Source organism: Adiantum capillus-veneris, chromosome 6 (assembly GCF_014529385.1).
Source record: "Adiantum capillus-veneris isolate H3 chromosome 6, ASM1452938v2, whole genome shotgun sequence".
NCBI classification, from domain to species: Eukaryota; Viridiplantae; Streptophyta; class Polypodiopsida; order Polypodiales; family Pteridaceae; genus Adiantum; species Adiantum capillus-veneris.
Window position 1 is genome coordinate 75,006,052 of NC_140936.1, and position 72,089 is coordinate 75,078,140.

The 72,089-nt window shown below is 40.5% G+C and overlaps 3 pseudogenes; all 3 read right to left on the reverse strand.

The window, feature by feature from the left end:
* Positions 1–2,774: 2,774 nt before the first annotated feature.
* Positions 2,775–5,040, reverse strand: LOC147455714 (protein TORMOZ EMBRYO DEFECTIVE-like; annotated as a pseudogene).
* Positions 5,041–18,988: 13,948 nt separating this feature from the next.
* Positions 18,989–21,691, reverse strand: LOC147455715 (uncharacterized; annotated as a pseudogene).
* A 22,315-nt stretch (positions 21,692–44,006) lies between these two features.
* LOC147455716 (uncharacterized) lies at positions 44,007–44,592 on the reverse strand (annotated as a pseudogene).
* Positions 44,593–72,089: the final 27,497 nt, after the last annotated feature.

Genomic DNA, 72,089 nt, shown 5'->3' on the forward strand with positions numbered 1-72,089 from the left:
GAATTTTGAAGAATGTCATGGCGCCCGTTAGGGTTTTCACCATGTATTCCTCTGTCGGTGGTCCTTTTTCTAGTGTTGGCAATCATGGATAGTTGATCCACGTAAGTCGCTTAGTGCTTCATGTGCTTTCCATATCCTTACCCGTGGTACATGACAAAAGGTTGAGTCTCTCAAAGGCCTGCAGGTGCTCTTGTGAACAGAATCAAATATATGGGATTCTTGTTCAGCTAGCTCTTTCTCCACTTGGGGTGGACTTCCTCTGCGTCTTCTTCCTACATATCTTTGTATAATCTTTCTTTGACTTGTAAAAGTTCTACCTTGATCAAAGGATATGGCAATTATTGATGATGCAATTGTGTATTGATTTGGTTGGGAGTGAGTTGAGTAAAGTTGACTAAATGGAGAACCCTTAGGGTGAAAGCATGTTAACATGTCGCGCTTTTTGTGCTAGTTAGTAGTTTCAAGTTAGCACATCTTCAAAAAGTTGGGCGTCCGGTAAATTTTTTACAAATAATATCAAAATTTGTCGGAGGTTGTACATTTGGATTCCTTGTTTCAAGTGCTTTCTATTTATATATCATATGTCATAGATCTTGGAGATGTAGCTCAAGTTATTGTACTAGTTAGCATATGTCAAAATTGTGCTAGTTAGCATTGTCCGGGACATGAAAAAGCATGACAAGTTAACATGCTTTCATCCCTTAACTCCCAATCCATGCTTGCTTTCCATTGTTCATCTGTCTCCTGAGAAACCTGCTCCTTGAGTGCATCTTCTTCAGCTTTTGACAGGTGGACCATTGGCACTTTCTCAGCATTTGTTAGTGGTACCTGGAAATCTTCCTCTCCTCCTAGCCCTTCTACCGGCTGTGTTTCCATCTTAGCGAAAGAGACTGAGGGAATTTCAATGCTTGGTTGCTCTAAGGTACCAGCTTCTTCTTGCATCTCTGGCTGTCCGTCTTGCAGCAGCAGCAGCTGATTGACTCTCTTTAGCTCGGCTATCTCCTTGAGCAGCTGTTCTTGTCTTTGTACCTGCATCAATGCAAGGTCTCTTCATTGTGACTGCTCTAGCTTTAGCTCGAGTTCAAGATCTTTATTCTTCTTTTCTAGTGCCTTATATACTTCATCGATACCTTTGATCGAGGCAATTGCGAAAGTTTACACTTATCTGTCTCAAGAAAGCTGCCTAATCATTGATATTTTGCTCTGAATATTGCAGTGAAGCATTTGCTATGTCGAGCTACACTTGGATCTTTTATACTGACAAAGTTGTAGTTAAGAGTTCATTGGTAACCTCTGTTAGTTGTTCGTCGTTGGTCTTGAAGGCATCTGATAACTTTGTGAGAAGTTCACCCAATTCCTCCATTTCCTTTTGTTGCTGCTCTTTGGCCAGCTGGTGTTGTTCAACTTCAACTCTCAGCTCTTGGATTTGTCTTTGCAGATCTGAGATGACATTCATTCTATCCTCTAGCTCTCCTTGGAGAGCGACTATAACCATCTCCAGCTCTCTAGCCTTAGCATTGCGGCTAAGTGCTGCTGTTTGCATTTTCTCTGTCATTTCCTGCATCTGCTTGGCATATTCGTTTACTTGTAGAATAGCTTCATCATTTGTCTGTCAATCTTCAGGCTCTATAGGCTGTTTGGATGTTTCAGCCGTTTCTATGTGTGGATCCTTGGGTGGGGTTGCGGTGGCTTGTGGTTGTGGAGGGGGTTGTACCTCTCCTTAAGTCTGTGTGGTTGCCTCGTTGTCTTTGCCTTCACGAAGCTTCATGGATGCCTCGGCCGTTTCCTGTTGGGTGGTGGTAGAAGGTGTGGTTTCTGCCTCTGTTGCTTTGGTTTGCTCAAAAGTGGTTGCTACTTGTTGTTCAAAACCTATTGTTTCCTCTGGTTCAGGCTCCTTTTCTTTGGGTGCTTCTCCCTCGGTGGGTCTAACTGTTGGTGAAGGTGGAGGGCTTGGCATTGGTTGGTCTTGTTGTTCCATAGCAGGTGAGGTAGGCTATGTAGACATCTCCTCGTGATACTGTTGTACCTCGCTTTGTGCAGTAGTCTCCGCTTGAGTTTCTTGCTGTGCTGCCTCTTCTCATGCTTTTCTTTTGGCCTCTTGAGCTTCTTTTAGCCTTAGTGCTTCTACCTCTGCATACATCCTTTCAAGAAAATCGGTGGGGTCCTCTGCTTCTTTCCTTGCAGAGTTCTTTGTTCTAGGTCCCTTTATCCCTTCAAAAAGCCAACTAATAATAGCCTCTCCCCTCCCTTAGCAACGACGGCGCCGTCGTTGCTAGGTGACTTGCACATTTATTAAAATTTCAAGTTTCTTCAAGACTAGCCCCAAACCTTGTGAAGATCTCTTATTTTAGCCAATCAGAGGTTATTTGTAGGATGAAGAATTGTGCAAGTCCCCAGATAGCATTGAGTACATTTCACCATAGCCAGCAAAAAAACTTAGTTCTTAAAGCTGCAACGGGGTTCGTAAGCTTTAAAAGGGAGAACAAAAAAAAATTGTCAATCAAGAACTGGCAACACAATACTTGTAACAATTATGCCACAAACTTCAATGATAGCACAGGCTACTTGACTCAAATTCAATCCATTACAACTGATAACCTAAGACAAATCGCTGATTCTTAAGGTTTCATTCACTGCATTGGACAACATTTTGTAGGAGACAAAACAGCCTAAGACCATGAGCAGAAAAGGCTACACAGCATTTGGAAACTCCCAAAAGAGGGAGGGTCTCCTTCCAGAAACTTCAATTGTTCTCTCAAGCTGATTGCCAACAGCTAACCTCCCCACTGCTTATGCTTTTTTCTAGCTGGCAAATCCTCATTTGTTTCACTAATGGAAAGCTTTCTTTGTTTTTTCTTCTTCATCCTGGGCAACATTTTCAATTCTGGATAATTAGTTACCGATATCATCTCACTCTCAAAAATTGCTTCACCTTCACTAATCCTGTTATTGCTACCAAGTTTAGCCTGCTTAACTTCTTCTAACGTTGAAGTGAGTTGCTTTAAATTGCTAGTATCCATTGCAGTGAGTTGATTGAAAGTACTAAAAGATTCCTCTTCGTTTGTGTTTGACTGTCTGATAGGGGTTGTGAGTTTCCAAAGGATTCGATACCGACATTGATGCGAGTGTGTAATCCAAAGGGAAAGTACTCCTATGTACCCGGTCAAGCCTACTAAAATGTTGTTCAGTGTAAGGCAAAATGCCTTCAATGAGCTCACGAAGACCAGATACCTGAAAAAGAGTAGGTAGAGAATCTTCATAAGTAAAATAAAGAGATGTGCTGGTTGAATTTGAAGCAGCATGAACTCACCTCCAACAACTCTTTTGGGGGAAAAACATAAAAAAGTTCTGAAAGCACACGTTGAGCATGGCAAAACTTGGGTTTTGTGTTCCATTCTCGAACATAAGATAATAGTAATCGAAGGTGTTCTTTATCTAATTTTTTTAGAACATTGTGTACCTGCATCCCCATCTACTTGCAAAGCAATGCCAGCACAGATATTCATGACCAGGGAATGAGGCCACAACATCAAAGATCAGCTATGAACCAACCTGAAAAGCTCAGTAAAGACATTTAGGAGCTTAAAAGGTCATTTCAGCTCAAACGCAAGTTGCAATGCAGTTGCATTTTCAGTATTTGCTAGAGCATTGGACAAATCCTGATCTTTCAAGGTCTCTTCTTCCTAAAGAAAATTAAAACTGATTAGAAATTAAAGCTTCACGACCACATAAACTCTTAGTTGAGATGACTTGGCACCTCTTTGCGCAATGCCTCCTCTTCATCCTCTTGAGTAGAGTCCATCCACAAGTTTATGACTCAATCACTACCACTAGTAGCAAGCATTTCATCAGTTGCACAAACATCTAAAGCCCAGATCTGCAAAATAATAGAAAATAAGAAGCTGATTTTCCTGGACTAAACTACTTATCACTAGTGATGCCCAAAATTCAAACTACGAACATGCACCTTGTCCTCATGATGATCAAACGTGTTTATGCACTCATTTGCCTTGATGGTCCATAGTTTTAACAAGACATCAACTCCTACAATCAGTTCATAAATAGGCTCACTGAGACCTTATTATGGTGTGCAATGTTGATGGTCTTCCACAAAACATCATCATGGTGCATAACGTTGAAGGTCATCCACAAAACATTATGCGCAATGTTGAAGTCCTTCCACAAAACATGTCAGAAACTACCTGCAGATATGATTTTCATTCCTTGTGAGTTTGAGTACACTGGCTGTGTGGCCTTCAAATGTTTTAAGACAAGACCATATGAGGACAGTTTTGTCACCAGATGTTGTTAAAACACATTGGTCCATAGGAGAAAATTGCACTGACCAGATACCTTTTTTATGCCCACATAGTGTGACACCTGGGACTAGCTCTGGAAGCCTCCATATGCGAGAAGTTCTATCCTGAAACAATTGCAAAAAGATAATGACGATTGAAAATTCGCAATGTCATTCGAATGCATAAAGTAGTTGTGTCCTTACCTGTGAACCTGTACAAACCAGGTTGTCATTTGGAGCAATAGCTATGGAGTTTGTCTTTGTCATGGGCAGCAACTGTTGCTAGTGATGAAAGTAGTACTGGCCTGTCTTTACTGGCCATGTCTTCAAAGCTAGTGGCACTCTAGACTTTGATGGTGTGATCATTGGTATGTGCAAAAATATTAGCATTCTTCTCAGGACAAATGCTGCTAAAAAAATTCTAAAAGTATCTGCTTCCACTGACAAGAAACTTTTTAGTCTTCTTGGAGAAAGCTAGAGGTCCTACAGCTGCCATATCTCCCTCAGCAATGGCTACACAATGTCATGTTCCGACATTTCACAATCTGACCTGAAAATGGTTTGAGCATTAATGACAAAAGGCTTGGTTGGCCTGTTAGAACAAGCATAAAATAGCACCGTAGAACTGTAATACCTATTGAATGATCCTTCCCCCCAGAAGCCAATAAAGTGATGCTTGAATAATAAATGCAAGAATCCAGGCAAAGTACAATATCCTTATGACCAAAAAGCTCCTGCCTGCACGTTCAAGTAAAGACGAGCAGTATTGGCAAAAGCTTAACACAGTTGATGAAGAAACTCAAGGCTTGAATCTGCAAGAATTAAGTACAAACACAGAAATTAGGCCCGTGGGCCACATACATGTGTGCAAAGACACACAAAAACTTACTAAAGTCACAGGCCTACTGTAAGACATGTTCTACTTTGAAATTGACCTTCTTATCAAATGAATAATAAACCCCACTTTTCACCCTGGTCAATTTGTCCTTACATAGATTAGTATCTCCATTTAAATGACTCACCAGAGTACTCTTGCGTATTTGTTTCCTATCAACCTCCACAAAAGGTGATATCTTACTCTATCAACAATAGAGTCTAAGACGTGATGTAACTCGCACTCAGCTGGCCATAGTCAGCTCATCATTTGTAGGTTGGCTCAAATCATTGATGTCCTGAATCATGCCAAAAGGGATGTCCTTTGGATCCTATGCTAGCGTTTTCTCTCTAGCATTTTCTCTCTGCCATTTTTGCCAAATCTGTATCTATCTCTGTGTTACATGAAGCTGCCCTCCCGACACCCGTGCCTTTATCTGCCCTAGGCAACCCCCTCTACTTGTAGTTCCTTGGAAATTGAGGGCATGCATGTTTCTCTTGAAGGTTGCTACTATCCACCATCAAATTCGAGAGGTTGTCCATCTATTGTCGTTGTTTTTAGCCATTCTCGTCCATCTTCCACTACCACGTCTAGCAAGAATGGCATTCATACCTTCTTCTTACTTGTGTGGACTGACAAGCCCTTTATCGATGCTTCCAGCTTCGTTAGAGACAGCAAAGGTGCAAGCGTCAATCAGAAAATCCAGAAAGTCTAAAAACATATCACATTTATTTACGTTGGCAAGGCTATTTGAGGGGCTTCGTACATGTTTACTGAGCTGATTGAGGATGTATTCAAATAGAATGCAGGGTGTATGAGATGAGCGACAACTTGTGCATGCAAATGGCCGCTTCATCTGCCTAAAAATCTCCAGCAGAATGGAGGTTTTACCTGTGGAAGCTCCACCATAGACAAAGAGAGGGAACATGTTTGCTAAACCTTCCTATTATCGTCCATATTTCTATATTCCCATGGATAGACTTGGGTAATCCAAAGATAAAATCCATGGATATGCTCTCCCATGGTGAATTGGTATACCACATATTTTGAAACATACTCTTGTATGTTTGCTTTCATGGTAGGCCATGTTTCTATCCCTTTTAGGGTGAACTGAATCCCTCTATGCCCCACATAAGGAGGAGCATGGGATTCATACATTACTTTCTCACGTAGTGAGTTAGTAACACATAGTCTATTGCCATAGAGAAGATAAACATCTTGTAGGGTAAATGGGTCTTCCTTCTTCCCTAGTGCAAGGGCTGAAATCACATCTCTGAAATCGGGATCAATAGCGTACTCATCTATCATAGAAGATAGATAATTATGAATTGCTATAGATACTGCATTCACTCTCGGTCGTCTTGAGAGTGCATCGGTCACTTGATTATGCTTGCCACCAATGTGAGCAATATTAAAATGAAATTGCGAAAGGAAACTTTCCCACCTCATTTATTTGTCGGAGAGCTTACTTAAGGCTTTGGTGATCCCTTTGCAAAATGAAAGGAGTCCCTAATAAATAGTGCTTCCACGAGTCTAGAGCATGTAGAACTGCTAAGAGTTCCTTCTCATGTATCCCTAGAGCTTGCTCAACAGGGTCGAGCCTTCGACTTTTGTAGGCTACGGCTTGTCCTTCTTGCAGCAAAACAGCTCTAAGGCAATCACCACAAGCTTCATAGAATGAAAGGAGTCCCTAATAAATAGTGCTTCCACGAGCCTAGAGCATGTAGAACTGCTAAGAGTTCCTTCTCATATATCCCTAGAGCTTACTCAACAGGGTCGAGCCTTCAACTTTTGTAGGCTATGGCTTGCTCTTCTTGAAGCAAAACAGTTCCAAGGAAATCACCACAAGCGTTGCATTGGACCTCAAAAGGCTTTGAGAGATCCGGGAGTGTAAGCACAAGTTGAGAGGTAAGCTTCTCTTTAAGCTTTTCGAAAGCATTGTTCTCCTTGCTGGACCATATATACCTAACAATTTTCTTTGTTAGGTCATGTAATGGTCCTGCAATTTGTGAGAACTTTTCTATGAAGCGTCTATAGTATGCACACATACCTATAAAGCTTCTTAGTTGATGCAGATTCCTTGAATTAGGCCATCCTTTTATTACCTCTAATTTTGATAGATCCATTTGGATACCATCACGAGAGATAATGTGACCTAAATATTGAATCTCTTGTAAGAAAATTTTACTTTTCTTTCGATAAATATAAAGCTTATTCTCTCATAAAACTTGAAATATTACCTACAGGTGTTGCTTGTGTTCGTCTAATGAATTAGAGTAGATGATTATATCATGAAAGAATACCCTAGTAAAGGTTTCGTGAGTCTTGAATAGCTTCTCCATCATACGGTTGAATGTGGCTGGTGCATTGGTCAAGCCAAAAGGCATGACAATGTACTCGTAAAGTAGTGCAAAATGCGGTCTTTACAATGTCTTGAACTATCCTTATTTGATGATAGCCACTTTTTAGGTCAATGCTACTGAAGTAGGTCGACCTCTGTAGCATATCAAATAGGTCTTCTACCTGTGGGACGAGAAACCTATTCTTGATAGTGATCCTATTTAGTAATCTATAGTCGACACATATACAATATGTGCCGTATTTCTTTTGCACTAATAACACTGGTGAACAAAATGGAGATGAGCTAGGCCTAACCATGCCTTTCTCAACCAAATCATGCACTTGCCGTATAATCTCCTCTTGTTGAGCTTGAGAAACTCGATAAGGAGGTTTATTAGGCAGTGAGCTTCCTGGAAGAAGTTCAATTGCATGGTCGTCATTGCCTCGTTTGGAAGGTAGTACACAAGGGATATCGTTAATAAAAACATCTTGGAACCCCTTGAGGAAATTGGATAACTCTAGTTCCTTTTGATTGTTTATATTTTCTTTTGCTAAAGCATTAGGTTTATTTTGAGAATCTTTAACAAAAGTCATGTACACGAAAATAGAGCTCTTTATTGACTTATTGAAAGCTTGCTTATGTACAAGGGGTATGGTACTAACCAACTCCTTAGCATTTATGTACATATCTTTTTCCTTGAACCTAAAGTAGATTTACCTTTCAAGGAATTTAACATTGGCAGCCATGCGATCAAACCATGGTGCCCCTAGGATTACATCCTCATGCTTGAGAGGAGAGATGAAGAAATCCTCATTGTCCATGTAGCTTTGGACATGGAGCCTCAATTTCCCAATTAAGGGAGTGATTGAGGCTTCTTGCCCCTTGAAAGCACCATCGGCCGGTAGGACATCTCCCATCTCATAGGATTGGATGCCTAGCTTGGTGGCCAACTCTGTGGATATGAAATTGTGAGTAGAACCAAGGTCAAAGACAATAAAAGCATCATGTTCTCTTAGCTTTCCCCAAGCATGGTTAAAAGGAGATTCTTTGTGATGAGCATCTTATTCTTGAATTTCAACCAAGGTAGCTCTAGGAGGCTCATTACGTGTATTATTGTGGGGACAAGCACGATATGCATGCCCTTGCTCCCCTCACTTATAACAGCAGTTATCTTTCCGATAACACTCTAGCTTTTCAGGAGAGAGTTTATTTTTGCCTTTATGAACTCCCTTCTCCTTAGCTTTGTTGTTGTTGGCGTTGCCTTTGGGTGACTTTTGGACATTGTCCTTCCCCTTAGGCTCATTATTAAGGTCCTTGTTTTCAATGGGCTTAAGATTTCTCTTAGCCCCATGTTGGAAGTTGATTCTTGAAGCCACCATGGTATGGTGTATGACCGCAGATATGGTGCATGGTCTTTGGGAGTTAACATACTCCGCCATATCCTCAGTTAAACCCGCACAAAATTGTTTTTTTCTCTCTCCAAAATCCATCTTTTTGAAGACAATGGCTTTGAGGTGTAAATCTCAAAACTTGTCTACATATTTGTGAATAGATTCGTAGGGAGAGAGCTTCAAGCTTCACCATTTGGTGAGTACTTTGTCTTTGGCATCGGTAGCCAAAAACTGCTTCATGATGGAAGCTCTTAAAGCTTTCCATGTTCATGGAGCTTCACCATTTGCTCATAGACTAGACCACCATTGCCTGGCGGACTTTTGAAAATGCATAGCTACATGAAGTAGCTTAGAGGAATCCGTGAAGCCCTCATCTCCAAACGCCGCATCAAATTGCTGGATAAAGGCAAAGACTTTGTCTGTAGCACCAAAGGTGCCATCGTTGGTAAGGAAAGAGATGTTCTTTCCTCCCTCTTTGAACTTTTTGAGATTGGATGACCTCTTCCAAGTGGCATAGGATTTCTTATGGCCTTTTCTTTTAAGTGGTTCAAGAGGTGCACCATCACTTTCTTCAGAAGAGGAAGAGTATGAGGAGGATGGAGAAGAGGGCGACCTCTTCCTCGCCTTTTTCTTCCCTTGTTATTCCTTGTCTGCACCATCACTTTCTTTAGAAGAGGAAGAAGATGGAGAAGAGGGTGACCTCTTCCCATTCTGCATCAACATTAGTATTACAGTCTCCTTTTATAGAAGACTCAACAATGGCTGCATTTGTAGTGGAACCAGCATTTGCAATGGAACCACCCTCTTTCTTCTTAGCCTCTTTTGCCTTCAACTTAGGACACTACTTGATCAAGTGATCATTAGCTTTACAATAATGGCAACGCATCTTCTTTTTGCTCTTATCACCAGAATTGCTAGACGAAGTGCTGCCAGCAGAAGCATTGGGAACAAAAGTTTTTCCACTCGCAGTAGAACCATAAGAAGTGGCTGCATTGCTGTTACCACCCTTTCTTTGAGGAGCAATAAAAACCTGTTCAACTGCACGCTGTCTAGTCCTTTTTTTTTGGGGGGAAAGTGACTCTTGCAACAAAGAGTTGCATAATGCATCAAACTTGACAACTTCAGGATTTCCTTGGGTCATAAGTCTCCAAGTACTAGCAAAAGTCTGGTAAGAATCTGGTAATAATCTGGAACAATCTGCATAAGGGAATTGTTTAAAATGACTTCACTTGCAGAAATAAGTTGCTCATTGATATCCTTGACACCAGAAAGAAAAGTTTCCATATCATCTTCCTCATGCATAATCTTCGACTCCAGCTCTTTACACAGCAAAGAAATTTTAGCCTCATTGCGGCCTGCATAATGACCTGCTAGAATATCCCAAGCCTGTTTTGTAGATTTTGCTGAACGAATGTGAGGAACAATGGTGCACTTCACAAACAACACAATCAATGCATGAGCCTGCGCATCCTTTACATCCCAACGAGCTTGTTCTGTCGTAGGCAAAACAACTCTAATAGCAGCAATCCTTGCAGCAAGACCTGCAACATCGTCAACATCCCCTACATCCTCATAACCAGGACGTACATCAATTCCTTGCACAATATTCTAGATGCCCTTTGACACAAGAAGGTGTTGCATCTTATAAGCCCACATAGGGTAATTGTCCCCATCCAACCTGTCCACAGTAGAAAACATCTTGAAGACATCTGTGTTGTTGTCAGCCATGGTAAATGTTGCACCTGATGTAAAAATTTTCCGAAAAGAGGAGAAACGAAGCGGGAACAACACGTGCTATAGCACAAACCGTAGAACACTGTAAGGCACCTGTTATGCAGAAAATGGCACTGACAAAAAATTTGCATAAAATGATGAAATTGCATGTGCAGACCTGCCTGTAGTGGAACCGGAGACCGAAATGAGCCCGAATCAAAAACCTGAGCAGACTCAGCTCTACGAGCTATCCTAAAATATTTGTCGACCTGCGAATGCTCGGAAAACCTCACTGAAATTGGAGAAAGTGAGCAGGTGTGTGTTGGAGCAGCTGGCGACTAAGCCCAAGAGGACGCAACCTGCTCTGATACCAATTGTTGGAATTAGGGTTGCAGAGAAATGCACACATCTTGGAGAAGATGAAGGAAGCTCAAGGCACACAATAGAGAGTGTGTTACTTAGTGTGCAATGGAAAGATAGATAGCCCTAGAGTGATGGGCGTATATACAATGCATTGGGGAAAACTTAACCTCCTAAAGAAGGAAAAAATGCCCCGGCGGTGCTAGTGATGTGTTCACACACATCACTGCCACATGTATATGGTAACACCGTTGCCACGAAGGCTAGCCCACCATTGACGAGCCGTTTTCTGGAAGTGCATAGCTACATGGCATAGCTTGGAGGACTCCGTGAAGCCCTCGTCTCCAAAGGCCGCATTGAATTGTCGGATGAAGGCCAATATTTTGTCGGTGGCATCGAAGGTTCCATCATAGGTGAGAAAAGAGATACTCTTTCCTCCCTCTTTGAACTTCTTGAGCTTTTGTGATCTTCGCCATGCAGGGTATGATTTGCGATGTCCTCCCCTCTTGTATTCTCTAGGAGAATAGCCATAGATTTTATCGGGAGAGGACGAAGGTGAAGAAGAAGGAGAAGAGGGTGACCTCTTTCTTGACCTTTTCTTCCTTTGTTTCCTCTCTTCCCTTTCCGAGTGACGAGGAGAAGGATTGTGTGTTGACCATTTCCTCATGGGAGGAGTTGGCGATCGTCTAGACTGCCGTCTTCGTGGAGCCACATCTTCAAAGTAACTTAGGGATTCATTAATTTCTTGTTCTTTGGATTCCTCCTCTCGTATGGGAGAGAGTCTTCTTTTGGGGGTTTCATCAAGTGGCCTCCTAAGCTCTCTCTCCTCTTGGAGAGGAAGGGAAATCCCATAAGCACGAAGTTCTTGAGTAACTTCGGCTTGCAAAGTAGGGTTGCCCATAGCTTGCCCATAGCTTGATGCAACCTAGTAACAAGATAATTGATAAACATGGGGGCATCATCATTAGCATCTTCATGTGCAAAATCAAAGTTATCAGTGTTCATTCAACTCTCTTGGTTATTGTCAGCCATGCTAATTCTACTTATGTCTTTACTTAGTGTATTTTTTGGCAATTCAAAACCTTAGTTGCTACTCCTCTTAGGCTTTGAAAATAAGCACTTAAGTATCTACACCCACGGCTCAAATTGGTTAATTATAGAAAGTAGTGGGGTGGGTCTAATATAGCAGAATTGCCAAGGGATAGCTCCTTTTGGACTTCTTATGGCTCAATAATGGTAAAGTCGGCAAGTCTAAAAGCGACATCAAGGGAGCCTAGACAAGCAATCAGCTTCCTTCAACTCTTTCTGGGCTTGTAACTTTAATGTACCTATCATACATGCAAATGCACTAAGTCTTCCACATCCTTTTCAATGCACTGGCTATCAATGATCATGTTATGCATGTCCATGATTATAATATGAGTGCAAAAGTTTGGCTACTTTTTGTGGGTGCCCTACATTGCAGCATCATTGTAGCATGCACAACAAGTCACTTGTCGTATTAGCATTAAGACTCGACAAAACATGATCTTCAATTGTATCTTTAAAGTAGCTTTGACTTATGTGCATATGACACCCTTTGTTTTTGCAATCAACCCCTTGCCCTACTTCTGCAATTTTTCTAATTGAACACGTTTATTTAGATATTGAACATGCTCAATTTTTCTAATTGAACACGTCCATTCAAATATTGTTCATGCAAATTTTTAGCACATTGACATGGGTCTTGCTTCTATCTGAGGAGTTGTTCTTGGCTCCATTTCCTTCTTGGCATTATGGATTCTTGTAGTTTTTCTGGCATTCACACTTTTCCCCATTGAAAAGATTGCATGTGACCTTGTTGGGGTTGTTCTCACAGTTTTGTTTAAAGTGGAGACAATGACATAAGCATGTGGCGCCATTATAGACCTTGCCACATTGGGCCTCCTCTTTAGAACCTGATAGTGAGTGTATATTTAGAAAAAGCACATATTAATGTTTTTGGCTCATGTTGTATCATAATGTGGAAGGCACCTTTGTGTAGCGTGTGCATACTATAAGGTTATGCTGCCAAAGACTTTTTTGCTCGCTAGCCTCTCACATTGTCTCTTATGCCCTTGTGAAACCTGTTGAAACTAGTCCACACTGGCGCGGAACGGTTCCAGTAGATTTACGATTAACAATGCAAGTTTTTTTTTTTATATAAAATTGTCTCTAGTAGGGAGTTGAATTAGTTGCAACCAAGCTGGTTGCGGGCTCCATTTCATTGGCATGCTGGTTGGCGTTTTAGGGAGTGATGACTATTTGAGGTGTATTGGGCAGGCAAGCTACGTTCGACTGTCGAAGTGAAGGGCCGAGGCTTGAGGTCCACAACGGCACGTGCCCGAGGAAGGCGAAGGGTATCCACTATGGAGGGAGGTTGTCCTTATGAGCTCATGCACAACGGTGGCATCTATTGTCAAGCGTAGGGTGTGCCATGGAACAAGGGTAAGGATCTCAACGAGGAGGGACTAGGGGAGGATAGGTCAGAATTTATGTTGTATACATTAAAGACTTAAAGGTCTCACACTCGTTTCATTAAAAAAATTCACCCTACCCGCATGACCCCTCCCATCCTTGGTCTTCTGTTGCAACCATTCCGCACCGGCGCGGACCCTCCCCTTTAAGTGCCACGCGGTCATATAAAGCATGGGATCAATGGCACTCATTCAAAAAGAGGGGCGCACGCAATCTCGCCCGTCGATGTTTAAAAACTAAACTCGGGATCCCGAGTTTAGTTTTTTTCCCGATTTTAGTTTTGGCAAGAGGGATTACTACTGGCAGCGCTCTTAATGACTTCAATGATGTCATAGACTTTTGAGGATATTATTCTCCCAAAAAAAAAGATCTTTCCCATAAAGTTACAAAAGTGGGAGTTAATGTCATCGTAAATGTGCGGCACCACCTACCAAATTAAGCTCGGGAGGTAAATCTAATGTCGGGATCCCGAGATTAGTTTTTAGCAGTGACGGGTCGAGTTGGGTTCACATTACTTTTCATGGCTAATCAAGAAACCCAAAATCTATATGCATGATATGGAGCACGAGTCTACAGAAAATGGAAACCCTTTTTGGAGAAGAAGCTGGTGACTATCTTCTTCCAACTATGAATCATCTGAATCCTCAAGTGATGATGGGTTGCACCGGGGGTCTTCGTGACCCTTTCAAAGTCTTGAGGCTAGCCATTATACTTCTCAAAGAGGTACTCTTGATCCATTCTCATACGTGTCACATGTTTATTTATACTTCAACAAGGACACATACAACCTTATGATTGAAGCATTGCAAGGAGATCTATGTGTAACATTGGAACATCTCAAAAGTTGTACCCATTTGGTGGATTTAAGGAAATGGAGAAGAATAAAGGATAATTTAAAGCTTTCAAGGAAAGAAGGTAATGTTCTTTGCCTTTGTCTTAAGATAGCTCCCAATCTGTGGATTGCATGCATTGAGGACTGGGAAAGTATTGTCCAACAAGCCTATCTTGATGAGACTCAAGGTAGACATCGTGATGTTAATGACACGATAGAGGAGGTCAAGTCAAAATGGTATGTTGGTATTCAAAAGCATGGAATTTCCCTTACTTACATTCGGGACTTTTTCAATGCATGTGAGTGCAATCACACTAGGAACCAAACTGCTCCACAATCATGGCACCAAAGAATGGAACTCAATAGGGAGCCTTCCATGATACTCACTACAACAAGGACCAATGTGGAAGAGAAACTTAAGTGTATAATGATTGAGTACAAGGCAAGGTTGCTCCGAGTACATTCAACAAAGACTTTATGGCTCTTTGAAAACCATTGTTGACTATAAATGCCATAAGGGGAGTGAACCTACACGAAAAGGAGGCAAGAAGAGATTGCATACATCCAAGAAGTGTGGTTGTAGCTTCAAAGTTCAAGTAGAGGATAAGAAAGACTTAGACAATGTTCAAATACTTCTTCATCCTCACCATACGGGTCATGAAACAGGAACCAGAAATGACCTATACCATCTCCCTGTCCACCCTTCAGTATTAGAAAGTTGTATACAAGATTTATTTGATGTGGGAAGCTCTCGACATGTAGCTCAAATGTATATATCCAAAGAAAAACTCCATATGCAAAAAGCATCTCTCCTTGAGTGCACTATTTTCAGGTTCTTCATGATTCCCCAAGAGATTGCTTCTTTGTCCTATCTTGTACGCCATGCAGGTACATATCTTTACTTTTTCTCTTGGTAATAGAAAGATTGATGTATTAAGATCATAAATCCCTACATAAAAGTGCAGCTGACGTGTCCAAGGATGGTTGGGAGTCAATGTACAATGAAGCTTTGGATCTCAAGAAACAAAATAAGGTATGTACACGTTTTTTGTGATTTTGCTCCTTTGTTGCCGTCCTTTTGTGAAAAATAACATCATGAAATATTATAGGTTTTTATACTGTCAAACTTATAATCCAGAGGTTATTGATGATAAAGATAATCCATTTATACTTATCATTCAAGATGACTGGATGTTGCAAATGGCGATACGTTTTTCACATAATAATGCATGGGCCATTGATAGTACTTTCAGAACGAACATATATAGTCTACCATTATATGCTGCTGTCTTATCAAAACAACTTGAAATGGCCTACCCATATGGTGTATGATGTGCACATGTGATCCGGGGTCTCACCGTGAGGTTACTGCTTTAGAAGGATGTTAAGTCTCATTTTCTCTCGAATGGGTAGTATCCGTCCAAGTGCAATTGTAATTGATAAATCCCAACAAGAACTAGAAGCATGCTGAGCGGCAATAAATGAGGATCCTCATTCTTGGGCCATTAGTGAAGATGGAACTTGGCAACAAATCTCCTGTCTAGTGTTGTTGTGCTGGTTCCATGTAAAGAAAGCATGGGTGGAGAATCTTCTTCCACAAGTAAGTAAATTTTACGCATTGTTGTCATGTCCTTATCATCCTCTCATCAATTCTTTAAGATTTATCTATATGGAGGTCCCCAAAGAGATAAGAAATGACATCTATACAAGCTTGTCCAATCTTATGCATAGTGCTACAGAAGAGGACTTTGAAGGACGTTATCAAGTATTCCTAAGCAAGTACTCACAATTTCCCAATGTTCAATGGTACGTTTCAAATGGTTGGTGTGGACATAGTTGCATGTGAAGAGCAATGTGGCCTAAGTGGGAAGATTGTTCAACTATGGAAAAGTTGATACAACAAATTTGATTGAAAGATTGTGGCAATACATTAAATATACACTTCTAGATGCTCGTATAAATCGATCAGTAGTTGAGTTGATACATGCTCTTGTGGGAGATTCTAAGACAGGGAATTGAATGGGTGGAACACTATCTCGTTTCTTCAAGCAAAAGCAAGAGATAGGTACAAGATTAACTCTATGATATATGTTGGGCCAGAGTTTTATGTATTAATATTGTGTCTATGCAGCTGACTCAGGTCGATTTTCTATCCGTGGCTCGTCAAGGAGCCACACCTCAAGGTTACCAGCAGGAGAGGAAATTTTACAAAAGTACAAGCATGATCAAACAAGCCTACAAGTATTGAATGACATGTCTTTGCTATTCAAAATAAGAAGTACATCAAACCCAACCTCATGGTATCATGTAAGCTTGCAAAGCAACTACTGTGATTGTGCAGATTGGAGCTCCCAATGCAAACACATCTATGGTGTTCGATTGATAGTATCTCATTGTTTTGAAGATTTGAAGGAACTTCTACTACTGTAGATAATCATTGGAATCACAATTTACCGGAAAATGTTGATGAAAAGGACGACAAAGATGGAAAAGAGAAGGTGTCTGCAGAGAATCTATCATATTGTATTGGAAGTCTTAAAGACATGCTGAGTCTCATTCAAAAAAATTTGCATGAAAGAGATAAAAAAGGATTGAATACGCTTTGGAACCAACTTACCATGACAAAAGATGTATTGTTTTCAAGCATGTGCCCGAAAACTGTGGACATGCCTACACAAGGAAGTGTACGTCAAATACAACCAAATGTAACACGAAAGCGACCATAACCATAACCGGAAACCATAAATGCAAACCATAACCGGAGTCGGAAACCATAATCATAACCGACAACTATAACCATACACACAAACCATATCCGGATACGCAACTTGAACCATACCGGGAACGTAAACTATAACCGGAATCACTTACTATAACTACAATCGAAAATTATAACCATAACTAAAAACCATAAACGCAACCATAACCGAGTCGGAAACCATAACCGGAGTCGGAAACCATAACCATAATCGGCAACCATAACCATAAATTCAAACCATAACCAGATAATCCAAAACCATAATCATAACCGGAAACCAATATTACACACCCATAACCGGAGTCGGAAACACTTACCATAACCGACAACCATAACCATAAACACAAACCATAATCGATACATAACTCAAAACCCTAAATCGGAAACGTATACCATAACCGGAGTCGAAACCATAACCATAACCGGAGTCGAAACAATAACCATAGAGCCATAACCGAAAATGCAAACCATAACCGGAGTAAATCACACAATCATACTCGAAAACCATACAAAAAACGCATAAATGGCAACCATAACCGGCAGCTATAACCATAAAATGCAAACCATAACCGGAGTAAATCACACAATCATACTCGAAAACCATACAAAAAACGCATAAGTGGCAACCATAACCGGCAGCTATAACCATAAACGCGCAAACCATAACCGGATACGTAACTCAAAACTATACCGAAAACGTAAACCATAACCGGAGTCGAAACCATAACCATAACCGGAGTCGAAACCATAACCATAATTGGAGTCAAAACCATAACCATAATCATAACAAAACGCAAACCATAGCCGGAGTCGAAATCAGAAACGTAATTGAAAATGTAAATCACACAATCATGCTCAAAAACCATACAAAAAACGCATAAGTGACAACCATAACCGGCAACCATAACCATAAACGCAAACCATAATTGGATACGTAACTCAAAACCATACCGAAAACATAAACCATAACCGAGTCAAGATCATAACCATAACCGGAGTCAAAACCATAACCGGAAATGCAAACCATAGCCGGAGTCAAAATCTGAAACGCAATTGAAAATGTAAATCACACAATCATACTCGAAAACCATACAAAAAAACGCATAAGTGGCAACCATAACTGACAACTATAACCATAAACGAAAACCATAACCGGATATGTAACTCAAAACCATACCGGAAACATAAACCATAACCAGAGTTGAAAACACTTACCATAACCATAACCATAAACGCAAACTATAACTGGATATGTAACTCAAAACCATACCGGAAACGTAAACCATAACCAGAGTCAAAACCATAACCATAACCGGAAACGCAAACCATAACCGGAGTCGAAAACATTTACCATAACTATAACCGGCAACCAATAACCATAAAAGCAAACCATAACCGGATATGTAACTCAAAACCATACCGAAAATGTAAATCATAACCAGAATCACTTACCATAACCATAATCGAAAACCATAACCATAACGAAAACAAAAAACATAATCCATAAGCGGAGTCGAAAATACTCACCATAACCATAACCGCAACCCATAACTAGAAACGCAAACCATAATCGGATATGTAACTCAAAACCATACCGGAAACGTAAACCATAACCGGAGTCACTCACCACAGCCATAATCGGCAACACATAATCGGGAGTCATGATCATAAACTACATAAGAACCCATGACCATAAACCATAACTGGATACCATGACCATAAACCGTAACTCGAGACCACACCAAAAACCATAACGATGATCATAAACCATAACGAAAAACCATGACCATAAAACATACTAAGGTTTTGTATCAAAATTAACTCCAAAGAGTTGTTAGCCAAGTCGTGTCTGAAGAGCATACATAAAACAAGTCATATCATCGCTACACGAGTCCAAAAGCTACATGTATAGAAAAAATCCATTGTCTATTCCTTTTGCAATGGCACTTCTCCAAGTGCTCGGGCCAACCATTCTCTAAGATCTTCTTTCAATATCTTCACATCTTCATGTTGAAACCATTTTCTAGAAAGCTGCCATAAATATAAGTAGTCAAAAGCTTCTATAAACAACTACATATAATCCTTAACAAAACAAACAACATAATGGATTACCCAAGAACATGGCGAGACGACCGACCAAGCCACCCTTAATAAGCATGCGCATACATTTCGTCACATACCATCCACAATCATGAGCATTTGGCTGTTGTGGAATCTACACCAAGAAACAAAACAAATTACATTTGACTGCCAAAAGATACATTGAGATTTTGTAGATCACTCACCTCAATAGTTTCACATCCTATCGAATTTATCGAATCCAATAGCTCTGACTGTACAACTTGATCTGTACAATATTTTTCAAAATGTTAATAGGCTCTAAAACAAGGAAAACAAGAAGCTTATGCAATGAGACTAAAATTATTTAGCATACATAACCTCTGCAAGTATACCTTTGTCGAACATCCCGATATTCGTGAGCTGAGCGTAGAATGGACGAGGAATCAAACATTTAAAAGCATGACCTTTTTCGAGGAATTCCATCTAGACGTAGACGATGCGGATTGTACAAAACGATAAGAGTCCAATGGGATCTGAACATAGGTAGGGTGTCATAAATTTTAATAACATACCATATACAACAAAAAGATGGTGAATAATATTATTACCTATCAACAATTGGGAAGAAGGTGAAACTATGGCTTCCAAGATCTGGCGAACCAAAGAAGTTCTTCATATATATATATATATATATATATATATATATAAATATGTGATAACAAATGCATATCATTTTAACTATTCGAAAAGAAAAAAAACTAAAGTTCATACATAGCAAATAGGTTCATAGCCATTGTCGATGCCTCAACATCAAGCTCACTCTGTTGGAACGATCCTATCATGTCAACCCCAAGGTTAAAACGTACAGACTTTAAGTGGAAAATGACTCCTCCACTACAATAGTAAAAATATCATAGAATAAGAAAAAAATATAACTTGAAAGTTACGAAACTAGCCTATCACTAAAAAACATGATAGCTTACCTGACAGTCCCTTCTGGACTTAGCGGTATGGGGCTTTTACAATCAATCACGCCTTGGTGAATCTCAATTGCGACATGGGTTTTATCTTTCGATTGTTGCGATTTTTTATCATCAAATATTGGTTGCCAACGATGTTGTGTGGTTGATTTATTTATTTATTTGATATAGATTCAAAAATACCTGATGAATCTCCTGTGTCAATCCATCCATTGCCTCAGGGTCACGCTTTCTTTTGGTCTTTAGCTTTTGCGGAGGAGCAGGAGGAATCTCCATTTGACTTGTGCTTGCATCCTGGTGGTGAGTAGTCTCAAAGAAGTTATTTAAAAATAGTATATATATTGTTTAAGAGACAATTTATGTGAGCACTATACCGGTGTGGTTTCTGTTTTTTATGTAGAATTACTCTTCTCGCTTCCTTTAGGTAAATCTGATGTTGTATGCGCTTCTATTGAACATTATAATTCATGAGAATTTAGAACACATATATAATAATGTAGTATGTAAAAAATATTGAAACTTACAACTTTATCATAGCCATCCGAAACTCCTTCTATGACCAACTTCTCTCGTGTTTGGATGTTGAGTCCCATGATGCTAGCTCATCTTTGACAAATTCATCTATCCATGACTCCTTTGTTATTTTTCCTTTCTTCTTACGTGCACAAGGCGTCCATCCCCGCTCTCCCTGTTCTCTCTTTCTTTTCTTGTATGCCTTTCTGGCATTCTTAAGCTTTTGCTCAACATTGAAAAATCGAGACTTGCTTTGAATGCGTGACCTGGAAGAAGTGGGTTTGTGAATTTTTGTGTTTCCCTTTGGCCAACCTATTGGAAGCGGTGGTATGAATACATTTTCACATTGATGATTTCTTTCAAGGTGGTGTTTCATATCCACTCTCTTCTCAAAATGCTGACGTTTGCTTATACATGCTTCAAAAGCTAAACAATACCGCCACCACCTCCCGGATTCATCTTGGTTACATTTGAAATAGTTATTTTCCTTAACAATAAACACACTCTAGATAATCAGCAGAAAGTGTCTCTCTTTCTCTCTCTCTCTCTCTCTCTCTCTCTCTCTCTCCACACACACATACACCCTCTCTCTCACACACACAAGTTCTTTCTGTCTCTATCTCTCTCTCCAACACTCATACACAGACCTTCACTCTCTCTCACACACACACAATCTCCCTCTCTCTCTCCAACACTCATACACAGACCTTCACTCTCTCTCACACACACACAATCTCCCTCTCTCTCTCTCTCTCACACACACACACACACACATACACACACACACACACACCTGTGAAGGATCGATATGTGAAGAAGGTGAGTCATCCTCCTCCATTTCTTGCACCGGATTCAATCCCGAGTTGCTGCTTTGCCGAAATCCATCCTCGGGATCCTCTTTCACCTTGCTTGCATAGCGGTTTGAGCGCCTACTATACGCCATGAGAGTAGGTGAGTCGTCTTCCTCCATTTCTTCCACTAGATTCAATGGAGAGTTGTTGCTTTACCGGAAGCCATCCAAAGGATTCTCTTTCAGCGTGCTTGCATAACGGTTTGAGCGCCTAGTAAGTACCATGGGATCCCTCCTTCTTTACCTGAGAAGACTCTCTCTCTCTCTCTCTCTCTCTCTCTCTCTCTCTCTCTCTCTCTCTCTCAACTTGAGGCTCCTCCTCCCTGTGCTCACGTTCCCGCTTTTGATAAACGAAGACCCTCCTCCTCCTTGTGCTCACGTTCCCGCTTTTGATAAACGCACTTGCAGGGTACTACAATGCAAAGTAGAGACAGAGAGAGAGAGAGAGAGAGAGAGAGAGAGAGAGAGAGAGAGAGAGAGAGAGAGAGAGAGAGAGAGAGAGACAGGGAGAGAGAGATCGCTTGTCCGTGCTTAATGCTTTAGGCACTTGTTTTTGGTTGTCTATTTTTGAGAGAAAGTATGCCACGTTTTTAGTATGAAGAGATTGATTTTGTCTCAAGTATTCAATTTTCATAATGATTCTTAAATCTCATTTTTTGTCAATTAAGTGTCAGATTTGTGGCAATGAAAGTAATGTGCCAATGCATAATTTTTTGCTTACATCATTGTTGATCTTGTATCAATTTGCTTGAATTTATCTTCGCTCGTTTTTTTTTTGCTCAGTGATTAGAAACCCCCCGTCCACTTAGGGTGCTCACGTACTAGACTTGTTGAAAAAAGCTTGATAAGTTACGTGAAGGAAAAAACATTTTATGTATTGTAGGTATTCAATGAAAATTAACCTTACGTTTGACAAATCACAATGAAGCTTTAAAGGTAATCATTGAATCCCCTGCTTATAAAAACAAAACAAATGGCATCAAGTTTGTAATCAAGTTAATGTACTATAGAAAAATCTACTTATCTCTCAGGTATAGAATTAAATACTTACTTAGTTTGAACATTACGCTTAAACAACCTAGGTTTATCATACATATATCATAAAACAAAGAGGTTTTTCCCATACTATATGTTCATTTTAGCATAGATAAAAAATTGCACAAAAAATACTTCAAGAAAAAAAAAACCACGAGAGGCTTGGATGGTCGAAGCAATTGTTTGGAAGCTTTGATAGAAAAACCCAATAGGTGGTATAGTTTTGATGGCATAAAAAACCTAATTTGATATTAAGCTCACAAAGGTAGTAAAGTCATTACCAATCTAGGCCAGTCGGGCGGGGGGGGGGGGGGAGAGAGAGAGAGAGAGAGAGAGAGAGAGAGAGAGAGAGAGTGTGTGTGAGAGTTTAGCTTGGAAATAAATTTTAAATTTCCTTTAAGCTTAAAAATTTGAACCAAATCTTGATAAAAGACTTGGTAGGTTCCCCATATTGAGAAAACTTGGTAGGTTTCACTTACTTTTAAAAAATGGTACATAAAAAAATTGTCAAAGAAAGATTAGGTGCATGTTGAGAGTGAGAGAGAGAGAGAGAGAGAGAGAGAGAGAGAGAGACAGAGAGAGAGAGAGAGAGAGAGAGAGAGAGAGAGAGAGAGAACGCAAGATTTAAAGTCTAAAAAATTAGCAATTTTGACATTATAACCTTTAAATAAGCACTTTAAAATTTAAAAGAGACAAGATGACAGTCTTGAAAAGATTTTTTTTTTGAGACACACAACTTGTGTGTGTGTGTGTGTGTGTGTGTGTGTGTGTGTGTGTGTGTATGTGTAGCCGCCCTTGTGTAGAGAAGTCCAAATTGGACTCCCAATCCGCCCATATGTGACCGGCCTTGAGAAGACAAGTCCACCTTTGAAATCGGCCATCGGCCATTGAATTCAGCCAACGGCCAATCGACCGACCATTTTTTGACCGTTGTCTGACCATAATATTTGAACAAAGCGAGTCTCTGGCCGCGTGAAAATGTTGGTTTGCAATGATCTGAGTTGAATGTTGTTAATCCGTGATCCAACATCCATGATCGAACTTCAGGAACCAATGTCTTGATGCTTTCTTTAAAGCATACAAGCTCTCTGTAATCTGCAAACCATTTTCTCATTACCTTTTACTTTATACCCCTTTGGTTGAAGCATGTAGATTTCCTCCTCTAAGTCACTGTGAGGGAATGCCGTATTTAATTTTGATCAAGATTAAAATCATGAGTAGCCACAAGGCTTAAGACAAACCTAATTGAGTTCATTTTTACAACATCAAAAGATATTTCATTGAAGTCAATACCTTTCTTTTGAGAAAACCCTTTCACCACAAGCCTAGACTTGTACTTTTTCTTTCCACCTTCTTCTTCCTTCAGCTTATACACCCATTTGTTCTGCAGTGTCCGCTTACCTTTAGGAAACTCAACCAACTCCCATGTCATAAAATCTAATATCTAACCAACCCAAATAATTTTCTCATATTAAACTCATCATTTAATGTGGGAGAATAAACGGGAACAAGGGTTAGAATATAGACATGTGCTTATGGATCTGTCTCAACATGAGGCCGAGGTTAAGAGATGGTATGTTCAAGAGCAATGCTACCTAATGGAGCTTAAATAACTTAGGTTTAGCTTCATTAAAGACCTCCAAAAGTTAATGTGAAAAGTCCTTTGACCTTAGGCGAGTTAGGACTGACCTTCAGGTGGGAACCCTACCCAAGCATGAGGTGCTTGTCGGCTTGCTAACTAAAGTGCTTAAAGTGTTTGTGGGAACCTTGCCTAAATCTTGAGGTGATTTTTATGCTTAAATGACTAAGGCTCTTGAAGTGTTTAATTAAAAAACAAACTTTCAAGAGCCATAAAAGGTTTCCATGCTTAATTGACTTCACTGTTTGTTGGAATTAGGGTTGCAGAGAAATGCACACAGCTTGGAGAAGACGAAGGAAGCTCAAGGCACACAATAGAGAGTGTGTTACTTAGTGTGCAATGGAAAGATAGATAGCCCTAGAGTGATGGGCGTATATACAATGCAATGGGGAAAACTTAACCTCCTAAAGAAGGAAAAAATGCCCGGGCGGTCCTAGTGTGTTCACACACATCACTACCACATGTATATGGTAGCAAATCTCCCCTGGAGCGATGCGGTGAACAAGAGTAAAGGGAAGTGCCATGCCCTGAGGACATGATCAGTGCACAAAGGGGAGTAAGCCCAAAGCTTTGCGGAAAGCTTCGAGCTTCTCACGAGACAATGCCTTTGTGAAAAGATCTGCAAGGTTGTCCTGTGTTGGCATATCAGCCAAGCTGATCTCTCCTCCTGAGAGTCTCTCCCTGACATAGTGGTAATGCACCTCAATGTGCTTTGTGCGAGTATGAAAAACTAGGTTCCTCGCAATTGCCAATGCGCTATGACTGTCAGTGTAGATAGTGTTGGCAGTGTCCTGTCCAACACCCAAATCAGCCATAAGAGGTCTGAGCCATACACACTCAACTGTAGCTGTGAAGACTTCCCTGTACTCAGCCTCACAACTCGAAGTGGCCACAACGGGTTGCTTCTTGCTCAGCCATGATATACATGAACTGCCAAGCATGAAACAAAAACCACTTGTGGACACTCGCCTGTCAAAACAAACAGCCCAATCTGAGTTCAAAAAAGCATGTAAGTCTGGCAGCAATGATCCTCCCTTGGGATAAAACAAGCCAAGATGTAAAGTGTCACTAAGGTATCGGAAAATCCTCTTGACACTGTGCCAATGCTTAGACCTTGGGCTATGCATAAATCTGATGACCTGTGAGACTGCAAACTTAATATCTGGCCTCGTGTTGCATATATAAATGAGGCATCCAACAGCAGTTTGGTAAAGAGTGACAGCAGCAGGATCACCAACATCATGAAGACTCAATTTCAAAACTGTTTCCATGGGAGTGGCAATAGGTTTGCAATCCTCAAGTCCAAACTTACATAGCAATGTCTCTATGTAACTTTTTTGACACAAGGCAATACCATCATCACACTGCTTAAACTATATCCCAAATAATGAAGCAACAGCCCCAAATCTTTCATCTTGAAAGTAGCATTCAAATCAGCCTTAAATGCAGCAATATGTCTCTCATTTGGTCCAGTGGTTAGCAAATCATCTACATAAAGAGCCACAATGAGAAGTACATCACCTTCATGCTTTACATACAATGTGCTTTCTGTTGGACTGTTACGAAAGCCTCGCTTGACCAAATGAGTGTCAGCTTTCTCATACCAAGCACGAGGAGATTGCTCCAACCCATACAAAGCCTTCTTACATCTACACACTTTTTCCTCTTGTCCTTTCACGACAAAACCACGAGGCTACGTTACATAAACTTTCTCAAATATGTCACCATTTAAGAACGCAGTAACAATGTCTGATTGATGTACATCCCAACCAAAATGAGCTGCCAATGCACATAGAAAATTCACAATAGTCATACGACAAGTGGGAGCAAAAGTCTCTTCATAATCTATGCCTTTTTGCTGTGCATAACCCTTTGCAACAAGTCGAGTCTTATGGCGATCGATCTCACCATCCGGCTTGCGTTTCAACTTGTAAACCCACTTTGTATCAATGGCCTTTTTTCTAGGAGGCAAATCACATAAAGTCCATGTGTCATTTTCTATAAGTGCATCATATTCTAATTGCATGGCAGCCATCCAATTTTTTGAATTTTGTGCTTCATCAAAAGATAGAGGCTCCTCAACATCATGTAAGCTAGACACAGCCTAGACACAGTCAAAGCATAACAATATGATACATAAGATGCATGGCGAGAGCCTGAACGAGTATGACTAGACAAAGGTGCATCCAATTTACTGTCATGCAATGTATGCACCATCCATTTTGGCATACCTCTAGCCTTCTCATTTTCAGCCCTTTCCTCATCAAGTACATCATGTACATTTGCATCAGTAGTCTCTCTCTCTCTCTCTCTCTCTCTCTCTCTCTCTCTCTCTCTCTCTCTCTCTCTCTCTCTCTCTCTCTCTCTCTCTCTCTCTCTCTCTCTCTCTCTCTCTGTGTCTCTCTCTCTCTCAACTTGAGGCTCCTCCTCCCTGTGCTCACGTTCTCGCTTTTGATAAACGAGGACCCTCTCCAATTTTTGAATTAGGTGCAATTTGCTAAAAACTAAACTCGGGCAAAAAACTAAACTTGGGATCCCGTGCTTATGACCCCGTGGCACTTAAAGGGGAGGGCGCAGATTGGTTGCAGTAGAAGACCAAGGAGGGGTAGGGTCATGAGGTAGGGTGGTTTCTTCATTAAAAAAACATCAAGCAGATGAATAATCTCTCTCTCTCTCTCTCTCTCTCTCTCTCTCTCCATCCATGCAATACTCTGTGTATGCCTTCAGCAGGTGGAACCATAGTGGGTGTAGCACGATGAAATTTATTGCACACAAATTAAACATGCAATAGATTATTCTCAGGTGACATGCTTTTGAAAAATAGGACAGGAGCTTCATTGAGTTCATAAGCAGTGAAGCTGGCGATGGCGAGTCCCAATAACCAAAAAAAGGAAGACGACCACAGGGTCAATGTAGGAGTAGGAGAAGATGAGGAGGCAATTTCTTCAGCAGCAGGAACTACGACACTCATGGGAGAGAGACTTCTCACACCCCTCCTTGTATGGATCCTTTAATGTAGTTCACAATATTGTGTTTCCAAATTGCACATAGCTCTAATCTCTTCTCCTATCCGCTGATCCCATGGTGCCCATCAATTGCACAGTCTCTCACGACATAAATAAGTTGTCAAGGAATCAATTTCTTTGCTTCATTGGTTCTTTCTGTGATGTCATCTACTGTAGGTGCAAGTCTCTTGGGCAACTGAAGGGCTTCCCAGAGATGCCAACTCTGGCATCCACAAAGAAATTGAGTCTATCAAGATGAAGAAAAATCATCACAATCATGTGCAGGGTTTTTGACGCAGGTGTAAATCTTGATTGTTTATCTCAGCTGTGGCTTCTGCTGTTGCCTCATCAGGAGCGGTTGTCAAAGGTAACACTCTAAGACCGCCTTCTGCCTCAGTAGACATTTCTAATCGGGAATTGCTTACGATGACTGGTTATAATTTCTTAAGGGTAGACAATTTACTTAGTTTGAGGTGAGAGGCAGAAATGCGCGCTAACAGAGCATCGTTCCCCACATTGCACAATTTTTTCGGCATATTTTGGTGCATTGATCAAGCAGAATAGAAAAATATACATAATGTAGGGTTGAGAATTTAGCTGACTGGCCATTGGGGGATTGAGTATGAGTATATCCAGGAAGGAAAGGATTGGGCATTTGGAGATGCATGCTTTGTTTCATTAATTTAGCATGTTTAACCTTGTAAAATTTTGCATTGTATTAAGCTGGAATTGCATTCTAACTGGTCTGTGTAATGAAGGAGTGATTGAGGTTCTACATGTTCTATATAAGCTTTAGAATGAAATACAAGCTCGGACTTTTAAATTTCTTGAGTAACTTTTTGTATGGCTTGGCTAAATAGAAGCGTGTGTTGGGTGTGAATTTCTATTCCTTTTGATATTGTAATTTGGAAGGCTATAGTGGAACTCCTTTTTTTTAAACCACATAGAAGTAGAGATCGATAGAGAGAAGGGGCCTCTTGAGATATCGAGTTTTCTTCACAAGTATTACCTTCCAAAGGACCACTCTCAATGTGATGCAACCATTTTGAAAAGAGATGACAACCTTCTGTGCTTCCTTGGTTGATTTTTCCCCTTTCATAGTCTTGTCCATCTAGACAAACCTCAATTTGCACTTACAAGCTTCCATTAAAGAATGTCACTATTTGCAAATCTGTTTGAGTAAAGGAGACTTTAGGAATCAACTCCGTCACCACTAAGTGAAGCAACAACTAAACATGTACCCGTTTCACATGAGCCTCATAGAATGGGACCTTCTCTTATGCTCTTAGCAGATCTTAACATGGATTAAGTGTTAGTCAAGTCTGGTAAAAAGTAGTAGACAAATGAAACCTCAAGAATCTCGTTGAGATGGTCATGAGGCAGTTGGGTATGCTTGAGTTCATCATGCATGCATTGGGCACATCACTTCATTGTTGCCACTGCATACACCATTAATGTACTTATAGCGTGTGCATCCATAGCTTGTTGCACTCATTTCATCCACCATTTTAGTGCCAATTTGACAAGGGGAAATGGAGGGCAGTTGAAGGGTACTACAATGCAAAGTAGAGACAGAGAGAGAGATAGAGAGAGAGAGAGACAGGGAGAGAGAGATCGCTTGTCCGTGCTTAATGCTTTAGGCACTTGTTTTTGGTTGTCTATTTTTGAGAGAAAGTATGCCACGTTTTTAGTATGAAGAGATTGCTTTTGTCTCAAGTATTCAATTTTCATAATGATTCTTAAATCTCATTTTTTGTCAATTAAGTGTCAGATCTGTGGCAATGAAAGTAATGTGCCAATGCATAATTTTTTGCTTACATCATTGTTGATCTTGTATCAATTTGCTCGAATTTATCTTCGCTCGTTTTTTTTTGCTCAGTGATTAGAAACCCCCCATCCACTTAGGGTGCTCACGAACTAGACTTGTTGAAAAGAGCTTGATAAGTTACGTGAAGCAAAAAACATTTTACGTATTGTAGGTATTCAATGAAAATTAACCTTATGTTTGACAAATCACAATGAACCTTTAAAGGTAATCATTGAATCCCTTGCTTAGTAAAAACAAAACAAATGGAATCAAGTTTGTAATCAAGTTAATGTACTATAGAAAAATCTACTTATCTCTCAGGTATAGAATTAAATACTTACTTAGTTTGAACATTACGCTTAAACAACCTAGGTTTATCATACATATATCATAAAACAAAGAGGTTTTTCCCATACTATATGTTCATTTTAGCATAGATAAAAAATTGCACAAAAAATACTTCAAGAAAAAAAAAACCACGAGAGGCTTGGATGGTTGAAGCAATTGTTTGGAAGCTTTGATAAAAAAACCCAATAGGTGGTATAGTTTTGATGGCATAAAAAACCTAATTTGATATTAAGCTCACAAAGGTAGTATAGTCATTACCAATCTAGGCCAGTCGGGGGGGGGGAGAGAGAGAGAGAGAGAAAGAGAGAGAGAGTGTGTGTGTGAGAGTTTAGCTTGGAAATAAATTTTAAATTTCCTTTAAGCTTAAAAATTTGAACCAAATCTTGATAAAAGACTTGGTAGGTTCCCCATATTGAGAAAACTTGGTAGGTTTCACTTACTTTTAAAAAATGGTACATAAAAAAATTGTCAAAGAAAGATTAGGTGCATGTTGAGAGAGAGAGAGAGAGAGAGAGAGAGAGAGAGAGAGAGAGAGAACGCAAGATGTAAAGTCTAAAAAATTAGCAATTTTGACATTATAACCTTTAAATAAGCACTTTAAAATTTAAAAGAGACAAAATGACAGTCTTGAAAATATTTTTTTTTTGAGACACACAACTTGTGTGTGTGTGTGTGTGTGTGTGTGTGTGTGTGTGTGTGTGTAGCCGCCCTTGTGTAGAGAAGTCCAAATTGGACTCCCAATCCGCCCATAGGTGACCGCCCTTGAGAAGACAAGTCCACCTTTGAAATCGGCCATCGGCCATTCAATTCGGCCAACGGCCAATCGATCGACCATTTTTTGACCATTGTCTGACCATAATATTTGAACAAAGCGAGTCTCTGGCCGCGTGAAAATTTTGGTTTGCAATGATCTGAGTTGAATGTTGTTAATCCGTGATCCAACATCCATGATCGAACTTCAAGAACCAATGTCTTGATGCTTGCTTTAAAGCATACAAGCTCTCTTTAATCTGCAAACCATTTTTTCATTACCTTTTACTTTATACCCCTTTGGTTGAAGCATGTAGATTTCCTCCTCTAAGTCACTGTGAGGGAATGCCGTATTTAATTTTGCTCAAGATTAAAATCATGAGTAGCCACAAGGCTTAAGACAAGCCTAATTGAGTTCATTTTTACAACATCAAAAGATATTTCATTGAAGTCAATACCTTTCTTTTGAGAAAACCCTTTCACCACAAGCCTAGACTTGTACTTTTTCTTTCCACCTTCTTCTTCCTTCAGCTTATACACCCATTTGTTCTGCAGTGTCCGCTTACCTTTAGGAAACTCAACCAACTCCCATGTCATAAAATCTAATATCTAACCAACCCAAATAATTTTCTCATATTAAACTGATCATTTAATGTGGGAGAATAAACGGGAAAAAGGGTTAGAATATAGACATGTGCTTATGGATCTGTCTCAACATGAGGCCGAGGTTAAGAGATGGTATGTTCAAGAGCAATGCTACCTAATGGAGCTTAAATACCTTAGGTTTAGCTTCATTAAAGACCTCCAAAAGTTAATGTGAAAAGTCCTTTGACCTTAGGCGAGTTAGGACTGACCTTCAGGTGGGAACCCTACCCAAGCATGAGGTGCTTGTCGGCTTGCTAACTAAAGTGCTTAAAGTGTTTGTGGGAACCTTGCGTAAAGCTTGAGGTGATTTTTATGCTTAAATGACTAAGGTTCTTGAAGTGTTTATTTAAAAAACAAACTTTCAAGAGGCATAAAAGGTTTCCATGCTTAATTGACTTCACTGTTTGTTGGAATTAGGGTTGTAGAGAAATGCACACAGCTTGGAGAAGACGAAGGAAGCTCAAGGCACACAATAGAGAGTGTGTTACTTAGTGTGCAATGGAAAGATAGATAGCCCTAGGGCGATGGGCGTATATACAATGCAATGGGGAAAACTTAACCTCCTAAAGAAGGAAAAAATGCCCCGGCGGTCCTAGTGTGTTCACACACATCACTACCACATGTATATGGTAGCAAATCTCCCCTGGAGCGATGCGGTGAACAAGAGTAAAGGGAAGTGCCATGCCCTGAGGACATGATCAGTGCACAAAGGGGAGTAAGCCCAAAGCTTTGCGGAAAGCTTCGAGCTTCTCACGAGACAATGCCTTTGTGAAAAGATCTGCAAGGTTGTCCTGTGTTGGCATATCAGCCAAGCTGATCTCTCCTCCTGAGAGTCTCTCCCTGACATAGTGGTAATGCACCTCAATGTGCTTTGTGCGAGCATGAAAAACTAGGTTCCTCGCAATTGCCAATGCGCTATGACTGTCAGTGTAGATAGTGTTGGCAATGTCCTGTCCAACACCCAAATCAGCCATAAGAGGTCTGAGCCATACACACTCAACTGTAGCTGTGAAGACTTCCCTGTACTCAGCCTCACAACTCGAAGTGGCCACAACGGGTTGCTTCTTGCTCAACCATGATATACATGAACTGCCAAGCATGAATCAAAAACCACTTGTGGACACTCGCCTGTCAAAACCACCAGCCCAATCTAAGTTCAAAAAAGCATGTAAGTCTGGCAGCAATGATCCTCCCTTGGGATACAAAAAGCCAAGATGTAAAGTGTCACTAAGGTATCAGAAAATCCTCTTGACAGTGTGCCAATGCTTAGACCTTGGGCTATGCATAAATCTGATGACCTGTGAGACTGCAAACTGAATATCTGGCCTCATGTTGCATATATAAATGAGGCATCCAACAACAGTTTGGTAAAGAGTGACAGCAGCAGGATCACCAACATCATGAAGACTCAATTTCAAACCTGTTTCCATGGGAGTGGCAATAGGTTTGCAATCCTCAAGTCCAAACTTACATAGCAATGTCTCTATGTAACTTTTTTGACACAAGGCAATACCATCATCACAGTGCTTAAACTATATCCCAAATAATGATGCAACAGCCCCAAATCTTTCATCTTGAAAGTAGCATTCAAATCAGCCTTAAATTCAGAAATATGTCTCTCATTTGGTCCAGTGGTTAGCAAATCATCTACATAAAGAGCCACAATGAGAAGTACATCACCTTCATGCTTAACATACAATGTGCTTTCTGTTGGATTGTTACGAAAGCCTCGCTTGACCAAATGAGTGTCAGCTTTCTCATACCAAGCACGAGGAGATTGCTCCAACCCATACAAAGCATTCTTACATCTACACACTTTTTCCTCTTGTCCTTTCACGACAAAACCACGAGGTTGCGTTACATAAACTTTCTCAAATATGTCACCATTTAAGAAAGCAGTAACAATGTCTGATTGATGTACATCCCAACCAAAAGGAGCTGCCAATGCACATAGAAAATTCACAATAGTCATACGACAAGTGGGAGCAAAAGTCTCTTCATAATCTATGCCTTTTTGCTGTGCATAACCCTTTGCAACAAGTCGAGTCTTATGGAGATCGATCTCACCATGCGGCTTGCGTTTCAACTTGTAAACCCACTTTGTACCAATGGCCTTTTTTCTAGGAGGCAAATCACATAAAGTCCATGTGTCATTTTCTATAAGTGCATCATATTCTAATTGCATGGCAGCGATCCAATTTTTTGAATTTTGTGCTTCATCAAAAGATAGAGGCTCCTCAACATCTTGTAAGCTAGACACAGCCTAGACACAGTCAAAGCATAACAATATGATACATAAGATGCATGGTGAGAGCCTGAACGAGTATGGCTAGACAAAGGTGCATCCAATTTACTATCATGCAATGTATGCACCATCCATTTTGGCATACCTCTAGCCTTCTCATTTTTAGCCCTTTCCTCATCAAGTACATCATGTACATTTGCATCAGTAGTCTGATCTGTAACATTTTCAGAAACCCCCATAGGCTATACATTTGCCTCATTGGAATTTATATTCGAACTTCCACCACTTAAAAGAGGAAACAAAGTGTCATAAATGTCCTGTGAGCTTACATTATTTTCTCTAGTACATGACAGCAAGGGCTGAACAGAATCTTCCACAAACACTACATCTCGTGAAACCAGAATATGCTTTGTTTGCGGATGATAGAACCTATAACCTTTGTTTTTAGTACTATAACCAACAAAAATACATTTGACAGCCTTATCATCCAGTTTTTTGCGCTGTGTTTGTGGCACCAAAGCATATGCCAAATAGCCAAAAACACGCTTGTGCTCAATAGAAGGCTTTCTATCATGCCATGCTTCATATGGAGTAATAGATTGCAAAGCTTTCATAGGACACCTGCTTAGTACATAAGTGGCACACATGATGGCCTCAAGCCAAAAAGAATGCGGAAAAGCTTGACTTTTAACCATACATCGTGCCATTTCCGTAAGTGACTTGTTTTTCCTCTAAGCAACACCATTTTGTTGAGGTGTATAAGGCACTATGCATTGGTGTTTTATCCCACAACTAGCCAGAAATTCATTGAATTCATGAGACATATACTCCCCCCCTCGATCGGAACGGAGGGTGCCCATAGTACATTTCGAGACATTTTCAACCACAGCCAGAAATTGTTGGAAGCACATAAAAACTTCGGACTTCGCTTTAAGCAGAAATACCCATGCATGCCTGGAGTAATCATCTGAAATGAAAGTCACGAAGTAAAGGTAATTGCCCAAGGACGGAGTTTGCATGGGCCCACAAACATCAGTATGCACAAGCTGCAACCTGCATGTGGCCCAAACTGAACCATCGTTTGGCAACTTAGAACGCTGCATCTTACCAAAATACAGCCTTCACAAACATGTTTGACAAGTGCTTCAAGAGGCGGAAAAGAAGCAACCATATCAGATTTTGCAAACGTAGCAAATTGGAAAAATTCAAATGACCAAAACGTGGATGCCAAAGTTTTGCATCTGAAATAGCCCTTGAATCTGCAACTGCATTCGCAATTTTTTTCCACACTTGTCATACAAAGTGAGCTTATACAACCCATGGTACAAAATCTCAGATGCAACAATTTCATCACCAAAACTGAGATCATGAACTTTACATCTGTCATCCACAAATTTGACTACAAGTCCAAGTCTATCAAGTGCAGATATAGACAAAAGATTCTTCTTGATCCCAGATACATAAAGTGCATTAGCAAGTGTGAAAGAACTGCCATTAGCAGCAGTAAGCACAATCCTTCCAAATCCCTGAACTGGATAAGAGGCATTGTTGGCACAAGTGACATAATTCCCATGAGGGACAGACTCGAGAGAGGTGAACAATTCACGACGTGAGGTAATGTGCTTTGTAGCACCACTGTCGAAATACCACAAATGTGAATCTGCAGCAACTGACATGCATGCATCATGGACAACAGGATTGTAAGTGCACTCTGCACTAAAATCCCATTCTGCATCAACATTAGTATTACAGTCTCCTTTTATAGAAGACTCAACAATGGCTGCATTTGTAGTGGAACCAGCATTTGCAGTGGAACCACCCTCTTTCTTCTTAGCCTCTTTTGCCTTCAACTTAGGACACTACTTGATCAAGTGATCATTAGCTTTACAATAATGGCAACGCATCTTCTTTTTGCTCTTATCACCAGAATTGCTAGACGAAGTGCTACCAGCAGAAGCATTGGGAAAAAAAGTTTTTCCACTCGCAGTAGAACCATAAGAAGTGGCTGCATTGCTGTTACCACCCTTTCTTTGAGGAGCAATAAAAACCTGTTCAACTGCACGCTGTCTAGTCCTTTTTTTTGGGGGGGAAAGTGACTCTTTCAACAAAAAGTTGCATAATGCATCAAACTTGACAACTTCAGGATTTCCTTGGGTCATAAGTCTCCAAGTACTAGCAAAAGTCTGGTAAGAATCTGGAACGGTCTGCATAAGGGAATTGTTTAAAATGACTTCACTTGCAGAAATAAGTTGCTCATTGATATCCTTGACACCAGAAAGAAAAGTTTCCATATCATCTTCCTCATGCATAATCTTCGACTCCAGCTCTTTACACAGCAAAGCAATTTTAGCCTCATTGCGGCCTGCATAATGACCTGCTAGAATATCCCATGCCTGTTTTGTAGATTTTGCTGAACGAATGTGAGGAACAATGATGCACTTCACAAACAACACAATCAATGCATGAGCCTGCGCATCCTTTACATCCCAACGAGCTTGTTCTGTCGTAGGCAAAACAACTCTAATAGCAGCAATCCTTGCAGCAAGACCTGCAACATCGTCAACATCCCCTACATCCTCATAACCAGGACGTACATCAATTCCTTGCACAATATTCTAGATGCCCTTTGACACAAGAAGGTGTTGCATCTTATAAGCCCACATAGGGTAATTGTCCCCATCCAACCTGTCCACAGCAGAAAACATCTTGAAGACATTTGTGTTGTTGTCAGCCATGGTAAATGTTGCACCTGATGTAAAAATTGTCCGAAAAGAGGAGAAACGAAGCGGGAACAACACGTGCTATAGCACAAACCGTAGAACACTGTAAGGCACCTGTTATGCAGAAAATGGCACTGACAAAAAATTTGCATAAAATGATGAAATTGCATGTGCAGACCTGCCTGTAGTGGAACCGGAGGCCGAAATGAGCCCGAATCAAAAATCTGAGCAGACTCAGCTCTACGAGCTATCCTAAAATATTTGTCGACCTGCGAATGCTCGGAAAACCTCATTGAAATTGGAGAAAGTGAGCAGGCGTGTGTTGGAGCAGCTGGTGACTAAGCCCAAGAGGACGCAACCTGCTCTGATACCAATTGTTGGAATTAGGGTTGCAGAGAAATGCACACATCTTGGAGAAGATGAAGGAAGCTCAAGGCACACAATAGAGAGTGTGTTACTTAGTGTGCAATGGAAAGATAGATAGCCCTAGAGTGATGGGCGTATATACAATGCATTGGGGAAAACTTAACCTCCTAAAGAAGGAAAAAATGCCCCGGCGGTGCTAGTGATGTGTTCACACACATCACTGCCACATGTATATGGTAACACCGTTGCCATGAAGGCTAGCCCACCATTGACGAGCCGTTTTCTGGAAGTGCATAGCTACATGGCATAGCTTGGAGGACTCCGTGAAGCCCTCGTCTCCAAAGGCCGCATTGAATTGTCGGATGAAGGCCAATATTTTGTCGGTGGCACCGAAGGTTCCATCATAGGTGAGAAAAGAGATAGTCTTTCCTCCCTCTTTGAACTTGTTGAGATTTTGTGATCTTTGCCATGCAGGGTATGATTTGCGATGTCCTCCCCTCTTGTATTCTCTAGGAGAATAGCCATAGATTTTATCGGGAGAGGACGAAGGTGAAGAAGAAGGAGAAGAGGGTGACCTCTTTCTTGACCTTTTCTTCCTTTGTTTCCTCTCTTCCCTTTCCGAGTGACGAGGAGAAGGATTGTGTGTTGACCATTTCCTCATGGGAGGAGTTGGCGATCTTCTAGACCGCCGTCTTCGTGGAGCCACATCTTCAAAGTAACTTAGGGATTCATTAATTTCTTGTTCTTTGGATTCCTCCTCTCGTATGGGAGAGAGTCTTCTTTTGGGGGTTTCATCAAGTGGCCTCCTAAGCTCTCTCTCCTCTTGGAGAGGAAGGGAAATCCCATAAGCACGAAGTTCTTGAGTAACTTCGGCTTGCAAAGTAGGGTTGCCCATAGCTTGCCCATAGCTTGATGCAACCTAGTAACAAGATAATTGATAAACATGGGGGCATCATCATTAGCATCTTCATGTGCAAAATCAAAGTTATCAATGTTCATTCAACTCTCTTGGTTATTGTCAGCCATGCTAATTCTACTTATGTCTTTACTTAGTGTATTTTTTGGCAATTCAAAACCTTAGTTGCTACTCCTCTTAGGCTTTGAAAATAAGCACTTAAGTATCTACACCCACGGCTCAAATTGGTTAATTATAGAAAGTAGTGGGGTGGGTCTAATATAGCAGAATTGCCAAGGGATAGCTCCTTTTGGACTTCTTATGGCTCAATAATGGTAAAGTCGGCAAGTCTAAAAGCGACATCAAGGGAGCCTAGACAAGCAATCAGCTTCCTTCAACTCTTTCTGGGCTTGTAACTTTAATGTACCTATCATACATGCAAATGCACTAAGTCTTCCACATCCTTTTCAATGCACTGGCTATCAATGATCATGTTATGCATGTCCATGATTATAATATGAGTGCAAAAGTTTGGCTACTTTTTGTGGGTGCCCTACATTGCAGCATCATTGTAGCATGCACAACAAGTCACTTGTCGTATTAGCATTAAGACTCGACAAAACATGATCTTCAATTGTATCTTTAAAGTAGCTTTGACTTATGTGCATATGACACCCTTTGTTTTTGCAATCAACCCCTTGCCCTACTTCTGCAATTTTTCTAATTGAACACGTTTATTTAGATATTGAACATGCTCAATTTTTCTAATTGAACACGTCCATTCAAATATTGTTCATGCAAATTTTTAGCACATTGACATGGGTCTTGCTTCTATCTGAGGAGTTGTTCTTGGCTCCATTTCCTTCTTGGCATTATGGATTCTTGTAGTTTTTCTGGCATTCACACTTTTCCCCATTGAAAAGATTGCATGTGACCTTGTTGGGGTTGTTCTCATAGTTTTTTTTAAAGTGGAGACAATGACATAAGCATGTGGCGCCATTAAAGACCTCGCCACATTGGGCCTCCTCTTTGGAACCTGATAGTGAGTGTATATTTAGAAAAAGCACATATTAATGTTTTTGGCTCATGTTGTATCATAATGTGGAAGGCACCTTTTGTGTAGAGTGTGCATACTATAAGGTTATGCTGCCAAAGCCTTTTTTGCTCTCTAGCCTCTCACATTGTCTCTTATGCCCTTGTGAAACCTGTTGAAACTAGTCCACACTAGCGCGGAACGGTTCCAGTAGATTTACGATTAACAATGCAAGTTTTTTCTTTTTTATAAAATTGTCTCTACTAGGGAGTTGAATTAGTTGCAACCAAGCTGGTTGCGGGCTCCATTTCATTGGCATGCTGGTTGGCGTTTTAGGGAGTGATGACTATTTGAGGTGTATTGGGCAGGCAAGCTACGTTCGACTGTCGAAGTGAAGGGCCGAGGCTTGAGGTCCACAACGGCACGTGCCCGAGGAAGGCGAAGGGTATCCACTCTGGAGGGAGGTTGTCCCTATGAGCTCATGCACAACGGTGGCATCTATTGTCAAGCGTAGGGTGTGCCATGGAACAAGGGTAAGGATCTCAACGAGGAGGGACTAGGGGAGGATAGGTCAGAATTTATGTTGTATACATTAAAGACTTAAAGGTCTCACACTCGTTTCATTAAAAAAATTCACCCTACCCGCATGACCCCTCCCATCCCTGGTCTTCTGTTGCAACCATTCCGCACCGGCGCGGACCCTCCCCTTTAAGTGCCACGCGGTCATATAAAGCATGGGATCAATGGCGCTCATTCAAAAAGAGGGGCGCACGCAATCTCGCCCGTCGATCTTTAAAAACTAAACTCGGGATCCCGAGTTTAGTTTTTTCCCGATTTTAGTTTTGGCAAGAGGGATTACTACTGGCAGCGCTCTGAATGACTTGAATGATTTCATAGACTTTTAAGGATATTATTCTCCCAAAAAAAAAGATCTTTCCCATAAAGTTACAAAAGTGGGAGTTAATGTCATCATAAATGTGCGGCACCACCTACCAAATTAAACTCGGGAGGTAAATCTAATCTCGGGATCCCGAGATTAGTTTTTAGCAGTGACGGGTCGAGTTGGGTTCACATTACTTTTCATGGCTAATCAAGAAACCCAAAATCTATATGCATGATATGGAGCACGAGTCTACAGAAAATGGAATCCCTTTTTGGAGAAGAAGCTGGTGATTATCTTCTTCCAACTATGAATCAATTGAATCCTCAAGTGATGATGGGTTGCACCGGGGGTCTTCGTGACCCTTTCAAAGTCTTGAGGCTAGCCATTCTACTTCTCAAAGAGGTACTCCTGATCCATTCTCATACGTGTCACATGTTTATTTATACTTCAACAAGGACACATACAACCTTATGATTGAAGCATTGCAAGGAGATCTATGTGTAACATTGGAACATCTCAAAAGTTGTACCCATTTGGTGGATTTAAAGAAATGGAGAAGAATAAAGGATAATTTAAAGATTTCAAGGAAAGAAGGTAATGTTCTTTGCCTTTGTCTTAAGATAGCTCCCAATCTGCGGATTGCATGCATTGAGGATTGGGAAAGTATTGTCCAACAAGCCTATCTTGATGAGACTCAAGGTAGACATCGTGATGTTAATGACACGATAGAGGAGGTCAAGTCAAAATGGTATGTTGGTATTCAAAAGCATGGAATTTCCCTTACTTACATTCGGGACTTTTTCAATGCATGTGAGTGCAATCACACTAGGAACCAAACTGCTCCACAATCATGGCACCAAAGAATGGAACTCAATAGGGAGCCTTCCATGATACTCACTACAACAAGGACCAATGTGGAAGAGAAACTTAAGTGTATAATGATTGAGTACAAGGAAAGGTTGCTCCGAGTACATTCAACAAAGACTTATGGCTCTTTGAAAACCATTGTTGACTATAAATGCCATAGGGGAGGTGAACCTACACGAAAAGGAAGCAAGAAGAGATTGCATACATCCAAGAAGTGTGGTTGTAGCTTCAAAGTTCAAGTAGAGTATAAGAAAGACTTAGACAATGTTCAAATACTTCTTCATCCTCACCATACGGGTCATGAACCAAGAACCAAAAATGACCTATACCATCTCCCTGTCCACCCTTCAGTATTAGAAAGTTGTATACAAGATTTATTTGATGTGGGAAGCTCTCGACATGTAGCTCAAATGTATATATCCAAAGAAAAAATCCATATGCAAAAAGCATCTCTCCTTGAGTGCACTATTTTCAGGTTCTTCATGATTCCCCAAGAGATTGCTTCTTTGTCCTATCTTGTACGCCATGCAGGTACATATCTTTACTTTTTCTCTTGGTAATAGAAAGATTGATGTATTAAGATCATAAATCCCTACATAAAAGTGCAGCTGACGTGTCCAAGGATGGTTGGGAGTCAATGTACAATGAAGCTTTGGATCTCAAGAAACAAAATAAGGTATGTACACGTTTTTTGTGATTTTGCTCCTTTGTTGCCGTCCTTTTGTGAAAAATAACATCATGAAATATTATAGGTTTTATACTGTCAAACTTATAATCCAGAGGTTATTGATGATAAAGATAATCCATTTATACTTATCATTCAAGATGACTGGATGTTGCAAATGGCGATACGTTTTTCACATAATAATGCATGGGCCATTGATAGTACTTTCAGAACGAACATATATAGTCTACCATTATATGCTGCTGTCTTATCAAAACAACTTGGAAATGGCCTACCCATATGGTGTATGATGTGCACATGTGATCCGGGGTCTCACCGTGAGGTTACTGCTTTAGAAAGGATGTTAAGTCTAATTTTCTCTCGAATGGGTAGTATCCGTCCAAGTGCAATTGTAATTGATAAATCCCAACAAGAACTAGAAGCATGCTTAGCGGCAATAAATGAGGATCCTCATTCTTGGGCCATTAGTGAAGATGGAACTTGGCAACAAATCTCCTGTCTAGTGTTGTTGTGCTGGTTCCATGTAAAGAAAGCATGGGTGGAGAATCTTCTTCCACAAGTAAGTAAATTTTACGCATTGTTGTCATGTCCTTATCATCCTCTCATCAATTCTTTAAGATTTATCTATATGGAGGTCCCCAAAGAGATAAGAAATGACATCTATACAAGCTTGTCCAATCTTATGCATAGTGCTACAGAAGAGGACTTTGAAGGACGTTATCAAGTATTCCTAAGCAAGTACTCACAATTTCCCAATGTTCAGTGGTACGTTTCAAATGGTTGGTGTGGACATAGTTGCATGTGAAGAGCAATGTGGCCTAAGTGGGGAAGATTGTTCAACTATGGAAAAGTTGATACAACAAATTTGATTGAAAGATTGTGGCAATACATTAAATATACACTTCTAGATGCTCGTATAAATCGATCAGTAGTTGAGTTGATACATGCTCTTGTGGGAGATTCTAAGACAGGGAATTGAATGGGTGGAACACTATCTCGTTTCTTCAAGCAAAAGCAAGAGATAGGTACAAGATTAACTCTATGATATATGTTGGGCCAGAGTTTTATGTATTAATATTGTGTCTATGCAGCTGACTCAGGTCGATTTTCTATCCGTGGCTCGTCAAGGAGCCACACCTCAAGGTTACCAGCAGGAGAGGAAATTTTACAAAAGTACAAGCATGATCAAACAAGCCTACAAGTATTGAATGACATGTCTTTGCTATTCAAAATAAGAAGTACATCAAACCCAACCTCATGGTATCATGTAAGCTTGCAAAGCAACTACTGTGATTGTGCAGATTGGAGCTCCCAATGCAAACACATCTATGGTGTTCGATTGATAGTATCTCATTGTTTTGAAGATTTGAAGGAACTTCTACCTACTGTAGATAATCATTGGAATCACAATTTACCGGAAAATGTTGATGAAAAGGACGACAACGATGGAAAAGAGAAGGTGTCTGCAGAGAATCTATCATATTGTATTGGAAGTCTTAAAGACATGCTGAGTCTCATTCAAAAAAACTTGCATGAAAGAGATTAAAAAGGATTGAATACGCTTTGGAACCAACTTACCACGACAAAAGATATATTGTTCTCAAGCATGTGCCCGAAAACTGTGGACATGCCTACACAAGGAAGTGTACGTCAAATACAACCAAATGTAACACGAACTCGACCATAACCATAACCGGAAACCATAAATGCAAACCATAACCGGAGTCGGAAACCATAATCATAACCGACAACTATAACCATACACGCAAACCATAACCGGATACGCAACTTGAACCATACCGGGAACGTAAACTATAACCGGAATCACTTACCATAACTATAATCGAAAATTATAACCATAACTAAAAACCATAAACGCAAACCATAACCGGAGTCGGAAACCATAACCATAATCGGCAACCATAAATTCAAACCATAACCAGATAATCCAAAACCATAATCATAACCGGAAACCAATATTACACACCCATAACCGGAGTCGGAAACACTTCCCATAACCGACAACCATAACCATAAACACAAACCATAATTGATACATAACTCAAAACCCTAAATCGGAAACGTATACCATAACCGGAGTCGAAACCATAACCATAACCGGAGTCGAAACAATAACCATAAAACCATAACCAAAAATGCAAACCATAACCGGAGTAAATCACACAATCATACTCGAAAACCATACAAAAAACGCATAAGTGGCAACCATAACCGGCAGCTATAACCATAAAATGCAAACCATAACCGGAGTAAATCACACAATCATACTCGAAAACCATACAAAAAACGCATAAGTGGCAACCATCACCGGCAGCTATAACCATAAATGCAAACCATAACCGGATACGTAACTCAAAACTATATCGAAAACGTAAACCATGACCGGAGTCAAAACCATAACCATAACCGGAGTCGAAACCATAACCATAATTGGAGTCAAAACCATAACCATAACCATAACAAAATGCAAACCATAGCCGGAGTCGAAATCAGAAACGCAATTGAAAACGTAAATCACACAATCATACTCAAAAACCATACAAAAAACGCATAAGTGACAACCATAACCGGCAACCATAACCATAAACGCAAACCATAACTGGATACGTGACTCAAAACCATACCGAAAACATAAACCATAACCGGAGTCAAGATCATAACCATAACCGGAGTCAAAACCATAACCGGAAATGCAAACCATAGCCGGAGTCAAAATCTGAAACGCAATTAAAAACGTAAATCACACAATCATACTCGAAAACCATACAAAAAACGCATAAGTGGCAACCATAACTGAACTATAACCATAAACGAAAACCATAACCGGATATGTAACTCAAAACCATACCGGAAACATAAACCATAACCAGAGTTGAAAACACTTACCATAACCATAACCATAAACGCAAACTATAACTGGATATGTAACTCAAAACCATACCGGAAACGTAAACCATAACCAGAGTCAAAACCATAACCATAACCGGAAACGCAAACCATACCTGGAGTCGAAAACATTTACCATAACCATAACCGGCAACCATAACCATAAAAGCAAACCATAACCGGATATGTAACTCAAAACCATACCGAAAATGTAAATCATAACCAGAATCACTTACCATAACCATAATCGAAAACCATAACCATAACGAAAACAAAAAACATAATCCATAAGCGGAGTCGAAAATACTCACCATAACCATAACCGGCAACCATAACTAGAAACGCAAACCATAATCGGATATGTAACTCAAAAACATACCGGAAACGTAAACCATAACCGGAGTCACTCACCACAGCCATAATCGGCAACACATAATCGGGAGTCATGATCATAAACTACATAAGAACCCATGACCATAAACCATAACTGGATACCATGACCATAAACCGTAACTCGAGACCACACCAAAAACCATAACGATGATCATAAACCATAACGAAAAACCATGACCATAAAATATACTAAGGTTTTGTATCAAAATTAACTCCAAAGAGTTGTTAGCCAAGTCGTGTCTGAAGAGCATACATAAAGCAAGTCATATCATCGCTACACGAGTCCAAAAGCTACATGTATAGAAAAAATCCATTGTCTATTCCTTTTGCAATGGCACTTCTCCAAGTGCTCGGGCCAACCATTCTCTAAGATCTTCTTTCAATATCTTCACATCTTCATGTTGAAACCATTTTCTAGAAAGCTGCCATAAATATAAGTAGTCAAAAGCTTCTATAAACAACTACATATAATCCTTAACAAAACAAACAACATAATGGATTACCCAAGAACATGGCGAGGCGACCGACCAAGCCACCCTTAATAAACATGCGCATACATTTCGTCACATACCATCCACAATCATGAGCATTTGGCTGTTGTGGAATCTACACCAAGAAACAAAACAAATTACATTTGACTGCCAAAAGATACATTGAGATTTTGTAGATCACTCACCTCAATAGTTTCACATCCTATCGAATTTATCAAATCCAATAGCTCTGACTGTACAACTTGATCTGTACAATATTTTTCAAAATGTTAATAGGCTCTAAAACAAGGAAAACAAGAAGCTTATGCAATGAGACTAAAATTATTTAGCATACATAACCTCTGCAAGTATACCTTTGTCGAACATCCCGATATTCGTGAGCTGAGCGTAGAATGGACGAGGAATCAAACATTTAAAAGCATGACCTTTTTCGAGGAATTCCATCTAGACGTAGACGATGCGGATTGTACAAAACGATAAGAGTCCAATGGGATCTGAACATAGGTAGGGTGTCATAAATTTTAATAACATACCATATACAACAAAAAGATGGTGAATAATATTATTACCTATCAACAGTTGGAAAGAAGGTGAAACTATGGCTTCCAAGATCTGGCGAACTAAAGAAGTTCTTCATATATATATATATATATATATATATATAAATATGTGATAACAAATGCATATCATTTTAACTATTCGAAAAGAAAAAAAACTAAAGTTCATACATAGCAAATAGGTTCATAGCCATTGTCGATGCCTCAACATCAAGCTCACTCTGTTGGAACGATCCAATCATGTCAACCCTAAGGTTAAAACGTACAGACTTTAAGTGGAAAACGACTCCTCCACTACAATAGTAAAAATATCATAGAATAAGAAAAAAATATAACTTGAAAGTTACGAAACTAGCCTATCACTAAAAAACATGATAGCTTACCTGACAGTCCCTTCTGGACTTAGCGGTATGGGGCTTTTACAATCAATCACGCCTTGGTGACCTCAATTGCAACATGGGTTTTATCTTTCGATTGTTGCGATTTTTTATCATCAAATATTGGTTGCCAACGATGTTGTGTGGTTGATTTATTTATTTATTTGATATAGATTCAAAAATACCTGATGAATCTCCTATGTCAATCCATCCATTGCCTCAGGGTCACGCTTTCTTTTGGTCTTTAGCTTTTGCGGAGGAGCAGGAGGAATCTCCATTTGACTTGTGCTTGCATCCTGGTGGTGAGTAGTCTCAAAGAAGTTATTTAAAAATAGTATATGTATTGTTTAAGAGACATTTTATGTAGAATTACTCTTCTCGCTTCCTTTAGGTAAATCCGATGTTGTATGCGCTTCTATTGAACATTATAATTCATGAGAATTTAGAACACATATATAATAATGTAGTATGTAAAAAATATTGAAACTTACAACTTTATCATAGCCATCCGAAACTCGTTCTATGACCAACTTCTCTCGTGTTTGGATGCGTGAGTCCCATGATGCTAGCTCATCTTTGACAAATTCATCTATCCATGACTCCTTTGTTATTTTTCCTTTCTTCTTACGTGCACAAAGCGCCCATCCCCGCTCTCCCTGTTCTCTCTTTCTTTTCTCGTATGCCTTTCTAGCATTCTTAAGCTTTTGCTCAACATTGAAAAATCGAGACTTGATTTGAATGCGTGACCTGGAAGAAGTGGGTTTGTGAATTTTTGTGTTTCCCATTGGCCAACCTATTGGAAGCGGTGGTATGACTACGTTTTCACATTGATGATTTCTTTCAAGGTGGTGTTTCATATCCACTCTCTTCTCAAAATGCTGACGTTTTCTTATACATGCGACCTTCTCTTATGCTCTTAGCAGATCTTAACATGGATTAAGTGTTAGTCAAGTCTGGTAAAAAGTAGTAGACAAATGAAACCTCAAGAATCTCGTTGAGATGGTCATGAGGCAGTTGGGTATGCTTGAGTTCATCATGCATGCATTGGGCACATCACTTCATTGTTGCAACTGCATACACCATCAATGTACTTATAGCGTGTGCATCCACAGCTTGTTGCACTCATTTCATCCACCATTTTAGTGCCAATTCGACAAGGGGAAATGGAGGGCAGTTGAAGGGTACTACAATGCAAAGTAGAGACAGAGAGAGAGAGAGAGACAGGGAGAGAGAGATCGCTTGTCCGTGCTTAATGCTTTACGCACTTGTTTTTGGTTGTCTATTTTTGAGAGAAAGTATGCCACGTTTTTAGTATGAAGAGATTTCTTTTGTCTCAAGTATTGAATTTTCATAATGATTCTTAAATCTCATTTTTTGTCAATTAAGTGTCAGATTTGTGGCAATGAAAGTAATGTGCCAATGCATAATTTTTTGCTTACATCATTGTTGATCTTGTATCAATTTGCTCGAATTTATCTTCGCTCGTTTTTTTTTGCTCAATGATTAGAAACCCCCCATCCACTTAGGGTGCTCACGAACTAGACTTGTTGAAAAAAGCTTGATAAGTTACTTGAAGCAAAAAACATTTTACGTATTGTAGGTATTCAATGAAAATTAACCTTATGTTTGACAAATCACAATGAACCTTTAAAGGTAATCATTGAATCCCCTGCTTAGTAAAAACAAAACAAATGGCATCAAGTTTGTAATCAAGTTAATGTACTATAGAAAAATCTACTTATCTCTCAGGCATAGAATTAAATACTTACTTAGTTTGAACATTACGCTTAAACAACCTAGGTTTATCATACATATACCATAAAACAAAGAGGTTTTTCCCATACTATATGTTCATTTTAGCATAGATAAAAAATTGCACAAAAAATACTTCAAGAAAAAAAAAACCACGAGAGGCTTGGATGGTCAAAGCAATTGTTTGGAAGCTTTGATAGAAAAACCCAATAGGTGGTATAGTTTTGATGGCATAAAAAACCTAATTTGATTTTAAGCTCACAAAGGTAGTATAGTCATTACCAATCTAGGCCAGTCGGGCGGGGGGGGGGGGGGGGGGGGGGGAGAGAGAGAGAGAGAGAGAGAGAGAGAGAGAGAGAGAGTGAGAGTTTAGCTTGGAAATAAATTTTAAATTTCCTTTAAGCTTAAAAATTTGAACCAAACCTTGATAAAAGACTTGGTAGGTTCCCCATATTGAGAAAACTTGGTAGGTTTCACTTACTTTTAAAAAATGGTACATAAAAAAATTGTCAAAGAAAGATTAGGTGCATGTTGCGAGAGAGAGAGAGAGAGAGAGAGAGAGAGAGAGAGAGAGAGAGAGAGAGAGAGAGAGAGAACGCAAGATTTAAAGTCTAAAAAATTAGCAATTTTGACATTATAACCTTTAAATAAGCACTTTAAAATTTAAAAGAGACAAAATGACAGTCTTGAAAATATTTTTTTTTTGAGTTCATCATGCATGCATTGGGCACATCACTTCATTGTTGCCACTGCATACACCATTAATGTACTTATAGCGTGTGCATCCATAGCTTGTTGCACTCATTTCATCCACCATTTTAGTGCCAATTTGACAAGGGGAAATGGAGGGCAGTTGAAGGGTACTACAATGCAAAGTAGAGACAGAGAGAGAGATAGAGAGAGAGAGAGACAGGGAGAGAGAGAGACAGGGAGAGAGAGATCGCTTGTCCGTGCTTAATGCTTTAGGCACTTGTTTTTGGTTGTCTATTTTTGAGAGAAAGTATGCCACGTTTTTAGTATGAAGAGATTGCTTTTGTCTCAAGTATTCAATTTTCATAATGATTCTTAAATCTCATTTTTTGTCAATTAAGTGTCAGATCTGTGGCAATGAAAGTAATGTGCCAATGCATAATTTTTTGCTTACATCATTGTTGATCTTGTATCAATTTGCTCGAATTTATCTTCGCTCGTTTTTTTTTGCTCAGTGATTAGAAACCCCCCATCCACTTAGGGTGCTCACGAACTAGACTTGTTGAAAAGAGCTTGATAAGTTACGTGAAGCAAAAAACATTTTACGTATTGTAGGTATTCAATGAAAATTAACCTTATGTTTGACAAATCACAATGAACCTTTAAAGGTAATCATTGAATCCCTTGCTTAGTAAAAACAAAACAAATGGAATCAAGTTTGTAATCAAGTTAATGTACTATAGAAAAATCTACTTATCTCTCAGGTATAGAATTAAATACTTACTTAGTTTGAACATTACGCTTAAACAACCTAGGTTTATCATACATATATCATAAAACAAAGAGGTTTTTCCCATACTATATGTTCATTTTAGCATAGATAAAAAATTGCACAAAAAATACTTCAAGAAAAAAAAAACCACGAGAGGCTTGGATGGTTGAAGCAATTGTTTGGAAGCTTTGATAAAAAAACCCAATAGGTGGTATAGTTTTGATGGCATAAAAAACCTAATTTGATATTAAGCTCACAAAGGTAGTATAGTCATTACCAATCTAGGCCAGTCGGGCGGGGGGGGGGGGGGGAGAGAGAGAGAGAGAGAGAGAGAGAGAGAGAGAGTGAGAGTTTAGCTTGGAAATAAATTTTAAATTTCCTTTAAGCTTAAAAATTTGAACCAAACCTTGATAAAAGACTTGGTAGGTTCCCCATATTGAGAAAACTTGGTAGGTTTCACTTACTTTTAAAAAATGGTACATAAAAAAATTGTCAAAGAAAGATTAGGTGCATGTTGCGAGAGAGAGAGAGAGAGAGAGAGAGAGAGAGAGAGAGAGAGAGAGAGAGAACGCAAGATTTAAAGTCTAAAAAATTAGCAATTTTGACATTATAACCTTTAAATAAGCACTTTAAAATTTAAAAGAGACAAAATGACAGTCTTGAAAATATTTTTTTTTTGAGACACACAACTTGTGTGTGTGTGTGTGTGTGTGTGTGTGTGTGTGTGTGTGTGTGTGTGTGTAGCCGCCCTTGTGTAGAGAAGTCCAAATTGGACTCCCAATCCGCCCATATGTGACCGCCCTTGAGAAGACAAGTCCACCTTTGAAATCGGCCATCGGCCATTCAATTCGGCCAACGGCCAATCGATCGACCATTTTTTGACCATTGTCCGACCATAATATTTGAACAAAGCGAGTCTCTGGCCGCGTGAAAATTTTGTTTTGCAATGATCTGAGTTGAATGTTGTTAATCCGTGATCCAACATCCATGATCGAACTTCAAGAACCAATGTCTTGATGCTTGCTTTAAAGCATACAAGCTCTCTTTAATCTGCAAACCATTTTTTCATTACCTTTTACTTTATACCCCTTTGGTTGAAGCATGTAGATTTCCTCCTCTAAGTCACTGTGAGGGAATGCCGTATTTAATTTTGCTCAAGATTAAAATCATGAGTAGCCACAAGGCTTAAGACAAGCCTAATTGAGTTCATTTTTACAACATCAAAAGATATTTCATTGAAGTCAATACCTTTCTTTTGAGAAAACCCTTTCACCACAAGCCTAGACTTGTACTTTTTCTTTCCACCTTCTTCTTCCTTCAGCTTATACACCCATTTGTTCTGCAGTGTCCGCTTACCTTTAGGAAACTCAACCAACTCCCATGTCATAAAATCTAATATCTAACCAACCCAAATAATTTTCTCATATTAAACTCATCATTTAATGTGGGAGAATAAACGGGAACAAGGGTTAGAATATAGACATGTGCTTATGGATCTATCTCAACATGAGGCCGAGGTTAAGAGATGGTATGTTCAAAAGCAATGATACCTAATGGAGCTTAAATACCTTAGGTTTAGCTTCATTAAAGACCTCCACAAGTTAATGTGAAAAGTCCTTTGACCTTAGGCGAGTGACCTTAGGCGAGTTAGGACTGACCTTCAGGTGGGAACCCTACCCAAGCATGAGGTGCTTGTCGGCTTGCTAACTAAAGTGCTTAAAGTGTTTGTGGGAACCTTGCCTAAAGCTTGAGGTGATTTTTATGCTTAAATGACTAAGGTTCTTGAAGTGTTTAATTAAAAAACAAACTTTCAAGAGGCATAAAAGGTTTCCATGCTTAATTGACTTCACTGTTTGTTGGAATTAGGGTTGCAGAGAAATGCACACAGCTTGGAGAAGACGAAGGAAGCTCAAGGCACACAATAGAGAGTGTGTTACTTAGTGTGCAATGGAAAGATAGATAGCCCTAGAGTGATGGGCGTATATACAATGCAATGGGGAAAACTTAACCTCCTAAAGAAGGAAAAAATGCCCCGGCGGTCCTAGTGTGTTCACACACATCACTACCACATGTATATGGTAGCAAATCTCCCCTGGAGCGATGCGGTGAACAAGAGTAAAGGGAAGTGCCATGCCTTGAGGACATGATCAGTCCACAAAGGGGAGTAAGCCCAAAGCTTTGCGGAAAGCTTCGAGCTTCTCACGAGACAATGCCTTTGTGAAAAGATTTGCAAGGTTGTCCTGTGTTGGCATATAAGCCAATCTGATCTCTCCTCCTGAGAGTCTCTCCCTGACATAGTGGTAATGCACCTCAATGTGCTTTGTGCGAGCATGAAAAACTAGGTTCCTCGCAATTGCCAATGCGCTATGACTGTCAGTGTAGATAGTGTTGGTAGTGTCTTGTCCAACACCCAAATCAGCCATAGGACGTCTAAGCCATTCACACTCAACTGTAGCTGTGAAGACTTCCCTGTACTCAGCCTCACAACTCGAAGTGGCCACAACGGGTTGCTTCTTGCTCAACCATGATATACATGAACTGCCAAGCATGAAACAAAAACCACTTGTGGACACTCGCCTGTCAAAACAACCAACCCAATCTGAGTTCAAAAAAGCATGTAAGTCAGGCAGCAATGATCCTCCCTTGGGATAAAACAAGCCTCTTGACAGTGTGCTTATGCTTAGACCTTGGGCTATGCATAAATCTGATGACCTGTGAGACTGCAAACTGAATATCTGGCCTCGTGTTGCATATATAAATGAGGCATCCAACAGCAGTTTGGTAAAGAGTGACAGCAGCTGGATCACCAACATCATGAAGAATCAATTTCAAACCTGTTTCCATGGGAGTGGCAATAGGTTTGCAATCCTCAAGTAAAAACTTACATAGCAATGTCTCTATGTAAATTTTTTGACACAAGGCAATACCATCATCACACTGCTTAAACTATATCCAAAATAATGATGCAACAGCCCCAAATCTTTCATCTTGAAAGTAGCATTCAAATCAGCCTTAAATTCAGCAATATGTCTCTCATTTGGTCCAGTGGTTAGCAAATCATCTACATAAAGAGCCACAATGAGAAGTACATCACCTTCATGCTTTACATACAATGTGCTTTCTGTTGGACTGTTACGAAAGCCTCGCTTGACCAAATGAGTGTCAGCTTTCTCATACCAAGCACGAGGAGATTGCTCCAACCCATACAAAGCCTTCTTACATCTACACACTTTGTCCTCTTGTCCTTTCACGACAAAACCACGAGGCTGCGTTACATAAACTTTCTCAAATATGTCACCATTTAAGAAAGCAGTAACAATGTCTGATTGATGTACATCCCAACCAAAATGAGCTGCCAATGCACATAGAAAATTCACAATAGTCATACGACAAGTGGAAGCAAAAGTCTCTTCATAATCTATGCCTTTTTGCTGTGCATAACCCTTTGCAATAAGTCGAGTCTTATGGCAATCGATCTCACCATCTGGCTTGCGTTTCAACTTGTAAACCCACTTTGTACCAAGGGCCTTTTTGCTAGGAGGCAAATCACATAAAGTCCATGTGTCATTTTCTATAAGTGCATCATATTCTAATTGCATGGCAGCCATCCAATTTTTTGAATTTTGTGCTTCATCAAAAGATAGAGGCTCCTCAACATCATGTAAGCTAGACACAGCCTAGACACAGTCAAAGCATAACAATATGATACATAAGATGCATGGCGAGAGCCTGAACGAGTATGACTAGACAAAGGTGCATCCAATTTACTATCATGCAATGTATGCACCATCCATTTTGGCATACCTCTAGCCTTCTCATTTTCAGCCCTTTCCTCATCAAGTACATCATGTACATTTGCATCAGTAGTCTGATCTGTAACATTTTCAGAAACCCCCATAGGCTATACATTTGCCTCATTGGAATTTATATTCGAACTTCCACCACTTAAAAGAGGAAACAAAGTGTCATAAATGTCCTGTGAGCTTACATTATTTTCTCTAGTACATGACAGCAAGGGCTGAACAGAATCTTCCACAAACACTGCATCTCGTGAAACCAGAATATGCTTTGTTTGCGGATGATAGAACCTATAACCTTTGTTTTTAGTACTATAACCAACAAAAATACATTTGACAGCCTTATCATCCAGTTTTTTGCGCTGTGTTTGTGGCACCAAAGCATATGCCAAATAGCCAAAAACACGCTTGTGCTCAATAGAAGGCTTTCTATCATGCCATGCTTCATATGGAGTAATAGATTGCAAAGCTTTCATAGGACACCTGCTTAGTACATAAGTGGCACACATGATGGCCTCAAGCCAAAAAGAATGCGGAAAAGCTTGACTTTTAACCATACATCGTGCCATTTCCGTAAGTGACTTGTTTTTCCTCTAAGCAACACCATTTTGTTGAGGTGTATAAGGCACTATGCATTGTTGTTTTATCCCACAACTAGCCAGAAATTCATTGAATTCATGAGACATATACTCCCCCCCTCGATCGGAACGGAGGGTGCCCATAGTACATTTCGAGACATTTTCAACCACAGCCAGAAATTGTTGGAAGCACATAAAAACTTCGGACTTCGCTTTAAGCAGAAATACCCATGCATGCCTGGAGTAATCATCTGAAATGAAAGTCACGAAGTAAAGGTAATTACCCAGGGACGGAGTTTGCATGGGCCCACAAACATCAGTATGCACAAGCTGCAACCTGCATGTGGCCCAAACTGAACCATCGTTTGGAAACGTAGAATGCTGCATCTTACCCAAAATATAGCCTTCACAAACATGTTTGACAAGTGCTTCAAGAGGCGGAAAAGAAGCAACCATATCAGATTTTGCAAACGTAGCAAATTGGAAAAATTCAAATGACCAAAACGTGGATGCCAAAGTTTTGCATCTGAAATAGCCCTTGAATCTGTAACTGCATTCGCAATTTTTTTCCACACTTGTCATACAAAGTGAGCTTATACAACCCATGGTACAAAATCTCAGATGCAACAATTTCATCACCAAAACTGAGATCATGAACTTTACATCTGTCATCCACAAATTTGACTACAAGTCCAAGTCTATCAAGTGCAGATATAGACAAAAGATTCTTCTTGATCCCAGATACATAAAGTGCATTAGCAAGTGTGAAAGAACTGCCATTAGCAGCAGTAAGCACAATCCTTCCAAATCCCTGAACTGGAAAAGAGGCATTGTTGGCACAAGTGACATAATTCCCATGAGGGACAGACTCGAGAGAGGTGAACAATTCACGACGTGAGGTAATGTGCTTTGTAGCACCACTGTCGAAATACCACAAATGTGAATCTGCAGCAACTGACATGCATGCATCATGGACAACAGGATTGTAAGTGCACTCTGCACTAAAATCCCATTCTGCATCAACATTAGTATTACAGTCTCCTTTTATAGAAGACTCAACAATGGCTGCATTTGTAGTGGAACCAGCATTTGCAGTGGAACCACCCTCTTTCTTCTTAGCCTCTTTTGCCTTCAACTTAGGACACTACTTGATCAAGTGATCATTAGCTTTACAATAATGGCAACTCATATTCTTTTTGCTCTTATCACCAGAATTGCTAGACGAAGTGCTGCCAGCAGAAGCATTGGGAACAAAAGTTTTTCCACTCGCAGTAGAACCATAAGAAGTGGCTGCATTGCTGTTACCACCCTTTCTTTGAGGAGCAATAAAAACCTGTTCAACTGCACGCTGTCTAGTCCTTTTTTTTTTTGGGGGAAAGTGACTCTTGCAACAAAAATGTGCATAATGCATCAAACTTGACAACTTCAGGATTTCCTTGGGTCATAAGTCTCCAAGTACTAGCAAAAGTCTGGTAAGAATCTGGTAATAATCTGGAACAGTCTGCATAAGGGAATTGTTTGAAATGACTTCACTTGCAGAAATAAGTTGCTCATTGATATCCTTGACACCAGAAAGAAAAGTTTCCATATCATCTTCCTCATGCATAATCTTCGACTCCAGCTCTTTACACAGCAAAGCAATTTTAGCCTCATTGCGGCCTGCATAAAGACCTGCTAGAATATCCCAAGCCTGTTTTGTAGATTTTGCTGAACGAATGTGAGGAACAATGGTGCACTTCACAAACAACACAATCAATGCATGAGCCTGCGCATCCTTTACATCCCAACGAGCTTGTTCTGTCGTAGGCAAAACAACTCTAATAGCAGCAATCCTTGCAGCAAGACCTGCAACATCGTCAACATCGCCTACATCCTCATAACCAGGACGTACATCAATTCCTTGCACAATATTCTAGATGCCCTTTGACACAAGAAGGTGTTGCATCTTATAAGCCCACATAGGGTAATTGTCCCCATCCAACCTGTCCTCAACAGAAAACATCTTGAAGACATCTGTGTTGTTGTCAGCCATGGTAAATGTTACACCTGATGTAAAAATTGTCCGAAAAGAGGAGAAACAAAACGGGAACAACACGTGCTATAGCACAAACCGTAGAACATTGTAAGGCACCTGTTATGCAGAAAATGGCACTGACAAAAAATTTGCATAAAATGATGAAATTGCATGTGCAGACCTGCCTGTAGTGGAACCGGAGGCTGAAATGAGCCCGAATCAAAAATCTAAGCAGACTCAGCTCTACGAGCTATCCTAAAATATTTGTCGACCTGCGAATGCTTGGAAAACCTCACTGAAATTGGAGAAAGTGAGCAGGCGTGTGTTGGAGCAGCTGGCGACTAAGCCCAAGAGGACGCAACCTGCTCTGATACCAATTGTTGGAATTAGGGTTGCAGAGAAATGCACACATCTTGGAGAAGATGAAGGAAGCTCAAGGCACACAATAGAGAGTGTGTTACTTAGTGTGCAATGGAAAGATAGATAGCCCTATAGTGATGGGCGTATATACAATGCATTGGGGAAAACTTAACCTCCTAAAGAAGGAAAAAATGCCCCGGCGGTCCTAGTGATGTGTTCACACACGTCACTACCACATGTATATGGTAACACCGTTGCCACGAAGGCTAGCCCACCATTGACGAGCCGTTTTCTGGAAGTGCATAGCTACATGGCATAGCTTGGAGGACTCCGTGAAGCTTTCGTCTCCAAAGGCCGCATTGAATTGTTGGATGAAGGCCAATATTTTGTCAGTGGCACCGAAGGTTCCATCATAGGTGAGAAAAGAGATACTCTTTCCTCCCTCTTTGAACTTCTTGAGCTTTTGTGATCTTTGCCATGCAGGGTATGATTTGCGATGTCCTCCCCTCTTGTATTCTCTAGGAGAATAGCCATAGATTTTATCGGGAGAGGACGAAGGTGAAGAAGAAGGAGAAGAGGGTGACCTCTTTCTTGACCTTTTCTTCCTTTGTTTTCTCTCTTCCCTTTCCGAGTGACGAGGAGAAGGATTGTGTGTTGACCATTTCCTCATGGGAGGAGTTGGCGATCGTCTAGACCGCCGTCTTCGTGGAGCGACATCTTCAGAGTAACTTAGGGATTCATTAATTTCTTGTTCTTTGGATTTCTCCTCTCGTATGGGAGAGAGTCTTCTTTTGGGGGTTTCATCAAGTGGCCTCCTAAGATCTCTCTCCTCTTGGAGGGGAAGGGAAATCCCATAAGCACGAAGTTCTTGAGTAACTTCGGCTTGCAAAGTAGGGTTGCCCATAGCTTGATGCAACCTAGTAACAAGATAATTGATAAACATGGGGGCATCATCATTAGCATCTTCATGTGCAAAATCAAAGTTATCAATGTTCATTCAACTCTCTTGGTTATTGTCAGCCATGCTAGTTCTACTTATGTCTTTACTTAGTGTATTTTTTGGCAATTCAAAACCTTAGTTGCTACTCCTCTTAGGCTTTGAAAATAAGCACTTAAGTATCTACACCCACGGCTCAAATTGGTTAATTATAGAAAGTAGTGGGGTGGGTCTAATATAGCAGAATTGCCAAGGGATAGCTCCTTTTGGACTTCTTATGGCTCAATAATGGTAAAGTCGGCAAGTCTAAAAGGACCCCATTATTAAGACCAAAGCTCCTGAGGTGTGCACCATATCCCACATAGTGGGCTCAACAAAACCGATAATAGATCCCTATCCCACTTACCTCAATATAATTTACAAAATCAACCATTAATAGGCTACTTAAGGACCTCTCTTCTTAAGCAAGAAAAGAGAAACCAAATGCTCTGATACCAATGTAATGGAAATGGCCTATGAACTTTGAGAACAGAGGAATTAAGAGAATTAGAGTGAGCATTTTTGTGAGGTTACTTTGAGAACATAGGTGGTGAACTTAGTTGATAGTAGCAACATACACATAGTACTTAATTAACTTGTCATGAACAATACTTTTGCAATAGAGAGAGTATTCAAGAACATGACAATAGTTGAGGACCGGATTTACTTGGAGCCGGTCCCCCCTCCAAAAGGCGTTTGTATTATAGATTCTCCCATCAAGAGAGACTTGGTACAATACAATATTTGTGTTCCTTGTGACCTTGGTGATGCTATGAAGATGGTGTTAGGAAATAAGACGTAGCTAAATAGATAATTGAGTAGATTACTTAATGGAGAGAGACAGATTTACATACACGCGATTATAGAGTAGAGAGAGAGAGAGAGAGAGAGTACACACGATATACGTGGTTCACCCAATGTGGGCTACGTCCACGGGAAAGCAACCACTCAATGGCTTTAGTACTTAAAAACAAGAAGTAATTTACAAAGGGATTATACCCTTAATGGAGCTCCCGCCTTGCTTCACTCTCACCACCTCACACTCACCTTGTTGCATCAACTTCACACTATAAAATGTGTGTAGAAATGGCCTCCTTTTATAGGCCAAAAGGGTTGCCCTCTCTTATGAGAGACAGCCATGTGTAGCCGCCCTTGTGCGAATAAGTCCAAATCGGACTCTCCAATCCGCCCATGTGTGGCCGCCCTTGAGAAGACAAGTCCGCTTTTGAATTCGGCCACCGGCCATTGAATTCGGCCACCGACCAACGGCCATTGACTTCCGACCACCGGCCACCGGCCATTGACTTCCGACCACCGGCCATTGGCCATTGACTACCGGCCACCGTCCAACCGACCGGTTCTTTTCCGACCACTTTCCGGCCGCCGTCCGGCCATAATTTTTCGGCGAAAAAGAATATTCCGGCAAAAAGAAAATATCGGGGGCCTCCGTCCCCGAGGCCTTTAATGTTGCCCCTGATTCTTGTCCATGAAAATTTTGGTTTCCGATGTGTGATTTTCCTTCACGCACGATGGCTTCTCCTCATAATGGGGGCCTTACAAATATGCGCTTTTACCACAGAAAATTACAAGGGTAAATCAGGCTCCATACTTAACAATCTCCCACTTGGAGACTGATCTCCAAACCAAACCTGTGACTGCTTTCCATTCTGGCTTCTTATCCTTGAATGCCAATTGAAGATGAGCAAAAGATCAACTTCTCCTTGTTGACCACCTTTGTAAACATGTCTGCAGGATTTTCACTTGTATGCACCTTTCCTAGCTTTAGTTGTCCCTCTTCCAAAAGAGTGCGTATGAAGTGATATCTCACCTCAATGTGCTCTGTCCTTGAATGAAAGGCTGAGTTCTTCGCAAGATGGATAGCGCTTTGGCTATCACTGTACAAGACACAATTGTCTTGTTTGAATCCAAGCTCTTCTAAGAATCTGTGAATCCACAGAATTTCTTTGCTTGCCTCCGTCATTGCTACATACTCTGCTTTTGTGGTAGAAAGTGAAACCACTTTCTGCAGCTTTGAAGCCCAGCTTACTGCTGTGCCTCCAACCGTGAACACATAGCCAGTAGTGCTCCTTCGAGTATCTTTGTCACCTGCCATATCTGCATCAGCATACCCTTCTAGAAAAATATCAGTTCCTCCAAAATACAAAGCATTTGTTGTTGTCCCTTTTAGATACCTAAGTATCCACTTCACAGCTTGCCAATGCTCTTTACGTGGGTTGTCCATGAACCTACTCACAACTCCCACTGCATGTGCAATGTCTGGCCTTGTCCAGACCATAGCATACATTAGAGAACCTACCGCTGCAGCATATGGAACTTTAGACATATAGGCTATCTCCTCTTGTGTCTTTGGACACATATCCTTTGTTAGTTTAAAATGACCAGCCAAAGGTGTAGAAACTGGTTTTGCATTTTGCATTGCAAACCTTTCTAGTACCTTCTTGATGTAATCTTCTTGAGATAGCTTTATTGTTTTCTTCGTCCTGTCCCTTGATATTTTCATACCAAGTATCCTCTTTGCAGCACCTAAATCTTTCATTGAAAAAGATTTGGACAGCTCCTCTTTTAGGTCTTTGATGTCCTGCATGTTAGCACTTGCAATCAACATGTCATCAACATACAACATTAGGATGATGAATTTCCCATCTCCCAAATTCTTCGTGTAGACGCAGTGATCCGAGTTGCATCTTGTGAATCCATGATCCAACATCCACCAATCAAACTTCAAGTACCATTGTCTTGATGCTTGCTTTAAACCATACAAGCTCTTCTTTAATCTGCAAACCATTTTCTCCTTACCTTTTACTTCATACCCCTTTGGTTGAAGCATGTAGATTTCCTCGTCTAAGTCACCGTGAGGGAATGCCGTATTTACATCCATTTGCTCGAGATTTAAATCATGAGCAGCCACAAGGCTTAAGACAAGCCTAATTGAGTTCATTTTTACAATAGGAGAAAATATTTCATTGAAGTCAATACCTTTCTTTTGAGAAAACCCTTTTACCACAAGCCTAGACTTGTACCTTTTCTTCCCACCTTCTTCTTCCTTCAGCTTGTACACCCATTTGTTTTGAAGTGCCCACTTACCTTTAGGCAACTCAACCAACTCCCATGTTTGGTTGCGATGTAGTGAGTCCATCTCCACTTGCATGCTCTTCGTCCATTGTTCTTTGGATTCATGTTGCATAGCTTCTTCGTATGATTCCGGCTCTCCAGAATCTGAGATCAAGAGATGGTTGAAGGAAGGAACAAACCTTTCTAGAGGTCTACTTGCTCTTGTAGATCTTCGGGGAATAGGTTGAGGCTCCTCATTTGGTTGACGTTGTTGCACATTGTCACCGTTTGCAGTCCTTGAGTCTTCATCGTCCTCAAGCTCCATGTACTCATCACCTGTTTCTTTTGTTTGTTTTCTTTCCAAGTAATCTTTGTACATATTTTGTTCTTTAAAAATTACATCCCTACTCCTTAAGATTTTACCATCTTCAGGATTCCATAGGCGATACCCAAAGTCTCCTTCTCCATAGCCAATGAAGAAACACTTTTTGGACTTTGCATCTAGCTTTGATCTTAGGCTTCTATCTATGTGCATGAAAGCCTCACACCCAAACACTTTGAGAAATGCATAATTCACCGGTTTACCTGTCCATGTCTCTTCTAGAACTCCCCCATCCAATGCCGTTGAAGGTGACCGATTGATTAAGTACACAGACGTACTTACAGCTTCTGCCCAAAGCTCAAGCGGTAGGCCTGTATGTAGCCGCATGCTTCGTGCTCGTTCCATGATTGTCCTGTTCATCCTTTCCGAAATCCCATTTTGTTGAGGTGTCCTTGGGGTTGTCCTTTGCCTCCGAATGCCATTGCTAGCACAAAAGCTCTCAAAAGCTTGGCTGCAATATTCGCCTCCATTGTCGGATCTGAGGCATTTAACCTTGGTACCTGTTTCATTTTCCACAAAGGCTTTCCACCTTTGAAATATGGAAAATACATCGGATTTATTCTTCATGACATAAACCCATGTTTTTCTACTCGCATCGTCTATGAATGTTACATAGTACAATGAGCCACCAAGTGATGGTGTACTTGCAGGACCCCAAACATCAGAATGAACCAACTCAAGTTTTTTATTTTTTCTTTCATTTCCTGATTTTTGAAATTTTACCCTCTTTTGTTTACCATAAACACAATCTTCAAAGAACTCTAAGTCCACTTCTTTCAAACCTGGTAGAAGCTTCTTTGTTTGAAGGATTTGCATTCCTTTGGCACTCATATGCCCAAGTCGGTAGTGCCACACCGCACTGTCAACTTCTGTAGTTGCTGCACAAGCTGAAGGTTGCGTGCTAATAGTACACAAGTAAAGTGTACCGACTTTTTCTCCCTTGGCAACCACCAAAGATCCCTTTCAGATCTTCCACCGTTTGTTTCCGAATGCAATGTTGTGACCTTCATTGTCCAATTGTCCTGTAGAGATCAAATTTTTGCGAAGAGAAGGAACATGCCTAACATCTTTAAGCTTCCATTCATTTCCGTTAGCAGTTTTGACAGAAACTGTACCTTTGTCGACAATCTCACAAGCTTCATCATCTCCCAAGTATACATACCCAAAATTACCTTTGGTGTAGTCTTGGAAATGTTGCTTGTGTGGTGTCGCATGGAATGAAGCCCCGGAATCTACTATCCAGGAATTAGACACATTTTCTAATGAGAGAATTAGAGCATCTTACTCTACTTTACCTGCCACATTGGCCTCCGATGTTGGCTTGTTGTCTTGAGACTCTGTCTCCTTCTTCTTCTTGGACCAGCAATCCTTCTTGACGTGGCCCTTCTTGCCGCAGTTCCAACATTCAAGAGCTGACTTTGTGCGTGACTTGCTCTGCCTTGAGCGATCACGACCCTTTTGGTTTTTGAACCTCTCCTTAGGCCTTCCTCTTGTTTCCACTGATAGTGCAGCACTTGATGATTCTCCAGTGCTTCTCCTTCGCATTTCCTCGCTTAGGAGAACACCCACAACATCATCAAACTTAAGAGTATTTGTGCCAGAGATAGAATTACTTACAGCCATCACAAGGCTGTCCCAACTATCCGGTAGAGATGATAGTCTAAGGAGAGCTCGTACTTCGTCATCGAAATTGATTTTCACTGATCGAAGTTGACTTATGTTTGTGTTAAAGTCATTTAGGTGTTCTGCAACTGAACCATTCTCTACCATCTTTAGATTGAACAAGCACTTCATAAGAAATACCTTATTGGATGCCGATGGTTTCTTGTAGAAGTCGTCAAGTGACTTCATCAAGTCCTCCGTGGTCTTCATCTCCGAAACATTGAAGGCCACCGTTGACGCCAAGCTTAACCAGATTGTTCCGAGTGCCTTTCGATCAAGGACAATCCATGCTTCATCTGCCATTGTTGCGGGCTTCTTCGCAAGACCGCCTAGTGGCAAATAGAGGTCCTTCTGGTAGAGATAGTCTTCAATCTGCATCTTCCAATGTTGGTAGTTTTTGCCGTTGAACTTCTCAATCTTGAGCTTCCCTTCCTCCACCATAACTCCCACTAAATTCAAGGAATCCTTTCCTTGAGATAATTTAGCTACGAGCAAACCTTGCTCTGATACCAGTTGTTAGGAAATAAGACGTAGCTAAATAGATAATTGAGTAGATTACTTAATGGAGAGAGACAGATTTACATACACGAGATTATAGAGTAGAGAGAGAGAGAGAGAGAGAGTACACATGATATACGTAGTTCACCCAATGTGGGCTACGTCCACGGGAAAGCAGCCACTCAATGGCTTTAGTACTTCAAAACAAGAAGTAATTTATAAAGGGATTAGACCCTTAATGGAGCTCCCGTCTTGCTTCACTCTCACCACCTCACACTCACCTTGTTGCATCAACTTCACACTATAAAATGTGTGTAGAAATGGCCTCCTTTTATAGGCCAAAAGGGTTGCCCTCTCTTATGAGAGACAGCCATGTGTAGCCGCCCTTGTGCGAATAAGTCCAAATCGGACTCTCCAATCCGCCCATGTGTGGCCGCCCTTGAGAAGACAAGTCCGCTTTTGAATTCGGCCACCGGCCATTGAATTCGGCCACGGGCCACCGGCCATTGACTTTCGACCACCGGCCACCGGCCATTGACTTCCGACCACCGGTCATAGGCCATTGACTACCGGCCACCGTCCAACCGACCGGTTGTTTTCCGACCACTTTCCGGTTGCCGTCCGGCCAAAATATTCCGGCGAAAAAGAATATTCCGCCCCCGAGGCCTTTAATGTTTCCCCTGATTCTTGTCCATGAAAATTTTGGTTTCCGGTGAGTGATTTTCCTTCACGCACGATGGCTTCTCCTCATAATGGGGGCCTTACAAATATGCGCTTTTACCACAGAAAATTACAAGGGTAAATCAGGCTCCATACTTAACAGATGGAAAGCTTCATGCATCAGGAGCATAACATAAACTTTGCAAATAGCATTAACTATCCAAAGGCCTCAAACACCTTTGAAGGTGGAGAGAGCTAGCGGGAATGAGGGTAGGGAAGAGAAAGAAGAATCTTTCATAGGAGAAGGAAATAGCTCCTCACTTATCATCACTCTTCTTGCTTAGCATAGCATAATATCATAGTAATGAAGATGAAGAAGATGGAAAAATTAAGCATTGAAGCATGGCTCTTGGTTGGATTTACATTCCATAACCAAGAGTGTTGGTGTAGGCTCTCCACTTCTCAACAATCTTGGAGAAGGAGATGGAGCTCTTACACTTTGCACTCCACACAATGAGTGAGTGAGTGAGTGTGTGTGGGAGTATATCCCCTCTCATGCTTGGTACACACCTCTCTCTCTCTCTCATATTATTTAATTATATCATTTGGACATGTGTCCTCTTTTTCCTCTTTGAGAGAAAGAACTTAATTATTTATTTTTATGCATCTAAATTCTCATGGGACCCCTTTAAAGCCTATCCAATAGGATTCAAACACATCATGAGGGCCACATGTGGAGGATTTTGACATGTGTCTTTTATGCTTCTTAAGTCATTTGGTTTGAATTGAACATAGAGGATTGTGTTTGTCTATATTTTTGTAATGGTAATTGCCCATGAACTTCGAGAGTAGCGGAATTAGGAAATTAGGTGAAGCACTTTTGAAAGATTCTTTGTGAGCATAGTGGGTGAACTTATTTGATGGTAGCAACATAAACATGGTACTTAGTTAACTTGGCATGAACAATACTTTTGCAAGAGAGAGAGTTTAGAGAACATGACAATAGTTGAGGATCAGATTCATATAGAGCCGGTCCCCCCTCCAATAGGCATTTGTATTATAGTTTCTCCCATCAAGAGAGACTTGGTACAATACAATATTTGTGTTTCTTGTGGACTACGTGATGCAATGAAGATGGAAAGCTTCATGCATCACAAGCATAGCATAACCTTAAAGAAAGCATTAACTATCCCAAGCCTCAGTCCCAAGGCATCAAACACCTTCGAAGGTGGAGAGAGCTAGCGGGGAATGAGGATAGGGAAGAGGAAGAAGAAACATTCCATAGGAGAACAAAGTAGTTCCTCACTTATCATTACTCTTATTGCTAGCATACATAATAGCATAGTAATGGAGATGGAGAAGATGGAAAGCTTAACCATTTAAGCATGACTCTTGGTTGGATTTGCATTCCATAGCCAAGAGTGTTGGTGTAGGCTTTCACTCTCACAAGCTTGGAGAAGGAGGTGGTGTTCCTCAACTTTCACCAAGTGACAATGGTGTCCCAAATGAGTGTGTGTGATGGTGTATATCCCCCTAGCACCCCCCTCCTTACTTTGGGCGTGTGGAGACTTTTCCTCATGCTGCAGGCTGGACCCCTCTCTCCTTGGCCAATCACATGTAGCATGCAGTCGTAGTCTTTTGACAAGTGTCCTCCTTACCCCTTAGAGAGAGAGAGAGAGCTTGAAAATATCTAGATATTTGTTAGATGGAAGTAGAAGCTCATTGGACCCCTCTTTAGCCCAGCCAATAGCATTCAAGCACATCATGTGGTTAAGCTTAGTGAGAGTCTGACATGTGTTCCATGTGCTCTTTTAGAATTCCCCTAACTTTGAGATTTTTATGCATAGGAAGTTTCTCAAGAAACTTCCTCATTAAGTGAGTAGGTTCTCTTTTGAACTCAAGCATCTTACCCCCCATGCATAGGAAGCTTCTCAAGCAAATTCCTCATTAAATGTGACAAGTACCTCAAGTACCTTAGTCATCAAGCATGACAAGCACCTTAGGTGGAGTTCCCACCTCAAGCACAGCCCTAGCTTGCTTAAGATTCCCACCTCAAGCACAACCCTAGCTTGCCTAAGTTTAGGTTGGGTTCCCACCTCAAGCACAACCCTAGCTTGCTTAAGGTCAAAAGGACTTTAAACAATAATCATTGTAGGTCTTTAATGAAGCTAATCCTAAGGTCTTTTAAACTTAATTTGTTAACCTTGCTCTTTGACAAACCATCTCTCATTTGGGCCCCTTTACCATTGGCCCCGTGTTGAGATAGATCTGTAAGCACATTTCTATATTCTAACTCTTGTTCTCGTTTATTATCCCATATTAAATGATCAGTTTAATATGAGAAAATCATTTGGGTTGGTTAGATATTAGATATTTAATGATATTACGTCTCTCTTGAAATCATAGTCGTCGTCGACTATGAGGTAAAAGAGATAAAGTCATAGTCATTAGTCAATTTGTCTTAGCGGGTAGAGGATCCCTTTTTACTCTACGACATCATTCCAAGATGGATGACTAATCCATTTGGTGCTTGGGAGACATGGTTGTCGCAAGCATGTATGCTCTTTAGTCCATTTCATCCTTCCAAGTAGAGTGACAAATTCTACATGGTGTTTGAGAGACGTCGTCATCCCAAACATGATTCTTAGTATGCATACAACTTAAATTTGTGCACAATAAAGAGAGAATTAGTCTTATAAGACAAAAAAATTTATCATTTAAAAGAAATATGTACATTTGGTTACTTTAATGTAGCATTGTAAGCGTTGATAAGGTTCATACTATCCTTAAGCTGGATTCCTTGCATCCATCTAGCATCTTCAAAAGGATAATTTTTGAACTTAATAAGATACCGTTGGATAATCTTACCATGTTGTAGTACCTTGTCTTCATGCTGAAGGATAGCTTCGGGTTGTAGTACCTCTTCTTGACCTTCGATTTTGGGAGGGTCTTCGATAATTGGTTCGTTTGGAGGCTCTCCTTTGTAGGGCTTGAGTAGGCTCCCATGAAAAGAATTATGTACGAGACAATGGTTAGGTAACTTGAGTTGATAAGCTACATCATTGATTGGCTTCAAAATTTGAAAAGGACCATAGTATCTTTTTGCTTGTTTAGCATAATACTTTTGATGTCTCGTGGGATTTTTGCCCGTCGTTTGCCTCAATCGATCCTTAGGAAACTTAAGTAAGACCCAATTATTTTCTTTGAACGTTAAGGCCCTTCTGTGCTTGTCAGCAGTAGCTTTTTGCCTTAGTTGGGAGATGGATATAGCCTCCTTAATCTTTTAAAAAGATGTTTGCAGGTCACGGCTATACTCATTGGCAGGGAAGATCTTCCGATGTACTTCAAGTAGCAAGGGACTTTTAGGTCTTACTTCTATGATTTCAAAAGGTGCTTTTCTCGTAGAAGTATGGATAGGATTATTATACGCATACTCTACAAGAGGTAAGTACTTTTCCCATTGTGAGGGTTGATCTACTTCTATAACATAGGTCTTTAGTAGATCAAGAATCATAAGATTGGCTATCTCACTTTGGCCATCCATTTGTGGGGGATAGGCCGAAGAGAAATTCAATCTTGTACCTAGATTTTCGAAGAGACCTTTCCAAAAATTACTGGTCATCCTAGGATCTCTATCTGACACGATGGATGTTGGCAATCCATCGTGTTTGAAAATATGTGATATGAAGAGAGTTGCCATTTGGTGTGCCTTAATAGTCTTCTTGAAAGGGATAAAGTGTGCTTGCTTGCTAAACCTGTCGACTATTGTCCATATTCCCGTATTCCCATGGATAGATTTTGGTAATCCAAAGATAAAATCCATGGATATACTCTCCCATGGTGAATTAGGAATTGGCAATGCCTGGAGTAATCTAGGTTGCTTCCCTCTATCGTACTTGGTCTTTTGGTATACTACACATTTTGAAACATACTCTTGTATGTCCACTTTCATGGTAGGCCAATAAAAGTATGTCTCTACTCCTCGAAGAGTAGGTTGAATGCCTCTATGCCCCGCATAGGGGGGAGCATTGCATTCATACATGACTTTCTCACCAAGGGAGTGGGTAACACATAGACTATTTCCATGGACAAGATAACCATCCTGCAAGGTGAATGGTTCCTCTTTCTTCCCCAAAGCAAGGGCTGACATTATGTCTTTAAAGTCAGGTTCAATAGCATACTCATCTATCATAGAAGATAGATCAATGTGAGTTGCTATTGACACAACATTAACTTTTGGTCGTGGTGAAAGTGCATCAGCCACTTGATTGTGCTTACCAGCAATGTGAGCAATGTGGAAATTAAATTGTGAAAGAAAATTTTCCCACCTCATTTGTTTGTCAGAAAGCTTTGTTTGCGTCATGAAGTACTTGAGACTTTGATGGTCTGTTCGTAAGATGAATGGAGTCCCCAATAGATAGTGCTTCCATGTGTCTAGGGCTTGTAGAACAGCTAACAGCTCTTTCTCATAAATGCCTAAGACCCGTTCATCCGTGTTGAGCCTGTGGCTCTCATATGCTATGACATGCCCTTCTTGAAGCAAGACTGCTCCAAGGCAATCACCACAAGCATCACATTGGACCTCAAATGGCTTTGAGAGATCCGAAAGCATAAGGATTGGTTGGGAGATAAGCTTCTCTTTGAGCTTGTCAAAAGCACTTTGCTCCTTAGCAATTCATGAATACTTAACGTTTTTCTTTGTTAAGTCATATAATGGTCCTGCTATTTGAGAGAATTTTGCTATGAAGCATCTATAGTATGCACACATACCAATAAAGCTTCTTAGCTCATGTAGATTCCTTGGATTAGGCCATGCTTTTATTACCTCCAACTTTGATGGATCCATACGGATACCATCTCGAGAGATAATATGACCTAAGTATTGAATCTCTTGAAGGAAAAACTTGCTTTTCTTTTGATTGAGAAAAAGCTTATTCTCCCTTAATTCTTGAAAAATCACTTGGAGATGTTGCTTGTGTTCCTCCAAGGAATTGGATTAGATGATGATATCATCAAAGAACACTCCAGTGAATTTATGGTAGGGTCTAAATTTTTTCTCCATTAATCGATTGAATGTAGCTGGTGCATTAGTCAAGCCAAAAGGCATGACTAGATATTCATAAAGGCCAAACGTCGTACGAAACGCGGTCTTTAGGATATCTTCAGTCACTATCCTTATTTGATGGCAGCCACTTTTAAGGTCAATCCTATTGAAGTAGGTAGAGCCTTGTACCTTATCAAATGGATCTTCTATCCGAGGTATGGGAAATCGGTTTTTGATAGTGATATGGTTTAGTGCGCGATTGCCACACACATGCAGTATGTACCATCTTTCTTTTGCACTAAAAGGACAGGAGAGCAAAAGGGAGAGGAGCTAGGCCTCAACATTCCTTTATCTACCAATTCTTGTACTTGCCTCATGATCTCCTCTTGTTGAGCTTGTGAAACTCGATAGGGAGGTTTGTTAGGCGGTGAGATTCCTGATAGGAGCTCAATTCAATGGTCATCATCCCCTTGTTTTGGAGGTAAGTCCATAGGGATCTCATCAATGAACACATCTTGGAATCCTTTTAGAAAGTTAGACAAGTCTAACTCTTCTTGTTTCCTACCATTTACCTTTGATGAAACATTAGGACCTTTTAGGGATTCTTTGACAAAAATCATGTACGCAGAAACTGAGATTTTCATTGATTTATCAAGGGCGAGAGGATTTACAAGTGGTATAGTACGACCAGACTCATTAGCATCTATATACATATTCTTTCCCCTGTAAGTAAAGTAGATGTTAGGAAATATGACGTAGCTAAATAGATATTTGAGTAGATTACTTAATGGAGAGAGATAGATTTCACACACATGAGATTATAGAGTAGAGAGATAGAGAGAGTACACACGATATACGTGGTTCACCCAATGTGGGCTACGTCCACGGGAAAGCAGCCACTCGATGGATTTAGTACTTCAAAAGAAGAAGTAGTTTACAAAGGGATTATACCCTTAACAGAGCTCCCGCCTTGGTTCACTCTCACCACCTCACCCTCACCTTGTTGCGTCAACTTCACACTATGAAATGTGTGTAGAAATGGCCTCCTTTTATAGGCCAAAAGGGCTTCCCTCTCTCATGAGAGGCAACCATGTGTAGCCGCCCTTGTGTAGATAAGTCCAAATCGGATCCTCTAATCCTCCCATGTGTGGCCACCCTTGAGAAGACAAGTCCGCTTTTGAATTCGGCCACCGGCCATTGACTACCGACCACCGGCCAACCAGCCAATCGATCGGTCATTTTTCGACCACTTTCCGGCAGGCCATAATATTTCGGCAAAAATTTTATGGCTATCGTTCTTGCCCCTGAATTTTGGCTATCGTTTATGGCTATCGTTCTTGCCCCTGAATTTTGGTCGTGAAATTTTTTATTTCCGGCGAGTGATTTTCCTTCACGCACGATGGCATGTTGGCAGCCATGCAGTTGAACCATGGTATCCCTAGGATAACATCCTCATGTTGGAGAGGAGAGATGAAGAAGTCTTCTTTGTCGACATAGCTTTGGACATGAAGCCTCAACTTCCCAATCAAGGGAGTAACAGAGGCTTGTTGTCCCTTGAAAGTGTCATCGGCCGTTATAGCATCTCCCATCTCAAAAGCTTGAATGACCAACTTGGTGGCCAACTCCATTAATATGAAGTTGAGACCAGAACCAGGGTCAAACAAGATGAAAGCATCATGCTCCCTTACCTTTCCCCAATCATAGGAGAGAGGTGATCCTTTGCAATGAGTATCCTCTTTTGGAGCTTCGATAGTGGAAGCTCTAGGAGTCTCATTGCGAGCATTTCTTTTGGGGCAAGAACGATAGCCATGTCCTTGCTCCCCACACTTAAAACATTTGTGATCCTTGCAAAAAGTTTCAAGCTCTTCAAGAGAGAGGTTATTTTTACCTTTGTAAAATCCTTTCTCCTTGGACCGATTGTTGTTGTTGTTGTTGGAATGGCTGTGGGAAACATTTTGGGCTGTAATTTTTCCCTTTGCATCACTTTGCATCACTTTTTCTTTATTTTCCATGGGTTTGACATCCGTCTAACCCGTTGTTGGAAATTGATGCGTGAAGCAACCATGGTATGGTGGATTACTTCACTGATAGAGTCAGGACGTTGAGAGTTGATATACTCGGCCATCTCTTCAGGTAATCCTGCACAAAATTGTTGTTTTTGCTCAGCAAAGTCTATCTTTTGAAAGACAGTAGCCTTGAGATGTAAATCCCAAAACTTGTCCACATATTTGTGGATAGACTCATGAGAGAGAAGCCTTAAACTCCACCATTCGGTGAGCACTTTGTACTTTGCATCACTTGCAAGGAATTGCTTCATGATGGAAACTCGTAGAGTTTTCCATGTCTTTGGGGCTTCGCCATTGCCTTGAAGGCTAGCCCATCGAGCCGTTTTTTGGAAGTGCATAGCTACATGGCGTAGCTTGGAGGACTCCGTGAAGCCTTCATCTCTAAAGGCCACATCAAATTGTTGGATGAAGGCCAATACTTTGTCAGTAGCACCAAAGGTGCCATCATAGGTGAGAAAAGAGATACTCTTTCCTCCCTCTTTGAACTTCTTGAGATTTTCTGATCTTCGCCATGCAGGGTAAGATTTGCGATGTCGTCCCCTCTTATATTCTCTAGGAGAATAGCCATACCTTTCGTCGGTAGAGAAGGAAGGTGAAGAAGAAGGAGAAGAGGGTGACCTCTTTCTTGCCCTTTTCTGCCTTGGTTTCCTCTCTTCCCTTTTGGAGTGATGAGGAGAAGGACTATGGGTTAATGGTTTCCTCTTGGGAGGAGTTGGCGATTGTTTAGTCCTCCTTCTTCGTGGAGCCACATCTTTGGAGGAATTTAGGGATTCATTGCTTTCTTGATGTTTGAATTCCTCCTCTTGTATGGGAGAGAGTCTTCTTTTGGGGGTCTCTTCAAGAGGCCTCGTAAGCTCTCTCTCCTATTGGAGAGGAAAGGAAATCCCATAAGCACGAATTTGTTGAGTAACTTCGGCTGCAAAGTGGGGTTGCCCATAGCTTGTTGCAACCTAGTGACAAGATAGTCAACAAACATGGAAGCATCATCATTGGCACCTTCATGTGCAAAATCAAAGTTATCAATCTTCATTCTCCTCTCTTGATTATTTTCAGCCATGCTAATTAAACTTATGTGTTTACTTAGTGTATGCTTTGGCAATTCAAAACCTTAATTGCTACTCCTCTTAGCCTTTGAAAATAGGCACTTAAGTATTGAGGCGGTCCGGGGCGGGCAACAAGAAGAGTGGCCTCTAAACACCCTTCGAGGCTCCCGTGCTGCTCAATTGGGTCTGGGGCAAGCACAATCAGAGACAACAACAACCCACAGCCCGAAACCAAACAAGAAAAGGGGCACCACCTAGTTGTATATGCAAACTAGGACGCACGTGATATCTCCTTGTACTTAAACGCACAAATAGAGGGGAATGCAAGATAGCCACACACACCAAACACAAACATTCACCACGCCAGAGAGAGGTAAAGAGCACAAATCAACTTGAGCAACTCAGTCTTAGCCTTAAAGACTAGATGCACACAAAGCTTGATGAGAAATAGAGAGACAACACAAAACTTGACCTTGTTGCCAATACACAAATTGTCTTAGAGTCACGGGAGCCCTCTCACCGAGCACCCTCTTACAATTTCCTTTGAGGCAAACAATTCAACAAGCCCTCAAACCACCAAGCATGAAATGGCACAACAAACTTCAAGGACAATATACCTTCAACCACCTGATGAGCCAACTTATCAAGTCAATTTGGAGAGAAGAGTCGTAGTTGCAGCATACAATTGCACCCAAAACTATGAATCTTATTTATGGACAAGAGTAGGCTACAAGTGTGATTGCAGAGTATAGTATCACTCCACTCCTCTAGATGGCATAAATAACTTCAAGCTTCTCCATGCACCTATGTGTAGTGATGGAATAGAGCACTCACAATGCACACACTCTACACAACTAGGCTTGAAGAGTGGTGTGTTATGTGTTGAGAATGGTGTGGTGTAGTGTGATCATGTGATGATTTACAAGGGGGAGAAGGGCTCTATTTATAGGTTTTAGAAGCCCCGATTAGGATTAGGCCTAATCAAGTTTATTTGAAGGAATAAAAGACTATGCATATATATATATATATATATATATATATATATATTTTAATGAGGGTGGGTCTCTCTTGTCCTTTGAGTCACATGGATGTGGCCTCAAGGGAAGATAATTATTGAGGATGAAAGGAGAGAGGATTGAGTGAATAATTTGGGAGGGCCTACTCTAGTAGAGGGTGCATTTTACAATAAGGTTAGTGGTTAGTAGTTAGTAATTATCACTAAAAAATATTTACAAAATCATTCACCAAATGGTGAGATATATGATGAGAAAAGTTAGAGAAGGGATGAGCTTGTAAAGAGAGGTTGAAGCTTTGGAGAAGTTGACATTCACCTCTTTACAGCACCGGAAGAAGAAGCAGTCAGCATGGCGAAGCAGCGCGTGTCGATGAAGCTATGTTATTTCAAACCTTGGAAAATTCATGATAAAAGCCTTCTTTGCAAAGGTTATCCTTGGATTTTTGCTGATTTTTTGAAGTTCTTTACAAAGCTGAAGAGAGTATGGTAATATGGACATATATGTAGAGAGAAAGGGGGACACATAGGGTATAGAAATGGAGGATGAAGGCTATGGAGGTGTGAGAGAAGTGGCAATGGTGAAGAGGGTGAATT